At 35.4% G+C, this 72,089-nt stretch overlaps 3 protein-coding genes, 1 long non-coding RNA gene and 1 pseudogene across 5 annotated transcripts; 2 read left to right on the forward strand and 3 right to left on the reverse strand.

The window, feature by feature from the left end:
• Positions 1 to 1,834: 1,834 nt before the first annotated feature.
• Positions 1,835 to 2,555, reverse strand: LOC115066529 (uncharacterized; annotated as a pseudogene).
• Positions 2,556 to 9,300: 6,745 nt separating this feature from the next.
• LOC125778930 (putative nuclease HARBI1) lies at positions 9,301 to 22,100 on the forward strand. Of its 2 annotated transcripts, XM_049458726.1 has the most exons (3): positions 9,301 to 20,924; positions 20,988 to 21,135; positions 21,192 to 22,098. In XM_049458726.1, exons 1-3 carry the CDS (start codon positions 20,506 to 20,508, stop codon positions 21,717 to 21,719), a joined length of 1,095 nt encoding a protein of 364 aa, XP_049314683.1. In that variant the 5' UTR covers positions 9,301 to 20,505; the 3' UTR covers positions 21,720 to 22,098. The 2 variants fall into 2 exon arrangements, with proteins under 2 accessions (XP_049314683.1, XP_049314682.1); XM_049458725.1 differs by having other exon boundaries at positions 9,301 to 21,135; positions 21,192 to 22,100.
• Positions 22,101 to 22,156: 56 nt separating this feature from the next.
• On the reverse strand, positions 22,157 to 26,232 carry LOC125778934 (putative uncharacterized protein DDB_G0290521). Its single transcript, XM_049458732.1, has 4 exons — positions 26,224 to 26,232; positions 25,961 to 26,153; positions 25,513 to 25,911; positions 22,157 to 22,399 (listed from the first exon to the last, which is right to left on the reverse strand). The coding sequence occupies exons 2-4, from the start codon at positions 26,039 to 26,041 to the stop codon at positions 22,169 to 22,171; spliced, it is 711 nt and encodes a 236-aa protein (XP_049314689.1). The 5' UTR covers positions 26,042 to 26,153; positions 26,224 to 26,232; the 3' UTR covers positions 22,157 to 22,168.
• A 15,057-nt stretch (positions 26,233 to 41,289) lies between these two features.
• Positions 41,290 to 48,209, forward strand: LOC125778945 (uncharacterized). Its single transcript, XR_007423046.1, has 2 exons — positions 41,290 to 42,859; positions 45,174 to 48,209. It is a non-coding gene; the product is annotated as an uncharacterized LOC125778945 (long non-coding RNA).
• LOC125778935 (uncharacterized) lies at positions 42,973 to 43,735 on the reverse strand. Its single transcript, XM_049458734.1, has one exon. It carries the CDS (start codon positions 43,585 to 43,587, stop codon positions 42,973 to 42,975), a length of 615 nt encoding a protein of 204 aa, XP_049314691.1. The 5' UTR covers positions 43,588 to 43,735.
• Positions 48,210 to 72,089: the final 23,880 nt, after the last annotated feature.

Below are 72,089 nucleotides of genomic sequence, written 5' to 3' on the forward strand. Positions count from 1 at the left end.
GCGTTCGCGCTCAATATATGCAAAAATACACTTTATTGTGTGCGTACTGTTTTCTTCAATAATTTGTTTAAATTTTTGTTGCACTGCGCTTCGATAATTGCGATTGAATAACTGCTTAATTCTGTCTAAATATTATTTATTTAGCTTGAGTTAGTTCAACTTTGTAAAAAATTTCATTTATTTTTCAGCTATTCACTGAAATTTGTAACTTCAACTTTTCACCAGATTGCACTTGCACTTTGTATTTTAATTGTCCTTTTTTTAGAGGACTCTTTAACCGGCCGCGTAAACTTTTTTCGCGAGCGGTCCCTGCTCGGGCGCCAGTTAATTTCCCCTACGCGGGAAATAATAAAAAAAAAATGTATTTTTATTTTGGTCAGAGCACGAGCTCTGTCCGTCTTTATTCGAGTCTAAAAACGGACTGAAATAATTACAATTATCAAACTTAAATGTAAGCTTAAACTAGCCTTAACTAATCCGGTCACCTGTCTTGCCTGGTGATCGGATTCCTAGAACTCCCTTCTGATCGCTGCCAGAACGTTGGCGCGTGTGCTGCGTCAGCGAAAGTTTGGGGGCGGAAGTGAGGTGCCTTTGGCACTGTTAACGTATTTGGCGTTAACTTATGTAAATACATATGTTTTGTTCTTTTTGTCTGAGTTTTTTTATTTATATTTTAATTACATACTAACGGGTTTTACATCAATAGAACAAAATTTCTTAAGTCTAAGAGCAGGTTTAAACGAAAGATTTGAATAATGATAAATATTGCCGAAAAGTGGAGACCAACCAGTATTCAAGAAATTCAAATTTGCGGTCGGAGTTGGATTTTCAACATTATAAGGATAAACGACGTGCAGTTGCCAAATTTTTGTCTAAACGATAAAGAAAGCTGCCACCTAAATAAGAAACAAAACCAGGACAGCATAACGGTGATTAAAAAGTAAAAGAAACAGATCTGAGTTCATCAATAGCGGCGGTATGTACAGCAGTAGTAGTAGAAATCTGGATTACAAATTGTCCAAGTGGTCCAGTTAAATTAGCGGATGCTCATAAATAACATCAATAAACCGAAATTCTTTAGTAGTTAAGCGATACTTATTTAATTTTTTCAAATATAATATGCGAGCCCATGAAAATACTGATATATAATAGGCATACGCAGAAAGAGATACACTTCGCTTAAAATTTAAATTATGCGGAGAAAAGTTTTCATAAGATTCATTTATTAATGTTGTTAAGCCATCTAACTCGGCAAAATTGTTTAATTCTTCTACTATTGGCACTAATTCTTCAGACGGTTACGCCTCTAAATAGAGAGGATCATTTTTCAACTCAGAATTAGTCTTCGACAGGTGCTGACCAGTCGGCATAGTTCCTCGTTCTTTAACATCCAGCGGGATGCGACCATTTTCCTTTGGTTTATTTGACATACCACCGCGACGATAACCACTCCTACCCCTAGAGGAACGAGGTTGATCGACATATGTGTACTGCTCTTGTGGCTGGTACTGATGTGGCTGTTGTTGCTGTTGGAACTGAAATTGTGAAGGAGGACCTTGATTACGCCATTGTTGATGTCCATTTCCTCGATTATTATTATTATTATTAAAATTATATCGAGACATTTTCGCTCAGATATTTAACGCTTGAGAAATTCGCTTTGATTTATACGCTTTGATAATGCCTCTCCGAGGTCTTACTGAACACTTTAATTATATTCTGTGGGGCACTTCGCTAGTTTTAGTCTTGTCCCTACTAGGGATCCTGCTACTTACTCTGGAGTAGAAGGTGTCCTGCCTTACAGGACTTGCAATCCACCGATGTCCAAAGAAGTTCAACTTTTAAGTTTTCTAACCTCTTTGGTCCCTGCTCGGGCGCCAGTTAAGTTTTGCTTTATTGAGTTAAGAGATGTAACTGAACATATTTCTATGATTCTGATTATATCGTATCTTGTCCAGTTATTTTCTTCTAAAATTCTGTACGCTTCGAACAACGTCTTAATGTTCCTTGCTACTATTATGCTCGCTGCATTTATTGGTATTTTTTTTTTATAAATTTAATATAACTTCCTCATTTGCTTCTGGTGCTTTATCCTGAATCTCCTCTACTGACAAATGATATTTATAGTTTAACCTCCTTAAAATGTTCGAAGTTCATAATATGTTTAAGTAATTGTCTTATGCTGTATTTTCTCTGCACGTTCCCTTAGTTGTAGAACTGTATCTCTTTCTCCAAAATTCTCAAAAGTTTAAAGTTTTCTTTATAATAGTTTCCCAATCTGTATTCTCAATGCTGTACCTCAATAAAGTTGTGTTTACTTTTCCTACGATTTTGTCTCTCACTTGTAAAATTATAAACTATTTCGACATTATATTATAACCTGTCATACCATTTATCAAGATTTCTACCTTACTTATAAATTGGACTAATTCTGCGCTACTATCACCAGTATACTCACCCATTTTATTGATGTACTTCAGCGGTTCGAATTTGATTTCGAAACTCAACGTTGGTGTTGGTGTCGGAATTCCACTCGGTGTTGATCCTGTTGCCATTGTAGCTTTTATCGGATGTAGTACGTATCCTAATATTCCTTCTAAGAGTTTTCCGTATGACTTCCTTCAGTCGAAGAGTCTTCTTACAGTTTTTTCTGTGTATGACTGCCTTCAATCGAATAGTCTTTCTACGATGTATGCGATTTCTTCAGTTGAATAGTCTTCTTTTTTAGTTTATGACTTCCTTCGATCGAGTTGTTGTCCTATACTTCACTCTTTTATAAAAATGTTCGTGTTTATCGACTGCGCCAATTATATATTAAGGGAGGATGTTGTTAACTTCCCCTCTTTGATATATATTTTTCATTTAAACAATGCAGTTTCGTGATGTACAATAATTGTTTATTGTACCGAAATAAAGAAATAAAATAAAATAAGTATACCAAATGTAACGCTGGTCCTTCAGGTCTCCTTAATGTTTGCGGTGATGTCGCCTTCCCTTATTACTCCGGGGGGGTGCGATAAGGCCATGCGAGATAAGACCATAATGGCCATCCAAATGAGAGATAAAGCCATATGGTCTAATTTCCATTTAAATGTGAGATGAAACCATATATTTTTTTGATCAGATGGGACATAAAGCCATATTTTGTATTTGCAAATGAGAGGTAATGCCATATTTTTTCTTTTAAAGTAAATGGAAATAAAGCTATTAAGGCTTTATTGCACTTTTGAAAATGGTTTTCTAGAAAAACTAAGAAAACTTTTCGCATTAGGGAGGAAACGGACCGGCGCGCGAACGGCGAACGGATCGTAACCCGGTTTTTGCGGGTTCGACCCTAATAATAACGCACTTTGTCTTTTTTTAATGTTTATTTCACTTTATTTGTTTATTTAATTTGCATTACAATAGCAGCTTTCTTGAAGCAGTAGTTAATTTACAGACACAAGTATGTGAGCGTTTGATGTAAAAAGTAAATATGAATAATGGCAAAATGCACAAGTACGTTTGATGTAAAAAGTGAATATGATATTTTAAAAACACAAGTAAAACTGATAATTCTGGTATAATGGCAAAATGCACAAGTAAGCGATAAACACGAGTAAGTCTTATATACTGCTCAACCGCACGCTGCTAAGTTCAGAGTTAGAATGTCGCCTGTCAGTCCGCGGGTTGGCTACTTGGTTCGAGTCAGCGTTGTTTATTTTGTATTGCGCACGGTTGCTATATTTAGCACGGTCGCATTTTGTTCGTACGCGATCTTGTTGACCGTACGGTCGAGTCTACTGATCCCTTATGTATATGGACATTTAATAATCAAAATTAAATAATTTTATGTTATAATGTAGAAAAAGAAGTTTATTTGCGTTTTCTCCAAGCAAGTTGGTACGCCTATCGCTATAAAGCTGTCCTGCAGCACTAAACAACTGTTCACTTGCAACGCTTGTTGCAGGCGCAGTTAAATATTTTTGGGCAATTTCTTTAAGTAACACATTCGAACTTTGGTGCCAATATTCAAAAATATTGCTATCGCGAGGAATAATTGGTTCAGTGAGGTATGAATCGAACTGTTTTTTTAAAAGGTGAGCAGAACTCTTCCAATTCTCCCTCTTGCGTTAGCATATCGTAGTCGTCGGAGTCCCAAAGGTTATTATTATGGGAACTTTTAGCGTGATAAGTTGATGGAAAAGTTCTGCTGTGATTAACATCATTTATTGAATCTGCTTTTTCTTTCAATATCGTCTCGCACCTATTAATTTCTTCAATTGAGAAATATTTGGTTTTAAAGCGAGGATCAAGAACTGTAGAAACAAGCAACTCAGGATTTGTCTTAATAAACCCAAATCGTCGTAGTAAAGAGGCTGCTAACTTATCTTTTAGCATTGAAATTTCTGCCTCATCAGCATCAGAATGATCTAGCTTTTTTTGCAACATTGCAATTAACGGAATTATTACAGACGCATTGTAAAGTCATAGGACAAATCCTGAGTTGCCTGATAAAAAGGCTTTAGAAATGAAATTAGATTGCAAACGGTATCCCATTCGTTTGTTGTTAGAAAATCTACCAAACCTCGCTCGGCAATGTATAGGTTAATGGCAGCTTTCTGTTCATATAGACGATTTAACATCATAGATGTGCTGTTCCACCTGCAAACAATGTCCTGGATTAAGGTATGGTTTGGCAAACCAATGGTGTCCTGAAACTGTTTTAAATATCGACAAGCCTGTTCACTTCTTTTGATATGGCCCACAATTTTACGACATTTCTGATTTAATTCTTTAATGTTCGCCATTTTTAAAATACTATCTTGAATCACTAGTTGTAACGTATGTGCGCAGCATCCTAACCACTTGACTTTTCCTAATCTCAGCGCAGCTGTCATGTTGGCTGCATTGTCAGATACAGCAATATGGATTTTCGTTGTAATATTATATTCTTCGAGTATATTGTTAATCCAGCTATTATATTTTCTGCTGTATGATCTTTATCTAATACGCTGGCTGCTAAAATAACTTTTAGCCTACGTGGCCCTTGAACAAAATGAGCTGTGAAACTTAGCAAAGAACACGTCTTCGTGGAATTACTCCATATATCTGTCGTGAAGCTTAGCCATTTGGCTGATGCAACAAGCTGAACTACTTTTTCTTTGACTTTGTCATATGTTTGCGGCATTAATGTTGTACGAAAAAACTTTCCACTTTTTAAACGATATCTGCTTACATTATTTGGATCTGCTATATTTAACTTTCTAAAAGCGCTGCCTTCTACTATATTATACGGCAGCATGTCGACAATGATCATGTCCATGATTGACTTATCGATTTGCGCCGCTATAGGATGGTCATCTGGGTAAAACGATTCACTTTTTTCCTCAACAGATTTGGTATGGTTTCCTGAATGTAGCTGCAACTATTTTACTTGAGTTTGTTGTAATGCCTCCTCGTGAGACTACGAACCCAAGATACTCGACTTTTTCTTTGAAAAAATGCGACTTTTCTCGCGAAACCATCATATTGGCTGTATAGAGTTTATCTAATACCCATGCTATATGTCTTACATGGTCTTCCATGTTCTCTGAAAAAATTATAACATCTACATAAACGTAGCATGATTTTCCTATTCGCTCCCTAAGTACATCGTCTATAGCTCTTTGAAAAATGCTGGGAGCATTTTTATTGAGCAATTTCTAAAAAATTTACTTCATCATATTGATAGTTTTATCTGTAATATCATTTGCCTCTAATTCGGCTGTAATTTGATATTCAGATTCGTCTTGAGCAAGTGTGGTTTTATTTTGTAAAAGATGATTTATCCTTTGTTGCTTTGGTCCCGTATACCGTGCAGTGCCATTATATGATCTTTTAATGATCTGATTAGGGGGTGGTACATAATGAAAGAAACTTCTATTTGGTTGTTGGATAGATTGCCTAAATCGAGATGAATTGTCAATATCCATCGGTTGGGGTGTATCCTGTTTTGAAAATGGTCTTCTATTTTGTGTTTTTTGTCTGCCAAAAAATGGATTTTTAGCCAGTTGCACGTTTTCATTGTTTGGATCTAAGCTTTTTTGATGCTGATATTCATTTCTATGAGCTCTTTCTTCTAAGCTTTTAGTAAAATTGTTTGCGAATTGGAAACGTTCATGATTAGACTCAACTTCTTGAGCTAAGGCTAATACTGATGGCAGGTCATTTGGATGTGCTGCAAAAAGAATGTCACTTAAGGGTTTTTTCGTGCCTGAAATAAATACTCTCAGTGCATCTGTTCTGTATTTGTCGTTAAGGGAGGAAGCTAAGGGGCTGTCGTGTGTTATTATAGTTTTATTAATGAGGAGCGTTAACTTACGCTCGATTTCCTCATAGTACTGCATTATTGACAAGTTTCCTTGACGTAGAATGGATAACTCTTATTCAATAAGGTAAATAGGTGGTTTGTCAGCGTAGGTAAAGTCTAGCCTGTTGATAATAGCTTTAAAATTCAATGGTGGACAGCACCATATCAGTGGAGCCCCTTATTTTATTTCTAATAATGCCTATTGCCTGGTAGTGTTTAGAACTTCCTACATAACTCTCAAGCAGTTTATAAGCCGCATGAGCAGCCTTACGCCATGAGACATATGTCTCGTGTTTCCCTTCGAAATCATGTAGTGATTTTACCATGTCTAATGATTCATCGCAACATATTCCTGGTACTATTTCAGCATCTCTAAATACTTCTACTTCAGGTACCGTTAATGATACAAATTTATTTTCTAAAGTTTTTACCCTTTGTTCAAAAATTTGAGCTTGATTTGAAAGTGCAGAGTTAACCGCAAACTCAATAAGCGTTTTTATTTCTGATTCTCTAAGCGACATTTCATATGGTCTGATTACTCTACTTCACTATCACTCGTAAAAATATTACAATATTTAATGAAAATTAATTAACCTTTCGCACAGATTCTATTTGTTTCTTTGTTTAATAAGCACTCTACTTACATGCTTCTTTATTTATTTATAATAGTTATATGCCAATCCGTTTGTTTTTGTTGGGTTCCAGTCCTTTTGTTGGGTTCCTCCTTTTTGTTGGGCGTTAAATAAGTTAAACAATTCTTATTATTTCAATTATTTATTTTATAATAATTTGGTGGACTACTGCTACACCTTATGAGCTGCAATTTATAACTTATACATGAGTATGCACATTGAAGCAAATTCATTTTTCCATTTTTTTCATTGTTTATAAAAAACTTTGTGGTGATCGAGGAGGTGAGTGCGTGCAAAAATATAAAAAATTTGAAGTTCACATCAAAAAGGTGAGTTAGTGGAAAATACAGATTGGTAAATTCCGTAACTCTTTATTTTGTTCTTTAATTAGTTCGCACGTAACGTTTGAGAAGGTAAAATTAACTTTTTTGTTGTTCGGACACCATTGATATAAAACCTTTTATTTTTATTTAGTGAACCCGATATTTCTAAGTTCACAAGCTTGTAGACTCCGCTGTTGGTTTGGTCATCAAACCATTTGAGTCGAAGCAATTCCTTTCTGCCCCTAAGGCCAATTTCATTTGCAGTTTCTTCTTCTATTAAAGTAACCCCAGCCCCATCGTCAATGAAGGCTATAACTTTAATGCTAACTTTCGGGCCATATAATTTAATTAGTAAAAATTTCAATAAAGTTTTATTTCTGTTTGTGTTTTCTACACCTACCCTTTTAATCAATCGTAGCTCTTCATTTGCGGATGGCTGACAAGTGCTGACAGTAGCAACAGCAGATTCAGCAGATACGGTGTTGCCAATGTTGGCAATTTGTACGACTTAATTATGATTTAATTAATTATACCACATGCACGACGTTGTGTAAGTTACAAATTGTTTTGTTATTGGGTTTTTTATTCACGGAAAAAAAAAGCGGTATGACCCGCTTTTTCAACTCCAACTTTACAACTGATCACTTAATATCAAATGCTTCTAACTCTAGCCTATTAATACACATCATGCTATTGATGTACCGTAATTCCGCATTCCTTAGCAAAGTCCCATTGTTTTAAACCGCCCGCACAAGTAAAAAGCAATAAAGTGCTAAGCCGGTTTTGATACTCTGTTATCAAAAACATTTCATTTAATGATCATTAGCGCTCTAGTTAGACAAATTAACCCAGCACATATTTCAAGAGTAGCACCATATGGGATACTAGCTGCTATGTTAACTTATACAAGTTACAATAAAATCGACTTTGAACCTAAATATAAGATTGTGGAATTTTTCCAAATGCACTGCCGCTAACGCTTATTGAAATCCCTCTGCGGTGGCGGCGTGCTGGAAATCGTTGAAGAAGAGTTGCCACACGCGCGGCATTCTGCAAAAATAATAGACGAAATGATTAAAACAAAATCTATTGTAGACAAGTAAACTAGCCACCTTATTATACACTTGTTTAATAATGAGTGAAATGAATTATACAGTTAATTTTATTTATTTATTTATTTAGTAAAGTCTATGAACATTAAATTCTTACAGACTAATGAAAAACTAGGGTGCAAATTAGAATTCTAAAATAGTTAAATTACATACAATAACATGAGTAGATAACTTAACTTAGAATCGTGATTAACAGGCGCATCAACTAATCTGCAACGCTGTTTTCTCCTTCCTTTGGAAAAAACTTAAAGGGGCGCAACTTGATGCAAGAAGGCCACTCTGAAGAGGAGAAAACGGCATTAAAAAAAAGCCACACTTAACTTAAAGTTTATCCTCTAACATAGAAGATGCTCTCTATCAACATTAGCAAGTTTAGCAACAAAAGATATAATATCTGTAGGTTTATATATAAAATCTCCAACGTTTATTTTAAATTACAGTTTATTTTAGTTTACACTGAAATACGAGTACGTCTTACTGGTTTGATGACCATCAAAAGACTCGTCGTTCTCGTCCAGTTACGCGATAGCGTCCCTTCGTTGTTCTTGTCTTTCTCTTTTTTGTTTTTACGTTCGTCAGGGTTGATGTGTTGCATTTGTTAGTAATATGTGTTTAAAAGTTGCGTCCACTTCTAGTTTTCTTGCGTCCGTCTGTCAGTCCCATATTCGGCCCTCCTGACTCAGGATTCGACCCGAATTCTGAACCACAGGGTTTAATGTACTCGGACACGGTCGAGGTCAAATTAGGTCCTTCAACTTCATGAAGCTTTTGTACTTTATAACGTCCATGTGATAACTTTTCGATGATTTTGTACGGTCCAAAGTATTTTCTTTTCAATTTTAGATTTGGTCCAAATTGAGTACGATTTATAGCGAAATTATAAAGTTAATGATCTAATTAACTTTATAATTTCGATTTTCTTTGCGTTTTCGGTTATAATTTCTACGATTTTCTTCTTGAATAGCCGAAATGTTTTGTTTGGCTCTTTGTCGTGCTTCGTTTCGATCTACCTCGAACGATTCAATAGCTTCCGTTTCCATAATTTCATCTAATCGTGGTAAATCCGAAAGTCTCATGTCACATCCGGTTAACAATTTGAATGGTGCTATCTATGTGCTTCTCGGAGGAGAGTTATTTATGTATTGTTGGACTTTGCCAATAAATTTATACCACTGATCTGGATTATCTTTCGAAAGCTTTGATAGCATAGGAATTACTATCTTGTGTATACGCTCTACTTGGCCATTTCCCCTTGGTACTCCGGTAGTAATAAGTAAATGCTGAATATGATTATTTGTGCAATAATCCTCAAAGGCGTGCGATGTAAATACTGAACCTCTATCTGTAATGATTCTTCTTGGATTGCCAAACGTGGTTTCTTGCTTCGTCAATCGATCGATCACTGCATTAGTGCCCGTATCTTTTGTGGGATAAAGCCACACAAATTTCGAAAATGCATCCACAACTACAAGTATATAATTATACTGCTTTCGTGTCGCCGTGAGAGGAGCAACGTGATCTATATGGGACGTCAACAAAGGCTTATCCTCTTTATCAATTGGTGCTAAAAAGCCATCTTTTTTACCACATTTCGAATTTACGACAATGCAGGCAATGCAACTATTCACAATTTCCGTAACTTTCTTTTCTAGTTGAGGAATGTAAAAATCCTTCTCTAAGCAGTCCTTTGTTTTCTTCACTGAAAAATGTCCTTGACGATTCATATTGGCCACTATGAGTTACGAATGATGTGTATTTGCGAGAACTCTTATCTACCGGTACGTGTAGGAAACCATTTGCTAAATCGTCAATTAAGGTCATCGGGAAATTATCCCGTACGATTTTCAAATTTAGTTTACGATAATCGCAACAAAGTCGTTTTGTGCCATTTTTCTTTGATACTAGTACAACAGGCGAAGCGTAGTTTGAGCAACTAGGACGTATTATACCTTCATCTAACCACTGTGCCACTTGCTTGTCTATGATTTGCTGCTCCTCATAACATACCCTTCGTGGTGGTTGGTAAACTGGAACCGTCGGTAAAAATAATTTTCATATTCACCGGAGAACTATCGTCTTTCTTTGGTATATACTGTTTTATCATTTGCTTCACTGCCTCTGTTGATTTTTTATTTAAATGAGTTAAATCATAGTCTTGTTCATTTATATCAACGTTAAAACATAAATTTGAAAAAATATTAGTCATCAAATCATCATCGTTTGTTAAATTATCTTTGACTCTCATTGCATTATTAATCGGCACAGACAACTTTCTTTAAATTCAACCCCATTTTCACGAACCAACATATCGAAATGTTTCAATATTAAATTACCCAAAATCACTTCGTAACTAATGCCGGTCGTTGCTACTACATGAAACGTCAGATCAACGATACTCTGATCAATTTCTACTTCTATATCAAAGCTTCCTATCGTTGATATTTTCGCTGCACCAATACCAAATAACTGCTTTTGTTCCGTTGTTAGCTTTATACATATATCTGTCCAACTTATTAAATGTGTCGCATCTCATTAAACACAAGTTACAACCAGTATCGATAAGCGCGCTCACTTCTACATTACAAATCCGTATATTTTTAAATTTTAACTTAAATTTTGCAAGTTCGTCAATTGAATTTACACGACTGTGTTCCCGCTCAGTGTTCCCACCTTTTATTACTTTACACACAAAAGATCTGTGTCCCATCTTCTGGCACTTAAAGCATTTGAATTGCTTCGACGGACAATCTCTAGCTATGTGCGAAGGTTCACCACATTTATAACATCTTTTATCGATTCTTAATGATAACGAATTCTCCTGTTTTATTTTATCATTTATATTTACGCTTTCTTCAGATTTTCAACTTTTGGTTCCTGCTTGATTTTTTCGTAAACTACTAACTGTTCTTTTAGTTCTGTCACAGTTTTGGCTTGGTAGAGAATAGCTTTACTATACTTAGATCCCGGAATGCCATCTATAAAATATTCCAACAAACTTTTGACACGCTTACACATGCTTGTACAAACGAACTTTTATTTTTAAATTTATTAAAAAAAAAAAAACAATTAATAAGGGAATACAGGAATAAATTATTATAATTTTACAGCCGTCGACCTGCCTTCGATGTTCGCTTTCTCTTCGACTTCACTTCAACAACTCACACCGAGTAGTATCTTCTGTCACATCAACTCAGAGACGTATTTTGTGGCAAATACGCTCAGAGGCGCATTTTTGTGGCGTGACACTTTCTTCATCCAAGTGAATTGACTTGCTTATCTCCATCAAAGCATATAGGTATTCACTAACATCTATGCACATCGGCTGCTGATAACTTATTTCCGAATTCATTAGTTAGTGCTAATTTTAAAGAATTCCAATCGCGCAACCCGGTTTGACTACCCACATAAGTTTTTGCAGCACCCCTCAATAACTGTTTCGGATAAACGAATTTTTGTACATCAATCCAATTTACTATTTCTGCATTTTCTTCTATTTCTTCGATCCATTTCTGTATATCAGACGTATTTGTTTCATCAAAAGTAGAAAGGCTTTCTTCGATATCTTTAAGCGTGAAATGTGCACAACCTTTAGGTGCAGATGGTTCAGTACGTTTTTGGATAAAATCGCATTCAGACTGATTGGACTGAAAATCGCTCTCTTCATTTTCGTCATCGTCACCGTCGTCAATCAGGCCTAAATGTTGGAGAAGTCTTCCCCTCAGTTCATGTTTTCGTCCACTTACTCCTAGTCCAAATTCCCTTAGTTTGTCGTTTAAAGTCGTCACTGTCATTTTTAAAATAGCGTCTGCATTCATGTTTACAATATTAAAATATATGTTAATAAACTATGTATATAAAATACGTATAAAGTAATTTAAAAATATATCTTAGTTTAAGACAGCGTAAGTATTTTTTTCAGAATTACATCAAAATTCTTTAGTAGGTCAACTGACAATTCGAACAGAATGTTTTAATACAGTAAAGTTTAGTTTTCATAAATTTCGTTCATTTTGACTTCTTCTTCTTCTGATAATTTAATATTTCCAAAGCTAGAGACTAAGTCACAGTTGGCCTATTCATATACCGTGTAACCAATACTCCTCACTATTCCTCAATTAATCATTGAAAAAGTTATTACTATAACTTAATAAATACCGGGTGCAGCGTAAACTATTAGAGTTTAAATTTCACTTTCTTAATATATTTTATTTTTTAACAAGAGGTACCTTCAATGTTTAGATCTTTGATTCTAAAATTGAAATTCAAGTTTCTCAACTTACATTAAATTCATGATTGCCGGCTGCTTCGATCTTCCTCCTGTCCTGATCCGCCAATGGAATAGCTGCTGCTCGTTTACGATAGCTGGTTGATTGCAGTTGCTGGCTGGTCCTTGATTCGATCGACTTTCAGCGGCCTAATCCTGATTGTTTGTGGCAGCTGGTTGCTTGTAGTTGCTCGTTTTTAACCGACACCGACAAACTACTTTGCTTAAACACAGCCCGACGTTGGGCGCCAATTAATTCAAAATGCCTATTTTGTTTGTATTGACTTTATTACGAGTATTCGAGTGGGGCGCGTCCAGCTCGAAGAGCACCAAACATTATACTGAAAATTATTCTAATTATAAGCTACCTGTTGCTGTTGCTGCCGCCGCTGCTGCGTAGCAGTTGTGGTGTTGCGAGCTGGTATATGCAGGCGTGAGAACGAATAATTGCTGACTCAGTCCACGCGCAACCTTTGGATGCAAGTTAAAACTTGTTATTTCCGTTCATGATTCTGAGTCCGCTACTTGTTGCTGACTCAGGCCACGCGCAATATTTTGGGGCTCCTTCAATTACATTCTTGCGTCGCGTACGCGCGTGCACGCACGTTACAAATAATTTACTTGAGTGTTATAATGATTGTCTTTACGTTGTATGATTATATTTTGAGTGCACTGAGAGTGTATAGTGCTGAGATGTCCTTGGATTGATGTAGCAGATTGTACTGACGCTGTCCAGCCGGCGTCCGTTGACACGCGACCGATTATATTAATCGCCGAGTGCAAATATGATGAGTGTGTCGGCGTCTTATAACTTTAGTGCACCGGTACTAATTAATTACCCACGGTTCCTGTGTATCAGGGCGTGAGCAAAACCGTGGTGAAGTGATGCAATAATTAATTAGCACGAGATGAGCCAAAAGAGCTGGATGATTGCGATTGCGAGATGTAGCACTTGGAGACGTATAGATTACGTGAATGCCCGATGTGAACTGATACTATATGAATATGCATGAGTGGACGCTATGGTAGTCACATGATTGACGGCGTGTAATTGGCCGGTGTGATTGGCAGATGATAAGTGGAGTGACGTCTTGAGCCGTTAATTGGTCAATGCCAAGGTCAAGACGGATGCGTGCGCATAATGAGGTGCGTGAGATGATGGGCAGAGTGCTTTTATTTCTTGTTATAGTGTGACTAGAGTGTGGGCAATGCATTGGCAATTCGTAACAGTACCAGCTTAATACTAATTATATTCTAGCCTAAAAATCAGCAAACTACACTCCCTGAAGCCATCCGCTGCTAGCTGCACTGTTTTTACCTACGTTAGAACGTTTAGGGATAAAAAAAAGAGCTTTGGCCTTTTTTTTCACAACCGCCTTTATTAAACTGACCTAATTGACATTGCTTGTTAGTTTTCTTACTCCTAATCATAGGGCTAGCTGTACTAGCTATATTTGTTTGTTAGTGCGCTTAATTCTAATATTAAGATTAACTGTATGGACATTCTTTGTATGTATTTTTATAGTTGAGTTGACGTTGACATGGCAGGAATACGCTCATTCTCAATTCAACTTAGCTGAATTTGGAACCTATATGTGTAGGGGTGGTATTTAACAGGTATTTCTAAACAAACTACTAGAAATGTAAAAATAATGAATAATATATGTATCGTTATATTTACGATTTTGTATTCAACTTATTTGCTTTCTGCGTCGCGCTTCTCTGCTTCTTCGTTCAACTTCTATGTTTCCTCCCTCCGCTTATTCAACTTCTTCAACTTCTTCAGCTTCTCTGCTTCTTCGTTCAACGTTTTCAACTTTCGTAACTTTCAAATTGCTGGTTGATGCCACCAATTGGTTTCTATTGCTTACTTCTTCGCTGCTACCACTTCTCGCTGGAATTTTTTTTATTTCATACGAATGGACTACATTAGCTATTTTTTCGCCGTTGATTCGTAGGACGACGAACAATTAATCTCGCTTCCCGAACTTTCCAGAATTTTAGTATGTTGAGCCCCCAAACTGTAGCGGTGGATTCGTATTTATTATAAGAAAAGTGTTTATTTTACAAAAATGTTCTTATTTTATTTTACAAAATATTCTTAAAAATGTTTTAGTTTTCGTTTCAACTGGCACCGTGCTCGTCCGCATATCGACTGACTGTCATTTTCAAAGTCTTCGTTAGCCGTTTCTTTGTCGCTACTCGTTCCTTCGTCGCTACTCGTTGTCTATTACAGTCAGTGTTGCAGTTACTGTCCGTACGTTCGCCCACTTCTAGTCTGTCCCACGTATGTATGTTATTACGATATTATTATGCTAGTACGATATTAAGCATTGTAGTATATAAGTATATAATTACTACATGTTTAGAGTATGGGAATGTAAATCGCGAGTTATGTTATTAAAGCTATAAGTTAAGATGCATTTCCGCTATGCTTTACTCATTATTGCTGATTACGCATTATTACTTTTATTTAGCAATTGTTAACATTAGCCTTAAAAGCGATTGTCCCGAGAGCCTATCAAAAATAGGGGAGTTTTTTATAATTGATGTAAGTATTTTGATCATTGGAAAGATCTTTGATCTCCTTAAGATCTATATTCACGGGGGGCATCTGGATAAGGTCCAGGCTTGAAGATATGATTATTCTGTTTGGTGCTTTCTCCAGAATTTTCGAAAAAATATTATACCGAGAATGATAGTTGCAACGGCTCCGAGTGAAAGGGAGCTATTGGATATCGTTGCTGTCTTCAGAAGATTTATTCTTCGTATGTTATCAATATGAAACTTCTTTAAGGCCTGGAGAGAAAGTAATTCAATTCGATTTCTTTCGATTGGTGCTGGTTGCAGGACTGCTGGGATTGCCGGCAGTGAAACCAAATCGTAATTAATGTAAAATTTATGATTTATTTTTAACGTTGAGTTATGAAAATTAATAAGGTGTGTCCCTGATAAATTTTTCTGCATTCCCTTAGCATCTATTACCCCTTGAAAGCCATTAACTAATATGGGTCCGGGTTTTACTTCTTCGATTTGTTGGATATGTTGTCATCTGGTAATCTAGATTTATTTATGTTTATTATCTCATTACGCAAAATTGATGCTGCAGCTTGTAGAATATCTTGATCTTGTAAATGAGTAAATAGTGAATCATCAATAGTAGTTATTGCTTTAGGTGCAACGACTTTTTTATTATTTGATTGCAAGATATGAATTTGATCTTTAAATTTATCACGAATTTTGTCTTCTAAATAATGGGATCTGAATCGAACACTGGATGTTTCTTCGTTATTTACCTCTCTGAATGAGTCATTATATTGTTTATATAAATACGAAACAAAATAACATCGCCCACGTTTAATTACGTTCTCTTCTATTAGAGAACAGATTTCTTCAAAAACAATTTGATGATTTTCTCGGGAAGCATGCCATGATGAATGCGCTGGTTTTTTTATTGATGAGGTTTTTTTGTTTCGAAATTCACTCCGACAAGCATTGTGATAAAAAATTTCTTGAGTTGTAATATTTGTTAGCTTTTTTAGTGTTTCGTCATATAAATCTGTATCAATCTTGAGATCTTCCAGAAGGCTCGGTTGAAATGTTTCTTTATTTGAAGTGTGCAGTGCTTCGATTTTCGAACGAAATTTTTTATTTCTTTTTTTGCAAAAGAAGCATACCATACCCAAATTTATTGAACTGAAAGTTTCGGAAGATCAGTTGATTCTGGGGGAACATCGACCTCTTCTTCCAACGCAGCAGTTTGTCCAAGATTTTGATCTTCTAGAATTTCACTTACATTACTATTTCTCTTACCGGTCGAATCTTGCATTGAAGTGTCAGCAATTGTCGAGTTGCTCGTAGATATTGATGACTGCTCATTTAATAAATACCCTGATGAAATACTAGATTGAGTTACAGATGCAACTACATTGTCACTAACGTTAGATAGGTTATCTGCAGTCGAATCTTGCACCAAAGTGTCTGTAATTTCAGATTTACTCGCAGATGTTGATGGTTGCTCGTTTGATGGACATTCTGATCTAACACGTGTTTTAGTTGCTGACAAAACGACATTTTTACTTGTTTCAAGAAATTTTCTCTTCAATGCCGTAAATGAACTATAACATGCACTGTGATAACCTGATTCATAAATATCACTAGGTAAAAGAGTATTTTGATATTTAAGTTTATGAAGTTTTCGTTGTCGCAAAATCATTTGACATTTTCCTATAGTTTCCTCAGAAAACAAATGTACTTTATCATTTTTTTCTTTGGCACAGAAAACACACTTCAATTCCGACGACATACTTGTGATTCACGAAAACAATAATTACAACCATAAGAATTAAAATAAACTTTATAATATTAAATATTGTATTACGCTCAATGAAATGCTTCTCGACTAACGGTCCAAAATAAAGCAAAAGCATGTGACAACATAACCGTTACTCTGCCATTCACTGGCTCTTAGACTAATTGTATACGCATCTTGCAGTGTTTGTGTTAAATACACTTTTGTTATCAGTCATGAGATATTTGCAACTTTTATGAGGAAAACTGCACGTACATTATTGTTGGTTACCTCTTAGTGAAGAACCCTTTCCGTCAACACTTTCTGCTCAGCTAAGGACTTCATAATTATGTCATTTTGGTTGACAATAGTTTCTGCATTGCATTTGGTAATGAATAATAATAAGAATTAAGATGTAGTGAAATTATTTATATTTAATATAAATAATAATCTGTTTTAAAAGGATTAATTACCTTGAAGCTTTTGTATAGTGTCTGAAATGAATTTTTTTACATTTAAATTAATTTAAGTTTCGCTAATTTTTTGCAATTCGAATTTCTTACTGTTCATCTCCTTAAATTGTTGCTCAATATTTTCCTTGAGGCTGCTACAACCTGGGCAGCAGCTTGTTTCGTCGCTATCTGTAAACCCATTTCTATGAAGCCAAGTTATATACAACATTTTTATTGTAGTTAATACTTACACTGAGACATTGGTTGAATACTGAATGTGGAACGTTTAATATTTAGTATCGACATCTAAACTTTTTATACTTTTTTTTATTAACTTTGTACTATTTTTAATTTAATAAATAACTTTATCTTTTAAAATTTTGTGTCACTTTTGCTTGCACACGATTGAGCAACTGATTCACGGACAATTGACTACAGCCTACTAATAACGAAAAGAGAGATTCCAAAGAACTAACAGTAAAGATGCGAAAATAAATCAAAAACAAAAACACGTGCATTCTCTATGCTCGCCCTGATGTGGGATATTTATGCATTACATTGTAGTTAGCTTTTAGTTAGTTCATAAAAGTTAACTAGAAATGTGTTTTTTGCGTAGTTGACTACCGAATTGCTGGCAGGGTGGCGTTCGGGTACACTTGTGTTAGTACTTCTTCTATGTATTCATGACAGTTTATCTTTGTGTCTAGTTTTCGTAAGAAACAATATTTAGTGTACCTATCTATAGAGCTAAGATATTGCGTGTTATTGATATGGAATATGTCCATTTGAATGTACTCTCCTGTTTGTGTTGGAATTGGTGTTTTTCCTATAGGTTGTCGTTCGTACTTATGTTGTAGACATATCTCGCAGTCTATTGTTTCTTTTTTACACATTTCTTTAATGTTAGGCCAGAAATGAGTTAATAGTATTTCCTGTGTATTATTTTTGTAATTTCTACGGCCACGTTTGTGTACTTGTGTGATTATTTCAATCTGCTCGTTTCTGCCATAGGATATGGATATTGTTTTGTCCATATCGGATCTTCTGATTCTGTCCTAATTGATGCTTGAATGGTGGTTGTGAAGGGAAATGTTTCACTAATACAATTATTTCTTTTCATGAGTTTGTCTACCTGGTCTTTGAATTGTTCATTATTAATAGTATAGTTAATTGTTTGTTCATTTTTTGAAAGTATCCTTTTTTGGTACTTTAGGCTATAATTGAATAAATTTATTTCTGCTTTCATTTGACGTAATCCTTCTTCCCCAAGAATCATGTCGAATTCGTTAAGCTCATTGATTTCAAAAAAGGTTAAATGATGGCCGTACATCGTGATTACATTTTTAGAGTCTATGACGGAATAACCATGAAATGTGTTAGTTTTAAATGGTTTAACTTTAATTGATTTCCCTATGTTACAAATTTTATTTATATAATTGTTTGTTGATCCTGTATCTACTAATAAGTTAACGAGCGTGCCTGTTAGGCCACATTTTGTTTGAATGCAGGGCAGCCCGTTTATTCGCCTAAAAAATGCTCCCTGCTTCATATTGTTCTTCATATTTCGAGCAGTCTACAGATTCTAAATCTTCTTTTGGTTTGATTTATTTTGTGTGTTGCATTTCCATTGCTAAATTCCTTATTTCCTTTGTTCGCATTATGTCTATTATTGAAGCTACGATTCACTACGTTACTTCTTGTTGTTTTTACAAATCGTCTGGAGCTGTCTATGCCCATTGGAACTGTTAATTTGCTGCATCCTGTCATTTGCTCGATATTGCTGCTGGTGACGATATGAAGATTGGTTATGGTTGAAGTGAGGATTATACTTGGTCTTGTAGTTGTGTCTTGATGGATCATCATATTCTGTCTTGTTTTGTGACACAAATTGTTGGTGACGTTGTGTGGGTTGAAAGCGAGGATTTTGGTTGTATCTCGGTGGAGTAGATTATATCTCGAATTACTGGTTTGCGTTGTCATGATGGATGGTACAAGCTATTGCATACGCTATTTCCACACTCTAAGTTGTTTGGATTGTTGCCATACAACGTTCCACTTGTGTATTTTGAATTTAAGCCCAGAATGAATGTCCTGACTGCTTCTTGGTTAGCATAGTCCTTCATATCCATACTATTATGCTTATTAGACATCTCAATTTTGGATAATGCTAAATTGAGCGCTTTGGACACATTGCTATGGAATTCTGCTAGGGATTTTCTTCCTTGTATAATTTTTTTCATTTCATCCAATAAAACGTATAGGGGACGTTGGTCGGCAAAGGTATAGTCCAATCGGTTGATAATGGAGTAAAAATTCATCTTCGTTTTGCGGTTTGTCAAAATATCAGCCGCTTGTCCTACGATCTTTGTCCTTATGATTCCGAGAGCGCTGTAGTATTTTGGATGATGGCTCAAGTTTTTTATGGCTTCCATGAATGTCCATACTTGTGACCTCCATGATCTGTATGCTGCCTGACTGCCATCAAATTTAGGCAGTGATCTTTTGGATCGACGACGTTGAGTTTGATGTCCTCAAGTTCGATGAATGGTGTCACTTCTGGAATATATTGTTGTTCCATTGCTATTAGTCGTTGTTTCAGTTCTTCTTGTTGCTGCTGCAGAGATGACATCAGTGACGCCATTTGTGCATGCATTTGAGCCATTTGTTCTTCCATTTCGGTTTGCGGTTTTATTTGTCTGTTGTCGTCAAATGTTTGTTTTTTTATTGACTTACGAAGTTTTTTTAGTGCGTCCAGGTTTGCTAGTTAATTAGTGATGTATTGTCTGCTTTTTCAGGATCTATACTTAGTGATGTATTGCTATTTCAGGATCTATACTTCTGTTTTTTTTTTTGTTAATTATTTTAGCACTTTTTTCAAACATTTACAGCCCGATTCTGTGCACTTGATAAATTCACCATCTTGCTTATTTATCAAAATTTATTATTTATCAAGTCTTTGGTATTCTGTGTCAAAAACCAAAAGCTCTTTTCTAGATAAATTATCAAGATGTCAAATGCTCTTGACAAATTCAACAGCTGTTTGTGAAAATATTGTGAACACATTTTAATTGTAATTTTGATTGAAATTAAATAAAATAAAATGGAAGAAGACATATTATTATTGTTGCTGTTAGAAGAGGAGGAAAATTTAGAAAATAGAGATCGCGCGCGTTATTTCAGGAGTTTGAGGGATTCTACTGATCCATTTGCCCTCAGTGAAAGTGAGTTCATGAAAAATTTCCGACTGCCGCGTGATATTTGCCGGAGTCTAATAGATGACTTACGGCCTCATGATCAACAAAAGACTTCATTGCCTTTGACCATTAGAGTCCTGGCAACTTTAAATTTCTTTGGTCACGGTTCCTACCAAAAATGTGTCGGTAATAACTGCAACTTGCCAATGAGTCAGTCGTCACTCTCGAGAAGTATGCGGGCCGTGGCCAAACTTATAGTAAAAGTTAAAGGAGAAGAAATAAAATTTCCTAGTTCCACTGAGGAAGAAAATATAGTCAGAACCGGGTATGTACATACATGTGTATTAAAACAATTGGATTCATCTAAATTCACTGAGTTCAATTTCAGATTTTTCACAAAATACGGAATAAAGAGTACTATAGGAGCAATCGACTGTACACATGTTGCAATTATTGCTCCTGCGTCAAATAATATTGAACGTCCCCTTGGCTTATATTTAAATAGGAAGGGCTTCTACAGCATTAATGTCGAAGCGGTATGTTTTGCTGTGTATAAACTTAATAACTGACATACATAAGTTAACTTTCTCAGGTATGTGATCACCGTTTATGCTTCACGTTTCTGAATGCTAAATTTCCGGGTGCGACACATGACTCTGGAATTTGGGCAACTTCTGACCTACGAGAGCATCTCATTCGTCAACACACCAATGACTCTGTAGGGCACCGAAGGCAGTCGTGGCTGATTGGTGACCAAGGTTACCCTTTAGAACCTTGGCTCTTAACACCGGTCGGAAATCCTAGTACTTCTCAAGAGCGAAAGTATAATAAGCTACATTGTACTGCCAGAAATTGTGTTGAAAGAGCGTTCGGAGTTTTAAAATCGCGTTTCAGATGTTTGCTGAAGCACCGGGTTCTACATTATTCCCATGAAACGTCCGCATTAATAATAAGCAGTTGTGTTATACTGCATAATATAATTACGAAAGCTGGTATTACCATGCACGCGGTGGACAACGAGGTTGAAGAAGACTCTGACCATGTAGTTAATTCCGGTGACTGTTTGCAGTATACACGAGAAGGTGAAAGGATAAGGGCAAGATATATATCTACACTTTAACACATTATTACACTATACACTACATTACTACTAACAATATGCATATATACACTGCACAATGACATTACACATTAACCTACTCCTGTTACATTATCCGTCTATTATTACACAATATAACGACTGCTAACAATATGTGTATACACAAGTCATATGTAAACAGAATATCTAAACAGAAGCACACATCACCGCACTTAAAAGTAACCCCTGCATAGCCTGTGTCAGGCACATGCTAAGCTGCTCGGTCTGAGTCACGACATCTTCAGCTACAGAATAACACAACCAGATATAATTATTAACAACATTGTTTCATTAGTTTAATTCATTAGTTTTAATAATTTATTTTAATAAAAACAAAGTCCATTAACATACATACATATGGATATGTACAAACAAGAAAACTAAATTTTGAAAAATAAGGAATTAAAAAAAATATAAAATGAATTTCAACTCTAATGACCAGAGTTTTGTTTTAAAACATTTATTAAATCTGCGACAACTCTTGTTAGGTCATGGATGGCATGTATTACTTCCCGGTGCTCCCGACGCTGTTCCTCTTCACGACGTTGCCTGTGTTCTTCAGCAGCATTCCTCTTTGCTATGTTAGCAATAAGAGTGCTAATTAGCTTATTGCGCTCCCCTCGTGATGGCCGTGATGTCCTGGCATCCGAATCGGTGTCAATCTTAAAAAAAAAAATATTATTAAAAACTACGTAAAGGCATATGTATGTTTGTATATATGAATATATATATATGGGCATATGTAAATACATATGCATTATGCAAATATGTATACATATACATTAGGGGTATAACTTTTTTGCAACATAATATTTACATGGCCGTACATGATGAGCAATGGTGAGAAAATATTAACTGCGTTTTTACTTTTTTGTTTTCTTTCAAAAAGTTCCCGCACCAACGCAATTGAATTTTTTTTATTTTGATAAAAATATCATTTACATGAAAACGATGGTCGGAAAACCATAAGTACGTCATACCAAGCGCCGCATATCCATTGACAAACAGGCAACAGTTTTGTTCGGTGTTTGCAATGAAAATGAATGTCAAAATGCAGAGTATAGCCCTTGAGTTCCAACGGAAAGATTTTATTTTTTTCATAATATTTGAACGCTTGTCCCAGCTCATACTAATACTGCATGTCATCGCGCCATTTGATGCATCTTACTTTCAATTTTTCTTTGCCTTGAGCGAAACTTTGTTTTAGAGCATCGAAATTATTGATCATTTCTGAAAATATATCGTACGGAATATTTGGTGATATTGATTTTCCATCCAGTGACTCATCCATTACATGTCTTAAAATTAGATCTAAAATATGATGTTGATAGCCCACATATTGCGGTGAATGTAAACCTTTAGTTGAAAAGTATTTTTGGAGTGAGATAACAACTCCATTTTTATGTCCTGTATTGACGGTTGTTGTATCACACACAATCATTTTGATGGAGCCCCACAGTTGAAAATTATCGAGAACTTCCTTGATGCCTTCAAATATGGTTGAACTTCTTCCATTATCAAGATCCAAGACCGCCAATCTTACTTCTCTGAACTCATTTTTTAGCACCACGGCCGTTTTTCTTTCAAAAAGTTCCCGCACCAACGCAATTGAATTTTTTTTATTTTGATAAAAATATCATTTACATGAAAACGATGGTCGGAAAACCATAAGTACGTCATACCAAGCGCCGCATATCCATTGACAAACAGGCAACAGTTTTGTTCGGTGTTTGCAATGAATATGAATGTCAAAATGCAGAGTATAGCCCTTGAGTTCCAACGGAAAGATTTTATTTTTTTCATAATATTTGAACGCTTGTCCCAGCTCATACTAATACTGCATGTCATCGCGCCATTTGATGCATCTTACTTTCAATTTTTCTTTGCCTTGAGCGAAACTTTGTTTTAGAGCATCGAAATTATTGATCATTTCTGAAAATATATCGTACGGAATATTTGGTGATATTGATTTTCCATCCAGTGACTCATCCATTACATGTCTTAAAATTAGATCTAAAATATGATGTTGATAGCCCACATATTGCGGTGAATGTAAACCTTTAGTTGAAAAGTATTTTTGGAGTGAGATAACAACTCCATTTTTATGTCCTGTATTGACGGTTGTTGTATCACACACAATCATTTTGATGGAGCCCCACAGTTGAAAATTATCGAGAACTTCCTTGATGCCTTCAAATATGGTTGAACTTCTTCCATTATCAAGATCCAAGACCGCCAATCTTACTTCTCTGAACTCATTTTTTAGCACCACGGCCGTTATTTCTCTTTTACCGAATTTCTTCCCATCAAAAAGAAGTTACCAAATATTATTCTTGAGTGAAGTCTTATAATCTTCTTCCAAACGTTCTGCCGCTTTTTTTGCTGCTTTTAAAATTCCTGGTTGTGTTGGTGTTGTTATATTAACTCCTGATTTCGCCAATTCTTTGCATATTTTAGGAGGAATTTTGGTGGCCACATTGGCAGTTGTTACTATTTTCGCTGCTGCCTTTGTTGAACAATTCGCTTGTTTAAGCCTTGAAGGTACTTCAAATTCTTCATAATTCGGGACGCAGCAATCATCGTTCGCGTCGCTTGATGATAATTGAAGATATTGATGAGTTTAATATACTATTATTTTTGACGGAGGTATTTTCTCTCATTTTAAAAGCTATGGATGGGGGAAGCTTTACATCCTTAGTAGTTGTGTACCCAACTTCTCCGTTCGTTCTTATTTGGAGTTCATACAGCGCTTTATCTTCAGTACCAAGCCACATACCGTTTTTATTCGTTACATCAAATAATTTGTTGAATGAGATTACCATGTTTGTTCCACTGCGTTTTTTTAACGATTTCTGGTATGTTTCTGAGTTTTTGTGTTTTACGTTCAAGAGATACTTTTGCTATGATTGGAAAATTAAGTTTTGACCACAAATCAATCAGTTCTTTTTCAACAATCTTGCACCTCTTCACTTTGCTCTTTTCAATTTTTGCCAATGCATTGTATCTTCCAATTATAGCGGCCTGCTTCGGAATTTTGCACAATTCGGTTAAACATTTTTCTTTTACGTATTTGATAATATTCGGTGATGCTTTTTTTTCTATTTATGGGTGTATTATTTTTTTTTTCACAAAATGTAGAAATATTTCTTCTATTTGTGCGTTTTCTTATCGGAATATTGCTCCCCATTAAGAAATCATACCTACTCAAAAAAAAAACGTTTTTTGTGTTAATGATGCCGAAACGTATATTTTATAGTGTTTTATATCGTATCAAATCCACAAAATAGTGCACATTTTTACATTGAGGCTTATGGGATTTGAAAACTTTAAACGCGTTTTTTGCAAATTTTTTTTTTTATCAAAATAAAAAAAATTCAATTGCGTTGGTGCGGGAACTTTTTGAAAGAAAACAAAAAAGTAAAAACCCAGTTAATATTTTTTCACCATTGCTCATCATGTATGGCCATGTAAATTTTTATTTTTGAAAAAATTGTTAAAAGTTATACCCCTAATATACATATATGCATAACTATGTAATATGTATAGGTACTCATATAGATACGAGTATATTGGTGCGAATTCTTGGGTTCCAAATTTAAAGTTTGTTAAATTATTAAAAAGTTCGTATGAAGCTAAAATCTTGGGTTCATATGGCTTTTCTTTGCGAATAAATAAAAGAAAAATAACCCAAAAAAAGAAAAAAAGCCAGTGCGTTTAACCAGTGGCCAGGGGTTTATGTACTTGGACATTGTAGAATAAAATAGAAATTACATACCTGATTATCCGGGCTAAATAACGGTGAATCATATGGAGATTGTGCTGAATTTGGCGATGGTAGTGGGCCTGGCGATGGTAGTGGGTTTGGCGAAGGCAGTGTGTTTGGCGAAGGCAGTGTGTTTGGCGATGGTAGTGGGTTTGGCGATGGTAGTGGGCCTGGCGAAGGTAGTGCGGTTGGCGACAATAATAGGCTTGGCAGTGGTGCTAAACTAGGCAGCCCTAAACCAAAGCTTTCAACAGTTTCCACTCCATCCACAGCTATTGATCCAAAAGCTGCCAAAGATTTTTGTTCGAAATCAGTCAACGGCTTGCCACAGGGCCCCCCTCCAGTGAGCCTCTGCTCCATTTTTAAGCGCCTTGCCCGCGTACGTAGTTGGCTCTTCCAAACACCCATTGTCTGTAAATCAAAATCATTTAACAAATGTAGAAAATATCAGACGAATTACCTCTTTCCACTTAGCTGCAGTACGAGATGGCCCTCTGCACGCATTTAACTGCTCCGCCAGCTGCCGCCACAAATCCTGCATTTGTCGAGGCGATTTTGGCGTATTTTTTCCTATACCGATTTCCGGATGCGCGCGGCAAAATGAAACGTAAGTTTCTAATTGTTCGTGCGTAGCACGTTGGTTTTTTGGTTTCCTATAAATTGAATTAAATATTAAACCATTTATTTCTTTAAAATTAACAATTAATAATAATGAATACTTACGTTGTTGAAGAATCAATTTCGCACTAAACAGCTGATTTCTGTTTACATTACATTGGGAATGACAACAACCTTATATATATGATACCTCCTAATGTAATAATAGAACCTTAATAGAACCTTAATATATGATACCTCCATTAAATCAGTGATAGTTGTGTTTGTAGAGTGCATTTCAACAATGTTTTTTATATCATTTGAGTTTAACAACATGGGATTTATTATCCCTATCTTTGCAAGGGTAGTAGTTGAAATTAAAGTTTCAATTTCATTTATAATGATCCTATTTCTTTCAAGCAACATTTCATACAAGTGACCAGTGTCGATCTGTCCAGCTTTTGAGTTTTTAATGATGTGGTTAACCGTTTCCAGCAGTTCATTTATCTTTTCTTGTATCCTTGTGTTTATTTCTACCTGATGTCGCTCTGAGTCTACGAGTTCCTGTTGTCGCAACTTTAAGTTTTCGAAATCGTCAAAGTCAGGCGTACCTGCGATAACCTTTAGGGCAGTACCCAAAACGTTAATGCTCCTAGCCTGCCTGTGATGGATCTCCAGTGTTGTCAGAAGCACCTTTATATGTGCAATGTCTGCCACTCTATATTCTGTCCACCAATTTTTTGTATTATCCCTATTGTTGCACTGTCTTTTACTAACTTCTATTCCGTTAAGGCTCTCAAATATTTTGTCCAGGTCCTGATCACTCATGAGCTTGAAGTAAAACCGATACCAATAAGCTGGGCTGTGCAAAATTTATTTCTCAAAAACTCGTGCAAAGATTTACAGTTATATTTAACACAAGTTTTCTTTTTTAGCTACTTTTTTTATTAGAGCAATTCAACATACTATATTTTTTGCACACTACTTACATATTTTTGAATCTTAATTCTATTATTTAATTTTTTGTAGAAATTTTCGATCCCCTTTGGTCCTTGATTCCTTTTTTTTTGTGACGTCTCCTCCTTGATGGGTCCGTACAGTTATTCCCGAATAGTTTTATTACTATTTTTTATCGAACTTTAATTTTTGTTCCCGAATAGTTTTTACTATTTTTTATCGAACTTTAATTTTTGGTCCCGAATGGTTTTTACTATTTTTCATCGAACTTTACCCCTCCAACACTCTGAGCCATTCCACAAATGCGTACAATTGTTTCCTGCTAATTGTTGCCAAAGGGAGTCCACAAGCGCCTTTTCTCGTTTGGTAAACCCTCTGGCGATGTCGGGATACTTCTCCATAAACTGCAACAGTACATCATTTTGTCCTCTATTTTTATGTTTTCCCCTGGAAATGTTGAAATAGTATCAATGGTATGTTAATATTCCAATATGAATTATATTTTACGCTTTGGACAAAATATATGTATGTACTTACATTTTATAAGAAATAGAAGCTACATCGTGTAACTATGGCACATAAAATAAAAACGTTAAAAAAAATGCGTTTCGAACATGAAAGTCGATAAGATCGGATGGTGCGACACCATTCGAAAAAAACTGTCGGATTGAAATGCGATACCGAGAAAATCGGATTCTACGACAGGGCCGAATGTCTTAAATAAGTCCCTGCACTTTGTTTTAGTTGTTGTGTCCCGCAATTCGTTGTTAGTAGTAGTTGTAGAGTTATTGCAGCGGATACGACGCCGACGCTTGCGTTGGCAGTTTGCCGCTACCGCTGTGCCTTACCCGTCAGCGTGGGAATGTGAATTCGTTGACTCAGGCCACGCGAATTATGTAAAATAAGGTCGAATTGAAAAACAAGCTTAAGCTGTTATATCTTCCTTTATTCAAGTGAATCTTAAGACTGACTTTACAATAATTTCGTTCTTAAAATGAAACCTACAATATTGATCAAAATAATCGAATATAAACAAAATCATATACATACATATGTAATATTTTAATACTTTTCCAATTACATTGACATTTATGTGGCTTAGGCAGTTTTTTAAGTGGACATACAAATAATTCAGTGCATTGACATTTATGTGGCTTAAGTACAAATATTCCTACGTAATTTGATATTACTTTGACTTTTGCTTATAAAAGTAAAAGTAATAACATTTCATGTAGTACTCATAAATTTGAGTTCGGTGACATGAAATTTGAGCTACAATGTTTAAATTTGTTTACATTGCAAGTATCGTTGTTTAATTTTTATGAAGCAACGACACTTGCATTTTCGTTACACACATTTATATGAGTGTCAAGTTAAATCAAGCCAACAAATAAATAAATGTTTTATACAGTAATGTTGTTGGGTTGGTTTACGTATTTTCTTATTATTTCATCTACGTTGGAGTTTTCATTACATATTGTTGTTTGTGGAACTATATAAGTTAATGCTGCCCACCAATAATATCAACACGCACCTTTGCTGCTGGCAAAAATTGAACTCTCCTTATTCAACAAATTTACTTAGTTTTTATAATCAAATTTTGCTTACTTACTAAAAACTTACATATGTACGAGTTCTTACTAGCTAGAACTTATTTCTATACATCAAATAATCATAACGTAAGCTAAAACCAGTGCGAACCTCAGTTTGGTTGTGAAACGGCTCACATTGCGGCGGCACGGTTTCCGCTTCGGTTTCCGCTTGTTATAGTGCCGACGAAATGTGTTTTTGTTATTGCAATTTTTGGAAATTAATTTTATTTGATTTAATTTTACTTGAGCAATGCAAAATATTGCTGAATTAGATTTTACTTACAAAATTGTCTGTATATTTTGTATATGTGCTAACTTATATGTAACTCGCGCGGACTTTGTTGTTGACAAAGTGCTGCTTATGTTAACTGCTAGCTGCCAACGTGAGAATGTGGATTCGCTGACTCAGGCCACGCGAGTTATGTTCGTATATTATATGTATACAACGTTTATTCGTGAAAATGAATCTTAAGACTGCTTACAATATGCTTATAAAGCTTACAAGAGACCTTAATATCGTACATATGTATTATATATCGTAATGAGAGGGATAGTTGCCAGACTGTTATGTTAGGCTACGTAACTTCCCCCCCGTTAAAATTGAAGTTTACATGAATTGTGATATAATATCATAAGTAATCAGTAATAGAAATACAATTAAATTTTTTTTTATAATAATTAAATAAATCAAATATTTTCATATATCCATAACATTTTTAATTAATTTTTTTTTTTTTTACAATTTTTGTTGGTTTTTACATATATATCTATTAGATTATTATTTTTTTGTTTTTTGTTGTTTTAGGTAATTTCTTGTATGTTAAATTTATCATGAAATTTATATTTTCTTTTAATATTTTTAGCATATATATTATTCAATTCATTAAATATAAACTTCGGTTGTTCTTCATGACGAACATTTTTATAATTTTTAATGTAACCCTTGCTCCTGTTTTCTTGGTAATTTTCTCTATCCAGATTTCTTTTATTCAAATATCTATTCTTTTCATTAATCATTTTTGTGTATATATTTGTTTTGTTACAATTTCCTGATTCTACATTAATTGGTTTTTCTTTTGTAATGGAATGGTATGAATTATTGTAGTTCTCAATGGATTTGCTTACTTTTTCTTTAATGCCTAACAAGTTATTTTCTATCTTTAACATCCTAATTTTTTCAGTTAGTGTATTATGTAACCTCTCGATGTCGGCGTTTCCAGTATGATTATTTGGTTTTGTTAGATGTAAATTTATATTTTCTGTTCTGAGGTAATCCCTAATGTTTACGCTTTTAAATTCGCTGTCTGTTATCAGTTTTTCGAAATGTCCTTTCTGTGATTGGTATTGTCTTAGTTTCTCAATTATTGTTTGGTGATTTCTGTCCTCAAGGTAGTAGGCAGTGGCAAATTTTGAAAATCGTTCTATAAATGTTAAAAAATTTGATTTTGAATTCGTGTAAATGTCCATATGTATGATCTGATTCTTATCTTTTGGGGTCTCGGTCATTGCGAACTTAGGTTTCACTGGTTTGCGATCGTATTTTATTCTATTGCATGTAACGCAATTATTAATATACTTCTGTATCAAAGTTTTTAAATTTGGATAATATATCAATTTTTTCAATCCTTCGTAGTTTTTGTTAATACCAGTGTGACCTGTTTCGTTTTTATGGTACATGTGAATCTGTTTAAAGGTTTCGTTTTCTGAAGCCATATCTTTTGCGTTGTAAGAACATCTGAAAAATTTGAAATTTGGTTTATTTTTGTATATATCTACAATTTTTTTTTTGTAAAATATTGTATTTTTCATCGTCAAGATCTGTATAAATTCCAATTCTTGAACCTGAAATGTTTCGTTCTAAAATTTCTTCTAAATTATTACTTAGATTTGCTAAACTGATATAAATCTTTCTTTTATTATTTATAATTTCGAATTCTTTACTTTTAGTGTTTGTAAATATAATTTGAACAGGAAATCTATTTACTACTGTGTCTAAAATGCCAATGTAATAACTTCTATCATCAGCTTGTGAATGCATTGTAATTGTATCGTCACTAGCGTTATTATTTAAAGAGTTTGAACTGTAATCATTGCCTACGTTTATTTCATGAGTATCGGAATTGATTCTGCTTAAAAAACCTGCTACGTGGTTATCTCTTCCCTTAATGTAATCGATGTTTAGATTGTAGTCGCTTAGTTTTACTAACCATCGGTAAAGCCTTGGATTAGCATCCTTTCCTTGCGTTTTTGTATACAACCATTTTAGCGGCTGGTGATCGGACGTAATATTAAATTTAACGCCATATAAATATGGACGGAAATATCCAACAGCCCAGACAATAGCCAAAAGCTCTTTTTCTGTGACTGAATAATTGCGCTCATGGTGGTTTAAAGTTCGGCTGGCGAAGCAAACAGGATGTTTGTCCTGCTGCAAAACTGCTCCGATTGCGAAGGAGCTGACATCGGTTGCCAACTCAAAACGTTTGCTAAAATCCGGATACTTAAGCACTGGGATTTCTGTAATTATACGCTTTAGTTTTTCAAACGAATTGATAAAATTTGGATCATTTATATTTATTTTGGCGTCTTTCTTTAGAAATTTTACCATCGGTTACGCTACATTTGCGAAATCCTTAATAAATTTGCGATAATAGCCGCACATACTGAGAAATGATTTTATTTGTTTAACGGATTTTGGAATCTTTAGCTCTAAAATAGTTTTTATTTTATTTTCATGCTTGCTGGTAAAGTTGATGGTATGTCTCCTTAATGCCGAAAGTTCTGATTAGAGTTGCTTTGATTTCGATCCAGTTTGCATCTGGCGATATAGTACGAATTGCATGTAATGCCTTACCTTGAATTTTATTTAGGATTACCCTTCGGTATACATATTCGCATGCTGTTGGATCTGTGTACAGCATTGCCAGTACGGCGTCGACTTCTCGTAAAAATGAAGAGAGAGCATATAAGTTAATGCTGCCCACCAATAATATCAACACGCACCTTTGCTGCTGGCAAAAATTGAACTCTCTTTTTTCAACAAATTTACTTAGTTTTTATAATCAAATTTTGCTTACTTACTAAAAACTTACATATGTACGAGTTCTTACTAGCTAGAACTTATTTCTATACATCAAATAATCATAACGTAAGCTAAAACCAGTGCGAACCTCAGTTTGGTTGTGAAACGGCTCACATTGCGGCGGCACGGTTTCCGCTTCGGTTTCCGCTTGTTATAGTGCCGACGAAATGTGTTTTTGTTATTGCAATTTTTGGAAATTAATTTTATTTGATTTAATTTTACTTGAGCCAAAGTGTATTCAACAAAGTGAACTAAGTATTTGACTTACGCTTATTTGACAATAAAATAGTAAACAATTCATGTATTTGTTTATATTAACCCGTGTTTTTTTTTTTGATCTTGAACAATATGAAGCCACTTGCTTTACATACATACGATAATAGAAATAGAGACAACCAATTTATTTGTTTTCAACGTTATAATGAATTCATATTTATTTTACAAACAATTACATACGTGTAAAAGACCAAAACTATAGCACAGCATGTATAGCTTCCGATCAGTTGTTAAAATTTTCGCGCAAACAAGTTTGTCTTGAGACCTAATCAGTAGTAAAAACGTAAAATTTCTAGTTATCAAAATATGAGGGTTTATTACTTTTTTTCTAGAAGATTGGGAAGTAAGTTTAATGAGGGTACTGCATCGGGGCTTAGTCGTCTTCTTTTAAGGGGAGATTCTTTTATTTCCTCCGCCTTAAAATGTAGCCCACATATTCTCGATGACAAACTGAGTTGTACGCCACATACTTTTTCCCATTCCTTCCGTTGCGATTTGTCAGTTGGAGCACAAAACATTGGTAAGTTGCTTCCATGAGTTGTTTTGCATAGGCAACAAGTATTCGGCATTTTATTCAGTTATTTAAAAAAATATTGTTTTTCGTTTTGAAATTTGCTTACTTTTGAATTTCCGAATTTGAATTTTTGAATAAATGTAAGGGTTAAGTCAATGACAACATTCATGTCAATTAAGCGTAAAGAAAAATTAAATTTCATATAGTACTTAGTTCACTTTGTTGAATACACTTTGACTTGAGCAATGCAAAATATTGCTGAATTCGATTTTACTTACAAAATTGTCTGTATATTTTGTATATGTGCTAACTCCCCCTTTCTTAAGCATCAGCGTCTCGCTGATAAAATTTCATTTCCTACTGAAATCTGTGGATAATCTACTATTGGTGGAATAAAAAACGAATTCCTATGTTTTGGTTTTAGTATGATATTTTTTCTGTTTATAATCGCTCCCAATTCTTTGAGGGTATCATCACCTATGATGCCATCAAAGGACTTTAAATTAGGTAATATAAAGAAATAAATCTTCTTTGTTATACCTATACTTATAAAAAATGATCCACACAGTTTATGGGTTATTTTTACTGGACCCGCGGCTGATTGGACTTCAAAAGGACATCTAAGTTTACTGGAATTCCTTGAAAGTTTTTCACACACAAAATTTTTATTAGAATATAATTTTAGAGAGGCGTCTGTCATAAAATTTATTTCTTCGCACTCTCACCTTCAGTAAATTCTTGGTCCTCTGTTTGAATATAAAATAATTTTGGGTGTTTCCTAGGAACATTTGATATTTGTTGGATGGCCTTACTAAAGGTATATTTACCGGTCGGTTCATATAATTTATTTTTTGTGAATGTATTGAAGGGTTTACCTCCATCGGGACCGCAGGCTTGGGTTGGGTTGGCCTAGGTGGAAATAGCGCTTGAGTTTGAATATTTTTATTATAGATTTGATTTTTTTCGAACGAGTTTAATTCCCATGGTACAAATACCTGTTTTTGGTTCATTTGGTTTCTTTGCGTTTGGCTTAAGCTACCTATATTCCTTGGGTAGATTGAATAGTTTCTTAAGTTAATGTTTTGTATTTCAAGACAGGAAGCGTATGCTTCGGGTAAGTTCTTGGGTCGTTGGATGACTAGCATCCTGGATAGTTCACCGTTTAGGCCTCTGATGAATACGTCAAGGGCTCGGTTCCTATAAGTTTCTAGTAGCACGCTACTTGTTTCTCTGGAATAGTCCTGTCCCTTTAATTTATTGATTATCAAAGATAATTGGTGATTAATTCGAGCATAGAACTGCTCTACGCTAAAGTGCTTTTGAGATAAGGATCCTAGTTCGTGTTCTAGGGTCCTTAGGTCGCGTTTGTCTGCGTAGTGCAGTGACAAACAACTCTTGATTGTCCCCCAGTCGTCATCAAATATATTATATGATATTAAGACCGTATCCGCAGGACCTTTCACTTTTTGCCTAATGTGCCGTAAGATGGCTCTATAGAGTGGCTTCGTCCTTACCACCTCATAGTCCTGTAAAATAGATTCTACATTGTGGATCCAGGAGATAAATTGGATCGGGTCTCCTTCGAATGTCGGTAGGTTCTTTACACTATCAGGCAATCTGCTAATTTAGGCTAAGTCTGCCTCTGTTAAGTGAATAAGGTTATTTGGGTTAGCGCTTTCGCTGTGTGGGTTGATTCTAGCTTCTAATTGATTTATTCTATTGCTTAATATCTTAGCTTGCTCGATTTGCGCGTTTATAGCGCCTGTCAAGTGTGTGATGGCTTCTTGTACTTGCTCCATACTGAGGCTCACCAGTTTTTACAATTTTTTCTATTGCTAATTGTTTTAATCTTGTTCTTATTAAAATTTATTTTAAATTGCTCAATACATAAATTTGATTACAAAAAGGTGAATAACTTAATTTTAATTCTTACAACAGTATCGGGAGTATCAGCTTCTGCATCCTGATTTCGGGCGGTCCACTTGTTCCTTTTTGAGGTGCTTTACTCCGCTACTTGGGAGTGGATGACGTCACAGTTCAGGCTTTGATTGTTGTCTTGGTGGTTTTGCACTTTTGTCTACACAGTTGAATATGCTGCGAGAATAATTTTCTCAGCTGCACAGTTATTATTGTCGTATTAGAGTCACTTTGAGCACTTGGTGTTATGGCAGCTTTTCTACGTTGATTCCTTCTTGTTTAGGGGCAACAATAGTTTTTATTAATGCACTATTTAGAGTTTTCTAACGCTGCTTTTTTCAACCGATGTAGACAATTTCAATTTGAAGTCTCGGGCGCCAGTTAATGCTGCCCACCAATAATATCAACACGCACCTTTGCTGCTGGCAAAAATTGAACTCTCTTTATTCAACAAATTTACTTAGTTTTTATAATCAAATTTTGCTTACTTACTAAAAACTTACATATGTACGAGTTCTTACTAGCTAGAACTTATTTCTATACATCATATAATCATAACGTAAGCTCAGTTTGGTTGTGAAACGGCTCACATTGCGGCAGCACGGTTTCCGCTTGTTATAGTGCCGACGAAATGTGTTTTTGTTATTGCAATTTTTGGAAATTAATTTTATTTGATTTAATTTTACTTGAGCAATGCAAAATATTGCTGAATTAGATTTTACTTACAAAATTGTCTGTATATTTTGTATATGTGCTAACTTATATGTCGTCTCCGCGGAATTCGTGAACAGATCTTTCACAATGTCGCTCACTGACAGCTGCGATGCTGGCAATGCTGGTCGGTTCTCACTGGAACTATTTGGATGAGTTGCCATTGCCGGTTGGTTCTCACTGGAGCTAATTGGATTAATTGTTATTGCCGGTTGGTTCTCACTGGAACTAATTGGATTAGTTGTCATTGCCAAGTACCGCTTAGTAGAAGTTAATAATTGAATTGTTGGAGCTGATCATCCGATCGCAAAATTGTTGTTATGTATTATATACTTCTTTGGCCTTATTGTTTACTACCATGTGGTGACATGAAGGTTATGTTACAACGTGGCATGTATAATATGTTATATTTTATTTTGCACATTAGCGATGATAATTTACTGATAGTTCACTTTTGAATAGTTCAGAGCATATATTTTTTGCATACACATGTACATATATAACTACGGATTGCCGTGATTAATTTGCAGGTTACCGAATTGTCTATTTTGAGTTTGTATATTTTGTTGATTTTAACTTCATTAGTTTACGGATTTTGAGTTTTGACTTATTTTATTTCGATATGATAATAGTTTTTTGAATGGTAGTATAAAAAAGAGTGAATTGCCGAATTATGTAATTTAGAAGCTGTTTTCATTTATTTTAATTTAATTTTTGAAATTTCGGAGTCTGGTACTGAATTTCAAATATTAAATACAGTTTTTCACTTAAAAAAAGAAGTTATAATTTGTAGATTTCCACCTTATGCAGTTATGTAGTTCTTGTAGGTTATTTAGTTAAGCCAACAGTTAACAGAGTTTCGATTTCCTTTTATTTTTGTTTTATTTTTTGCTTTGGCTCAAATTATCAATTATTTTAGTTTTTTATTTAACTTCACAAAATTATTGTTTTTGATAGTTCCACCAATTAACTTACTGACTTTTGGGTATAAGTAGATTCCTTTTTGTGACTGCGCCAGTTATGTTGGTATATTATATGTATACAACGTTTATTCGTGAAAATGAATCTTAAGACTGCTTACAATATGCTTATAAAGCTTACAAGAGACCTTAATATCGTACATATGTATTATATATCGTAATGAGAGGGATAGTTGCCAGACTGTTATGTTAGGCTACGTAACTCGCGCGGACTTTATTGTTGACAAAGGGCAGCTTATGTTAACTTATACATATATACATATATATGTATGTAGTTTTAGTTTATTAAGTTCATTAATATAATATCTCGCACATTTCACAACTTATGATTATTTATTAACTTATTCTAATTTATAACTTTTAGTTTGAGTTTACATTTAAATTGTCAGGCAGCGGCTTGTCTGCCCCGCTTGACTACTTCTGTCCTTCTGTGTCAAGAATGATTCTTGCTATTATGCCCGACGACACAGTTCGAGTGTTGTTCGAATTTAGCATATGTTCGTGCAGTTTGTCAGAGGTGCATTTAAAAGGCACGTCCGCTATGTGTGGACCTTTGACCCACAGGTTCCACTCCCACATGTATGTATATATATATTTTTTTTTTGTTTTTAAATAATACATTGTACACCTTTATCTTGTCTACAGTAACGTATGTTTTTTAATAGTCTTGAACAATAATTCACTTGATGTAAGTTCACGCTTATATTTCGTACACTGGATGTTTGTTTTAATATCAATCATCCCATCCTCGTCGCCAGTTTTGTTCTTCGCTTGGCTAGTTTTTAAATAAAACACGATTTTTTATTCTTATTATAACATTTATAAGTTTATTTGGTATGTAGCAGTATCTTTCTGCATTCAATAACCCCGTGTTGATCCGAAGCTCATATCAGCTTAATTGTTGATTCAAGACTGCCCTGGCTCTCCTCAAGCCCAAACGTTTTAGCGGTGCATTTTGCCAACGTGACAAAATGATAGCCGAACAATGCCTGGAATATTCAGTTGACCAAGGTGACATTAAAAAGCATATGGCCTTGTTACACGTAACGAGTACAGTGGCGAGACAGTATTCTGGCCGAGTATGATACTCGGTCGAGAGAGTTGCGTTGGCGAGTAGAGGTTTACACGTATTTTGTTCATCTAGTTAGACAGTGAAGTTTTGCAAAGTTTTATTTACAATGTTTGGTAGAAAAAGACATTTTAAAAGAGTTTTTAATGAAGTTCTACCGCATCTCATAAAAGAGTTGTGGGATTTATTGGAAGCAGAAAATAATAGAGTGTGGACAAGACCGTGGATAATGAGGCGATCCGCTATTGGTGCAACAAATACCCTCTTCAGAGAATTGGAATCAGAAGATCCTGAAGAATTCAGGGCGCTTTTGCGCATGAATATAGAAACCTTCGAAACCCTGTTGGAAAACATCACTCCAAATATACAAAGAACAGATACTGTCATGCGAGATTCCTGCACGAGTTAAACTACAAGTAGCGTTAACCTATTTGGCAACGGGAATGAGCTATCGCTATTTGCAGGCAATGTACCGTATTTCCCGCTCAGCAATACCTGCAATAATACCAGAAGTTATGGAAGCTATTTCATTTTATTTACAAGAATTCTTAAAGGTAATTTGTAATTGAAAACTAAAATTTGCCTTCAGTAGCCTTTATTTAATGCAAAAAATAATTATAAGAAAAAGTTAGTCAATTGCAACATATTCAATATTATCTGTATTATCTGGAATTATATCGCTTGTAACCACCACTTCCGATGGTGTAGTATCAGTGCCTTCCACTATAAATGAATAAAGGTCATGACCTTCATCAAAATTAGGTTGGTTTGATGGAGGATTGGAGAATGAATCATAGCTGTAATTGGAAAACGATGTTGTACTTCTGGACTTCCCTCTATAATCTTTTATTCCGATTTCATTTAAAATGCATTGTATTTTCTGTTGTGCTATTAATGCATTTTCAAAAGAAAGATTTTTCAATTGTACTGCCACATTTGTGCCAAACACATCAAACGAGCATTCTTCTTCTTTTTGGTTTATTGATTCATTCAATGTGCTTAAAGAATTAATGGCTTGTACGATGTCTCGGCACCTTTTTTTTCCACGCATAGAAGTAGGAACCGCCTTATTTGTTGATGCGACATTAGAGCTACTTTGTTGTGCTGAAGCTGGGCATTGCTCAGTTCGTTGCAAGGGTTTGATTTATTTCATGTTTAAGGATTGGGCGAAGGAAAGTGTCTTTGGGGATTTTGTCCGTTATATGGTCCTGTATGTCTGTCAAAAGTTGTTCGTACTTGTTGATGTCAATTATATGGATTAGTCTAAATCTTCCATCCTGAATTTTAGCTAGTCCGTTATTTATCATCACTAGGTAAGAGTTTGTGCAGTCCAAAATCTCTATGCTAGCGAGACTGGTCGTAATAGTAGTCAAGAGGAGTATGCATCTAATGGTGTCCATTTTTCAAGTATCCTCGTGGCGACGGGGAGGTGTTCCTTTTGGCCTTCTGCTTACTGGGGTTCCCACGGTGCGCACGTATCGAGGGTGCGTTTCCTTCCTACAGGATTGCAACGCTGTGTTTCGCTGTGTTTTGGTTCGGGACCAGTTAGTTCGCTTCCTTTTTAACTTGGCCGTTTTTTCTTTACGGGCTGTTATACGGGCGTACTGTCTTTGTGTGTTCACTTGTGGCACTGAAACATATGTAAATACTGGCACTGCAGCTGCTTTGCAGGCGTCTGACCAAACACTACGACCCTTTTTTTGACGCGGCTGTTGTACAGGCGATTGTCTATATTTAAGTGACGACGCGGTATCACAATGTTCAATTTTAAATTTTTAAGGACACGGTGAAACAACACTTTGACACTTTACGGCACGAATCTAAGCTGGTCCCTGCTCGGGCGCCAGTTAAATTATATTTTTATAATTTTTATTTTTAAAAAACAAGTGGACTCGCGTCCACTGTCTTTATTCTTTATTGACCGTCTTCTTTTACAAACGAATAAAATCTAAATTACAATAATATTCTTAACTTTAATGAAACCTATTTCTGCACACAAGTCACGTTGCACTTGCATGTGCAATATTTGTTGATTTGCCGAATTACTCCGTTTATTATTTATTGTTCCCAGCGATCTCAGCTTTCCCAAGAATTGCCGAATTGCAGTAGTAAGGTTCGTTGATCGAAGCGCTCCAAATTTATTTGGTGTCAGCAGTTTATGCGGATGCGCGTGCAAAGTTGGGTAACTATTTTAGCCAATTTGTTTTTGTCAATTGGCATAGCTTTTATGAGCTGTTGTGTTAACTTATATAAGTTAAAAAACATTTAGTTAGTTTTAATAAAAAAAACTGTTTTCCGGGAGCAATGCTCCTTTATTGAATTCTGTGTAAGAACTGAATTTTACAATTATTTTCGCTTAACTCTAAACCTACGCTTGCAGCAGCAAAGGGTATGAAGTTTGCTGACGCTGCGCTTACCACAGGTTGCCACTACACGCGAGTTATGTTACTCAACGTTCTTCCGTTAAATTAAAACACCTTATCGCTTTGAAGGTTACACCAATAGTGATTTTTATTTTTAAACCAATTTTACTTGAAGTCAAACAAGTAAAAGAAATTTGATGAGTCAAGAAAAATACAGTAAAAATTAAAACAATAATAATTGTACAAAAGTTGGTAAACAGGAAGTAAGTATTAAATACAATTGTTGCAATGTTTTAAATAAGAAAATAAATGTAATGATTTGTCGTTATTATTTTATTGGTGTCTTATGGGTTTTGGTGGGGGTTGATGTGACGATATAACTCGCGTGGCACTCTCAGCGATTTAGTGGTGTCATATAATATTGCCATATGATATTAATGCATCATATGATACTTTTTGAATGTACCCCACACATTATTGGTAGAATTTTAATTATCTAATGTGTTAATGCACCTTTGACGTGCTGCTCTGTCTCGAGTGTAATACTCCCCCGAATGGATTTCAGAGATTGCTGCCAAATTTTCGGGAGGTGATCGATCTGGCAATATTTCGGTTTCATCTAAAAAACTGCCACGTTTTTGTAATATATTGTGAAATGTTGTACAAGTATAAACAAATAATGCAGCTTTTGAATGTTTGTACCGCAATGTACGTTCTTTTGAAATGCAACGAAAGCGTGATTTTAAAACTCCAAATGCTCTTTCAAATTACCCAAAAGCCATTTAAAAGCTCCATCAGAGTGTTCTCTTATAAGCTTTATCCTTGCTGGCGAAGTAGTCCATATACCAGAGTCATGACATGAGCCGGGAAATTTTGCATTCACGTGCCGGAAAATTAGTTCATCGTCACAAACCTATTAGGCAAAATAGTTATTCATTAGTTATTGAATATAGTACTTACCGCTTCAACATTAATGCCATAATAACCTTTTCTGTTCATATAATCATGCGGTACAACTGTGTTTGACAAGGCAGGTGCGATTATGCCAATATGAGTACAATCAATTGCTCCAATTACACCCTTTGTTCCAAATTTCCAATTAGTTGATGAATAAGATCCCAGCACAAAGATTTGGGAAATCGAAAGAACTTCCTAAATGTGTTTTCTTCGTATGAAAAGGGTTTTCTTTGTTTCGCTAAACAGTCAGATTGCGCCTGCGAATGAAGCTAGAAGATATGCACCTTGTTATCCATTATTGCAAAATTATAAATATTAATACATTACCTCTTTTCCTCCTCTCGTTTTTTCATCATAAGGTGAAATAGTCCAACTTCATCAGCCATTATTGTGCTCTTGTTTTTCTATGACCTGGTGTAAAGCATATAACAAGTTAGAGACTGATATTGCTCAATTAAAGATGAGACAAACTCGCCAGAATACGAAACAGTCACAAAATAGATTTCACCACAGATTCGTCTTTATTAGAAACTTGAGACTGCTCGCAGAATACCGGCATTAATCTAAATTTTGGTCAGTTCTTCGTAAAAACTATTCCTTTTTCAATTTCTGTTGTTTATCAGCGTCAACATCTGATTTAAAAAATTGGGTATTTCTAAGGAAACTCTCATGTTGGCGGAATATAATTTTTCCAATACTCGGCAAGCGCGTTTTATAATCATTAGAAAATACAATAATGTCATCTATGTGAACGTGACAAGTTTTTCCAATGCTAGGACCATTTTTCAACCCAAATGGCAACCTACAAAACTCGCATTTTCCGTTGTTCACAGAAAATGCAGTTTTTTCCCTATCTTTTTCAGCAAGTGTAATCTAATGAAACCCAGATTTCAAGTCTACTGTCGTAAAAATTGATGATTTTCCTAGATTTGAAAGAATTACGGATGTGTCAAGAATCGAGTATTTGTCGCTAAAGGTATTTTCGTTAAGTTTCTTGAAATCTATGACCATTCGAAGTTTCTTTTTCCCTTCGTCATTTATTCCTTTCTTGTGAACAACCCACACTGGACTATTGTATGGTGAGCGAGATGGTCTAATGATGCCGTCTCGCAGAAAATCATTTACTTCCTAGTTAACAAATTCAGACGCTGCCATAGTATATGGATAAGATTTAGTGTAAACTCGATCATTGTTAGTTGTTCTCACGGTTGCTATGGTTTGTATTGAACGGGAATGCCTCGATCGGATCAGAAAGTATGGCTTCGCCTTTAGTCGTTACAATGGAAATACATTAGTTTTTCTAAACCCCTTTCATAAAATTCCTTTCTTTATGTCCAGCTTTGCATCGATTTTCCTAAAGAGGTCATAGCCAATTATACCGTCAAACGTGTTAAGTGTAGGTAAAATAAAAAAATCGAAATTCAAATTGAAAACGTCTCGTCTGAAATGTCTTCTCGGTTTTCACCAAATTGGAAGTCATTATCGAAATATACAAAATCATTATATTCATTTTGTTGATCATCTTTGTATACTTCGATGAAAGGATATTGATCTAAACGGTTTATGCGTTGCAATTTGTTGTCAAAGCAGTCGCTATCGTGATGTTTTTTTTGGGCTACCTGGATACGGGAGGTTCTTTCGTTTTGATTCCCAAAAGCGGTTCTTCCTGAAGGAAAATCTCTGGTATTAAAGGATTCGATGGAATGGCATTAAATGAACTCACTTGTGGTGTGCGAGATTCATTCGATCGATAATTTCTTTGAGGGACTCGAAATCTGAAAAGACTTGGGCGTTGGTCGTGTCTGAGGTTGACCATTTTGTTGTCTAGGGAATGGTATACTCTTTCTCACATGAGGTCGACTGTAGTCGGGAATTTTATTATTAGAAAATGAAAATCTGTGAGTGTACACTTAACTCACCTTATAGGCCACTCACAATTATTGTCGTAAGGAAAAATGCACTAAATTACGAAAATCGTTATAAACCTTTTATTTCCTTCAAATTCACTTAAGAGTATTATTATAAAATGAATTTCAATTTACTAAACACTAGGTTTCAGACCGTTAAATATATATTATATATATATACACATTGAGGAAAGTTATTATGAAAATTATTTTAATATTAAGTGAAAACTTTAACTATATAAATGCGGGTAGCGAACGGGAACCGGGATGCTGAGAGGCTGCGAAAATCGATGTTGCTTGGACGACGTCGTATCAACGAAAGGTGCGCGCGCTGCTTTCTCTATTCCTTTTGTTATAATTAGACTGCAGAATGTCATCGCGTTTGGGTGCATGCGCGTGTATGTGTGTTAATGTGTGGTGTTCGCTCGCGTGATGAGGTGATTAGTCGATTCGGTGTGATGAATTGATGCAGATGTGATGCGACGTCGCTACTCATTTAGCCATCCCGGCCCCCCTAGGCGAGTATTTAGCCTAGAAGCCGCTGTAGCTGCTATAGCGTTGCTACAACGCTGCTGAGACCTGTTGACCGGCGGGATTGCGGCCTAAGCTGATGGCGTCGTGTTGATGTTGCCCGGTTATGGCGCCAAGGACGGGATTCTGCTGCAGAGGGTCCGCGGCGGCGGTATGCCGTCACAGGAGTCCTTTGGGAACGCCTGACGTTACCACTGGTGCGAGGAGCCGGTGGGCGCCCGGAGTCGCATCTGGTAGTGCGGTGCAGCATCGTATGATGAGCCCGCACACAGATTTGGCAACGATTAGGTGATGGGCACTCCTGAGTTGCGTGGGAAGTTGCCAGACAATTCAGGCAATACCCGTGCGCCTGTGCCACCTGCTGGCGTTGCATCGGCGGCATGCCTTTGAATATACCGCAGTGCGATAGCCGATGAGGGCGGCGGCATAATGGACAACGAATTAGTTGCAAATCCACTGGTAATGCTGGCGTGCTTTGACGCGGAGCCGTTGTCGCGGTGGAGCCTGTTGTTGTTCGAGGCGCTGCCGGTGCAGTGTTGGTCCGGGGTGCTGCTATTGGGGCAGCTTCAGCGCGAGCGGCGGAAATTGCCGAACGCATGGTTGGCGTTGACGATGATGCCATATCCACGTCCATATTACTCTGTGAGAGAAATTATGATATTAGAAATGTATTGTGAAATTTACAATAATATGGACTTTTGTGCCACGATATGTGGCATAAATAGGATGTCATTTTTTATCAGACATTTATGTTAAGTCTTTGTGTCATTAATGTTATTCGAGGTTTCGATTTGGTAAGCGGTTTATATGTTTTAACGATTTATTGATTTATTATTTCGGTTTCGGTTTTACGTTTCTTTATCTTCGGCGGTTGGTAGAAAGCATAATTTTACGAGCGGTCTGGTTAGTGTTCCGGGTTGAGTGCGGAGATCAACTACTCGAACATGACCGTCGGAACCGTAATGAAGTTGTTTTATGCGGCCGAGTCGCCATTCCGTAGGAAGGAGACAATCATCTTGTATAAGGACGCAGTCTCCAACCTTTGGTGCCTTTTCTTGAGTTTTCCACCGATATCTCTTGTGAAGGTCCTTTATGTAGTCTTCCTTCCATCGGCGGCTGAAATCATGATGGAGGATTTTAATTCGCTCCCATCTGTTCAATAAGGATAGCGACTCCACGCCTGGCTCAGGTATGGCCAGAATGGGTGCTCCTTTAAGAAAATGCCCTGGGGTTAAGGCTGTGAAGTCGGAGGGATCTTGCGAGAGTGGTGAGATAGGTCTAGAGTTTAGTACGGCTTCGATACGAGTGAGTAATGTAGTAAACTCCTCATAATTGAATTTATGGTTACCAGCCGTTTTTTTTAAATGGGACTTAAAGCTCTTTACTGCTGATTCCCAGAGTCCGCCCATGTGTGGAGAACATGGGGGTATGACAGTTGGGATCTGCTAACTTGAGATGTGAGCATTTTTCCCGGTGTATTTTATTTACTTCATAGCTTGGAAGCAAATTGGTAAGTTGCGGTAGAACGATGGCTTGTGCATCTATTCGTATATCCGCAGTTGGAGAAACTATGGTGATTGGGCATATTTTATTAGAATTTTGAATAATTCTTCCGCCCATTCCCGAAATTTGAAAATTGGAATGTTTTATTGGCAATTTTAGCCGATTTTGAACCTTTGATGATATGAAGGATCTTTGAGAGCCTTGATCTATTAACGCTCTTAGTTTTTTATTTATTTATTTTTTTTGACTTTATTTAGCCACAGTGCCTTTCTTTATGGCTCGAAGGACCATGTACACTTAACTCACCTTATAGGTGTCGTAGGGAAAAATGCACTAAATTTCGAAAATCGTTATAAACCTTTTATTTCCTTCAAATTCACTTAAGAGTATTATTATAAAATGAATTTCAATTTACTAAACACTAGGTTTCAGACCGTTAAATATATATTATATATATACACACATTGAGGAAAGTTATTATGAAAATTATTTTAATATTAAGTGAAAACTTTAACTATATAAATGCGGGTAGCGAACGGGAACCGGGATGCTGAGAGGCTGCGAAAATCGATGTTGCTTGGACGACGTCGTATCAACGAAAGGTGCGCGCGCTGCTTTCTCTATTCCTTTTGTTATAATTAGACTGCAGAATGTCATCGCGTTTGGGTGCATGTGCGAGTATGTGTGTTAATGTGTGGTGTTCGCTCGCGTGATGAGGTGATTAGTCGATTCGGTGTGATGAATTGATGCAGATGTGATGCGACGTCGCTACTCATTTAGCCAGTGAGCAAATAACGAACGCGCCTGACTTGATTCAAGCTTCTGAGAGGGTGCTAAGGCCGATGCCATATCTGATGGCCTTGATGAAAATAAGATATCACAAAGTGGACGGTTTAGTCCGGATATAAAAACTCTTAATGCATCCTGGCGATATTTGGAATTCAAGGATTCCAAAACATTCTTCTTATTTTGATAGGTCATTAATGTTTTGTTAATAATGGCTGTTAATTTCTTTTCGATTTCATCATAAAATTCGGTTATTGTCTGTCTTCCCTGGCGAAGGGTAGACATTTCCTGTTCCAGTATGTAAACGGGTTTCTTATCCGCATAGTTAAAGTCAAGCCTAGCTATTATTGCGTCGAAATTTAGGATTGTTTACTCACTTGTTTTTGGAGCCTTTTCCAGACGTCCAATTATTTTTATGCGACACCTTTGACTTCCGTTAGTAACCACCAGTTGTGGGTGGTTTGTAAGCCACTTTTGCACGTATGTATGTATTTAGGAACTGAACAGCAAACACTTTCGAACGTATATGTGGTTTAGGAAATTATCAGCACGCACTTTGAACGTATGTATGTGAAAATGAGAATTTAGCAGCAACCACTTTGAATGTATGTATGTGAAAATGAAAATTTAGCAGCAACCACTTTTGATCGTATGTATGTGAAAATGAAAATTATCAGCAACCACTTTGAACGTATGTATGTGAAAATGAGAATTTAGCAGCAACCACTTTTGATCGTATGTATGTGAGTATCGGAAAACACGTTTGTGCACTTGTATTTGAAAATTTGAAGACACTTTTATGCGCTTTTAGTTGAAATATTGGAAAACACTTTTATGCGGTTTTATTTGAAATATTGGAAAACACTTTTATGCGATTTTATTTGAAATATTGGGAAACACTTTTATGCGCTTTTAGTTGAAATATTGGAAAACACTTTTATGCGGTTTTAATTTAAAAAAGTTCACTTGTAAAAAACACGTTGCTGTCCTCACTCGTGCTAACTCATCTAGCCAGGATGGTATTAAAGGAAGACAGGATCGAATCTGCAGATCCCACTATTTTATTCCTTATTATGGCCACTGCCTGATAGTGTTTGGAACTGCCTTGTGCGTTTTGAAAGATTTTATATTCCGTGTGAGCTGCCTGACGCCACGACACGTATCGAGACTGGTCGCCAGCGAACTTGGGCAAGGATTTGACTATGTCCAAGGATTCATCACACCTAACTGTCGTGTTGAATGAAATTTCCCTACAGCTAATATCCTTAACTTTTTTCTGTCACTTTGTTACAATATTAATCAGTATCAACTAATGTTTTATACCTTTCTTATTCTAAATATTACGGTATGAGCACTCTATTTACAGCTTCATATCCAAATAAATGGTGTCCCTGAAGTTCTTCTCTTCTCTTCTTGCTTCACAAAATCTCCTTTATGCTGGGTTGTGGTTTTTCTCTTTTCACTGGAATCGCTTTGAATTTTAACTTTCACGTAAATAGTTGTTTTATCCTTTGATTTCGAATAATAGTTTATGCTGGTTTACACTATTTTTCTTTTCACATGAATATTTTTGAATTAAATAGCTTTTTATCTTTTGATTTCAAATAAACGGTTTTGTTTTTTTATTCTTTCTCTCCATACGAATTTTATTTTAACTTCACGTAAATAGTATTTTTTTCTTGTTCAAAATGGGTTCGAACCCACGGCCACATTGGTTTATCCTTTATAAGGACTGTTTCGCGTGGCCCCACGTTGGCCGCCAGTAAATAAAACACAAGGTTTGGTTAATTATTTTTATTTCCCAACTATGTAGGGCAGCCGTTCGCGACGATCGAGTTATTAGAACTGACTTTTCGGTGCTGCACCTGAATACCTAACACCTATCAAATCCACTTGCCATCACTTCACGTTGCCACGGTTTGGGACTCTTGGTGTCGTTTGCTACTGGCAAACGTTTCCGTTGTTATGTCTGCAACATGAGCCTCGCACCTTTGATGTTTTTGCTTGCGTTGCAATCACAGGCATAACTGCACCTGTTGTTAGCGGCTACTGTGATATGTTAACTAGCATATTTTCCAGCTTTAGCAGTACAGAGAGATTGACTCAGTTAACAATTGTTAACTTATATACAAGTTACAAAAAAATCGACTTTGAACCTAAATATAAGATTGTGGAATTTTTCCAAAAGCATTGCCGTTAACGCTTATTGAAATCCCTCTGCGTTGGCGGCGTGCTGGAAATAGTTGAAGAAGAGTTGCCACACACGCGGCATTCTGAAAAAGTAATAGACGAAATGAATAAAACAAAACCTACTATAGACACTGTGGCTAGTAAACTAGCAAGCTTATTATATAATCCATTTATAAAACTACAAACTTCGAACTGAAGGGTTTCGATGGTAAGGTCTTCTGTTGACTGTCCGATGCTCGGCAAAATTGTTTACAAGTCTCATTATGGTCCATCTGCTCGGAGGATTGCCGCCAAACGTGCGCCTATACTCTCTTTGAACCGAAACTACGGACTCCAGTGCATGATAGCGGCGGACAATCCAAATTCTTGTTTCAGTGTCCCAGTTATCCATTTTTGTTAAATGTAAAAGTCAATCTGCAAAATAAAAACAAAAATTAACCAGATTCTTTAAATAGAAAAAAAGTTATTTAATTTTTTTTTGGTAGCGGGTTTCATCAGCAACCCAGTATATAAATGACTGTTCAATTATAGACCCAATTTCTTGGGGAGCACACACCTTACTTAAATTGAAAATGTCTGTATAGATTTTAGAATTTTATTTTAAACAATAAATTGATATCTTATAAAGTTATTAAATATTTTATTAAGTTATTAACACAAACATTGGCGAGACTCCAATGCCGAAGACGATTTGCTGTTGCTGGCGATCGAGTTGACGCGGATCGTCGTCCAATTCAAACATACATACGTATAAGTATGTTGCAGAGAGGCGGACCGTTTTAAACGAATGTAAATAATAAAAAAATAAATTATTTTTTGGGTTTATTACAAATGTTTTATTTCAAATGGAAATGGTCTTGTTTCCATGAGTACCAGCTTAATACTAACTATATTCTAGCCTAAAAATCAGCAGACTACACTCCCCGGAGTAAGAATGCTGACTCGGGCCACGCGAGTTATGGTAATTAAATTTTCACAACCGCCTTTATTAAACTGACTTAAGACTGACCTAATTGACATTGCTTGTTAGTTTTCTTGTTCCTAATCATAGGCTAGCTGTCTAGCATTATTTGTTAGTGCGCTTAATTCTAATATTAAGATTAGCTGTATGGACATTCTTTATATGTGTGTTTATAGTTGAGTTGACGTTGACATAACAGGAATACGCTCACTCTCAACTCAACTTAGCTGAATTTGGAACCTATATGTTATTACGATATTATTATGCTAGTACGATGTTAACCATTTACTATAGGTATATAAGTATGTATATATAGCAGCATGATTGTCATTTATTGTACTAGCGCAGCGAGTTTCGACTTTGTTCACTGAGTTCTAAAACGCAACTGAACTCGACATTCCTTCTTCTTTCTGTGCTTACCACCAAACCACTTCTCAAAGCGACAACCAAACACAGCACAATTAGAGGCTGACGCAATATTAAAATATTGATGAAATTAAGGCCTAACTATAATGTGCATCCGCTGCCATATGTTACTGTCAAAAAATGAACGAAAAGCCTGTCAAATGCATAACGAACGGAGAGTAAACATTTGAATGACTATAATGTGCTTACATGCAGAAGAAGAAAGTGTCAATAAGCAATTTGTATTTTGGTTTTGTTTCGTTTGGATTTTGCAAAAATGAACAGAAAATTAAAATATTTAAAAGCAATTAAAATTCTTAATTCGGTTTTAGACGGAATACGCATATTGACAGAAATTAGTGAAATTACAAATAAAAGAGTTCGGTCGTGTTCAGTGAGGGAAATAAACAGAAAGAGGAAGAAGGATGGTTTTTTTGTACGATATCCCATCGATTATGCAATCTTCCAATTTGCATTTTATGGTGGAAGAAGTTCTTTGGAAATTAGAAATAACTTATGCTAAAATCACATATCTTACATCATTTCGAACTTGTTTATTTCTTTTTTAATAAAACTAAATGGGGTTTAATTAAATTCACTCAATTGTCTTTATTAAATTACTCAAAAGAGTTCAGGTACATGCATTTTATGCATCTTTTTATAATAAATATATTTGTTATAATAAATATAAAGTATACTAAAAAAAATCAATGCTCCAAGCTTTTTAAAAAACGAGGAAGTTAGGTTGAACGAGTGCTGTACAATGAAAAAGTTATATTTAAAAACATTAAAATTTATACAAAGTACCTACCGACGCGGTGTGACGGAGTCCTTCAGAAACATCAAGGGTTTTAAAAAACACCATTCCTCTAAGTAGCTCATTCCGCTACCTGATGGAGCTTCTAATCTTTTGATCTCCTTGCAGAAGCGCTCCCGGAGTAGCTTCCATCTATGTTTTCATTCAAGATCTTTTAATTGAAAAACATAAAATATATATGTAGTCTTTGGATTATAAACTTTATTAATTTAATATTTTATTAAACTCACTTAACTTATTATAACTTTACATTTTAGTTTTTGGTTTATTAAGTTCACATTTTCCACAACATATTATAACATTAATTGTCAGGCAGCGGCTTGTCTGCCACTTCTGAATACTTCTGTTTTAGTCAACTATTGTCTACTATGCTCGACTGTATATTTCGAATATTGTTCGAGTGTAGTGCGAATTGATCATATGTTCCTATAGTTTTGGTCAGAGGTGCGTTTAAAAGCACGTCCGCTACGTCCCACATATATAATACAAAAATATAGGTAATATTTTACACATTTATTTTTATTTAGTAACCAATTTATTAATGTCTTATAATTTCGGCTATTGACTAACGACTGACTTGAGCTTCGCTCAGGACAGCGAGTCGAAATCTTAGCTCTAAGCAGAGAAGGTACATAAACAGTATGTATAAATAATTAGTACATACTTGCATATGTCACTCCTCCCACCAAAAAGAAAGAGCAGTGACCTTATTTATCTAAGTACATTGATTTCAGATAATATTTTAACAATTGATCATGTCTTACACCAAAGGGAACTAGTATTAATTAAGGTTCAATTTTAATACAAAAGACTTAAACTACGAACTTAAATTTCTACTTAGCTTATTCGGACTTCAATTAAAGTGAGAGATTAAACAACTGTAAAAAATAAAGTTAGAAAGCAATTGAAACGATATACATGATTTATATGGTGTAGAATATTTTAATTTTCTTTAAATTTTTTCTTTCTTTTAAATTGAGTTTTGTATTTTCTTACCTTACGATTCTTAAATTTTACAATAAAATGTTCATTGTCGGTTTCAGTTTTAACTAACGCTACATTTCTGAAAGGATTTTTCGTCTTGTCTAGACGTTTTCTAGAATTTTCTGCATTGATTAAAGAAGTATCTATGATGTTTTCTCTACGCGTTTTATTTGCATTATTTATTCTTTTTTCTTTTATAAGTTGGGCAATGAACTTAGGGGTTAACCGATTGAAAAATATGTTATATGGAGTTTTACTGGTAGTAGCATGTATTATACTATGATTGTACGTAAACAGAGTTTGTTCAATTTGCATGTATTTCAGCTCTTTGTCGTCTGAACTTTTAATTATGCGAAGTTTTTCATTCAGAGTCTTGTGAAAACGTTCAATATCTGCAATGCCCGGTTTCCCGTAGTAACTTCTACCTGAATATTGAGTTGATCACACCACTGTTTTATGTTAACATTAATAATAATAGTGTTTTTGAATATTTGTTCTATTTGTGAACTATTTTCATTACTTTTTAGCAGTTTCAACTGTCGTTTAAAAACATTGACGGGTCTTTCTGAAATTGGAATATAGGATTCAGAGTCTTCTGTTGCCGAGTGAATAGTAGCCGTGTTGGATGAAGTGTCATTATAATAGCATTCTTTAAGCTCAATACGTGACAATGCATCAGCTACAAAGTTCTCGTTTCCTGGTATGTACCTAACATCAAAATCAAAATCGTTAAGTTTCCATTTCCACCGTTGTAGTTTTGAGTTCGGTTCCTTCAAATTGTGGAGCCATTGAAGGGGTCGATGGTCGCTATTTATGACAAATTTTCTTCCATATAAATATGGGCGAAAATATTTAGTTGCCCACACAATAGCCAACAATTCTTTCTCTGTTGTTGAATAGTGTAACTCATGTTCATTGAGAGTGCGGCTTGCAAACCATACAGGGTGACCTTGCTGACTTAAAACAGCCCCAAGAGCTACGTTCGATGCATCCGTTGTTAACGTAAACTGTTTTTCATAGTCTGGGTATGCCAAAACTGGACCTTTTGTAATTAGAAGTTTTAGCGTATCTACAGCATTTGTATACTCTTCGTTTATGACTATTTGGTTGCCTTTCTTTAAGCACCGTGTTAAAGGCTTTGAAATTTTTGAAAAATCCCTAATAAATTTTCTGTAAAAGCCAACTATTTATTTAGAAAGCAGTACGTAGGTTCTTTAAGGGGACTGCGCCAGTAATATTTTACACATTTGTTTTTATTTAGTAACCAATTTATTAATGTCTTATAATTTCGGCTATTGACTAACGACTGACTTGAGCTTAGCTCAGGACAGCGAGTCGAAATCTTAGCTCTAAGCAGAGACCTTCTCTCTTCTCATAAACAGTATGTATAAATAATTAGTACATACTTGCATACAGTGTTGGAAAAAATAATAGAAACGTACAGTTTTCAATATATTTTTATTGTTTGTAGAACTCTTTCAATTTAAATACATTACGATTTAATATATTTGTTAAAGTTAATCAAAATCTAGATTTATTAAGCAAGTGCTATAAGATACAAATAAATTGTGGTCCATTTTCTAATTTTGGCCTGGAAAAAAAATAGAAACATAATATAATTTCTTCATAAATTAAAGTTTGACCCAAACTTCTTACAAAAATATTATTGTTTCAATATCTTGTTGAACCGCCGCCTTGCCTAATTACCTCTTCGCATCTTCGGTGCATCGAATGAACCAAATTTGAGCAAACGCTTTTTGGAATTGAATTCCACGATTTTTGAATCTGGGCCCACAATTCGTCTTTATTGCTGGCTTTAAAAGGTCCGATTCTCTTCTTTAGGTCTGCCCAAAGATGTTCAATGGGGTTTAGGTCTGGCGATTGCGACGGCCACTCCATAACTTGCACCCTTTCTTTCTTAAACCACTGCTTTACCAGTTTCGACGCATGTTTAGGATCATTATCCTGCATAAACTCCCACCTTATTGGCATTTCCTCTTTAGCATAGGGAAGCATTATTGTCTGCAATATGTTAACATAGTCAACTGCGCACATTTTGTTCTTTATCCTAAATATTGGACCAACGCTTTCCTCTGAGAAGCAACCCCACACCATTATGGAACCCCCGCTGTGCTTAACCGTATTTCTAGTGTATTTTGGATCAAATGCTGTGTTTGTAGGACGTCTTACATATTGTTTACCATCTGATCCAAACATATTAGTTTTTGTCTCATCAGAGCACAACACATTTTTCCAATTTTGACGGAAAAGATGTTTTCTGGCAAAAGCAAGCCTGTTGTTTTTGTTTTTAAGGCTCAGCAAGGGTACTTTTCTAGGTGTTCTGGCAGGAAGTTTGGCATCTGCCAACCTGTACCTAATGGTTCGGGTTGATACATTTAAACTCAATTCCACCTGCAGTTTTCTAGAGGACAGAAAAGGGTTAGCTTTACAATGGCGAATTAAACGCCTGTCATCGCCAGCAGTCATTTTTCGTTTTCTACCTCGTGTTTCAAGCTTTTTTACACTATGAAGGGCAGTGAACACCTTCTTCTTGGAGCATTTAACCATATCTGCTATTTTACTCATTGAGTTTCCTTTTTTTCTCAAGTTAATTATTACATTCTTCTCCTCTTCCGTGGAGTGTTTGGCTCGGCCCATTTTATTAGTTTTTATGGCAAAATAACCTATAGTATAAATTTAATCCATTTTACATTATTTTAAAACACAAGAAGACTCTATCATCGGGATTAACCAGCCTTAGGTCATCCGCGCTTTTATAATTTTTTGACCTTGTAAGGGCTTCCGATGTGTCTTCCAAAGAGCTTTCAGTATTACGCATTAAAATGGAACATTTGTCGCACTTCAATCTACATAAAACCTTCTGGTATATCGCATATCCAGTATAGTAGCGACGAACCTGTATCTTGGCTGTGCTCATCTGGAATACATATTTGTTCCACGGCAAGTTGCTCAGACTCTTTTAAATTTTCTTTCAGGTCGTCTTCCTGACCAATATTCCAGTCAATGTTTATATCGTCGTCTTCTTCGCAATTGCTGCCTGTTTGCGAGAAGTTGCGTCGCAATATATGCATGGACACTAGCCTTGCTACAATATATTGCATCTCGTGTGCTGATGGATGATTATTACATCCTAAATTTGCCCGTATCTTATAAAAAAAGTTTTCCAGTGCATCCTGGTTCATTCTCCCTAAGAGTATAAAGGATACATTCGAATATTCTTCGAATATATCGCCGCTCAATGCAATCATTGCATTTATTGTTAATACAAATGAATCGAGGCACAATATTTGGCTGACGGGCTTTTTAATATTCTTTATGTACTCTATGCAAAGCGTCTTGCAATCCAATTCGTCGAACAGATCATTCATACGTTTCATCAGCAGTTGGGTTGCTTTAGCGCATTTTTTTAAGTGCTCATCGGAGCCCAACAAATTTTCCTTTATTGCCATATCAATTGCCGCGGCGACCGAATTGCTAAATACTTGTGTCGCTCTTGACACTGACATTTTTTCCATGCTTCCGGGGTACACATGCGAATAGGTTAATTTAGGGCACATTTTAAAATTAACGTTCGCATATATTTTTCGGACAACTTTAAAAGTAGTCAGCCCATCTTGTGTTTCAACGTCATACTTTAAGATCATATTGCGCATGCATTTTATTTTTCTTTCGTTATGAAAGAAATATGGTTTTTCGTTCGTAGCGCCTAATAGGTGCCTCAATTTGGTATTTGATGTACCTTGTTCGCACACTATTGATTTAATTTTAAGCCCGATTTCTTCCGAGGCATTTATATTGCTGTAAATTTAGCACAAGGAACAGCTTCATTTAAAATCCGCTTTGACGAAATATCTTTCTTGTGAAAATGTCTTTCACATATATATACATTTTTTTTCACTGGTAACTGAAGATTGCAGGCCTTCACCCAATTATTTCTAGCAACTTCCGTTTTAGGAAACGTAAAAAGTTTTGCTCCACCGGCACAGTTGCTAACGCAGCAACTTTTGTACGGGCGCGCCGGTTGAAATAATTGGGTTGGGGCCTCATCTAAAAAAATTGTAAATAAATATAAAGATACATAAATATAAAATATATATAATAAATACTAAATTTCAAAATAAGTATATGTATATGTAATAATATTAAATAGTATATGCACCCACAGGCAATTAAATTAACCCTTATGTTAGTAACCAACTTTACCGACGTCTTTTAGCAACCGGGTACTGGGGTACCCACGATCTGAGTATTAAAAATTTTGTGTTTTATTAAAAAAAAATTCTAAATTTTTTCTAAAATTTAATAATCGGTGACAATTTAAAGAAAACAAAATAACAACGTAGAATCGTGAATCAATGCCTTAAAGAGTAGTGTAAAAATTGGCGGCTCCGTACCGAGGTAGTGGTAGAAACATTTGCATGGATAACTTCTTTACTACTGTAGCAGTTGCTGAACATTTATTGTTGTGGCATATTACCATTGTTGGCATGCTGAAAAATAATAAACCTTACATCCCTAGTGTTATGGGAGCGAATAAGACACGGGAGCAGTATTCGACAGTTTTTGAATTTCTTGTATGTGCGACCGCAAACATATTAACATATTAAAACACACACACGCACGTGTATGTGCACCCGCAACCAAATTACCAAAACACACACACGCACTTAAATAAACACCCATAATATAAAAACTGAACTGCACTTACCCAGGTATAATGGTTCCAATTGCATCTCTTTCGAAATGTTTCTCACAAATGAATGAGTTGGTGGCTGGAAAGTGGTCAGTGGGAGAAATTTTTAGATTCTCCTTCCACTTTTTAGCCAGCTTCCATTCATTTGGGAAACGAAATAGGCGTAGTACCCCACCGTTGGTACTATCGCACCCGCGCACGCGACACTTACGAATTTTCGGCATGGTTCACTTTTTAAAATTAATTAATACAAAATTCACGACTTAACCGCACAACAACAGGTCTTACCCGCACAAAATCAGAAAACTTTATGAAAATTGGCGCAATTATTGGCACTTCAATTTTATATAAAGTTTAAAACATATTTACATATGAATACATAATATATTTTATTTTGGCGCAATTATCGGCACTTGTCAATTGGGCCAATATACATATAAGTAGGGGAAAGAAGGATGGTTACTTTCATATGTGTGTACAATACTTATTTGCATATGACATATACATACAAAGAACATGTAAGAAGAAGATTTTTACAGGTTCCCTGGTATGTGATATGTAAATATTTATTTGATTTTGGCGCAATTATTGACACTTGTCTTAATATACAAAATTGGGCCAAAACGAAACAAAGAAATACATAATTACTTTTATACATACATATGTCAATATGGAAATGCCGACGGCAAAACGCAAAGGCATACATTGCATATATGTAAATTATTCGTTCTTCCACTTAAATGTGGAAAAAAAACAAATTTTTTAAAGTTTAAACATTTATTGAACTTTTCCTTACAGCTACTTAATTTCGACTAGTCTACCTTACGACTGCTTAAATTCGACTGCTTAATACTAACAATTCTGTCTTACACTATACCTATCAATAATTTATGGTCACATTGCACTTCAATGTGACCGTATAAAATTCGGCTGCGCTGACGTTGTAACTCTGCTGTGGTGTTGTTGTTGATTTCCGCAAATTGTTATTTTGCGTTTCCTGTTTTCGAATTAATGCAGACGTGTCGTCAGCAATTTTGGTTTATTAATTTTATTGTGTTTTTATTCGCTTGTGTTATTGCTGTGTTAGCTAATTTATTATTATCTAACTAATTTGGTGTTAACTCCTCCGCCCTTAAATTCGAGCGTCCTCGTTCGTTCAAACTATTAGGGTTATTGGCACTTATGACGTGGGAGTTTCCGATGTGTCTTCTTTGTTATTGGCCACATTCACGTTTACATTGTAGCTCGATGGTTCTATTAGTTTTGTCTTGCAATTCTTCCTTATGATTGGTGCAGTGCCTATTGTTGCTAGACTGATCAGGCAAATAACTACTAATGAAAAATTTGTTATTAGAGCTGCTGTGTGGGTTGTCTGCAGTGTTTGTAAATGATTGGTGTTATTTATGTGGAGTTCCTTCATCATCTCAAGGCTGAGAATTTCTTCCTCTTTGTTCGAAGGGATATTTGACTGTAGGATTGCGGGTAATGGTTTGCTAGTTAGTATTTCGTTAAAGGAGTGTTTTTGGTTGTCGATTAAAACTGTGGAATTGCGATATTGAACGGCGTATGATCCCACAAGATTTATTTTCTGATTATCGATTTGAATTGTGCCATTATACTGGTTTAATAATATGATGCCAGGGAAGATGTTTTCTATCGATGGGATGTGCTGGTTATTTATTTGAGTGCATTCTGCTGGTTCGCTTCTGAGTAATTGCGGGACACAAGTAGTGTTACTAATATCTATCATATTCTTATAGTTACAAATTCTTATATGATTATTTTCATTACATTTTGTTTTTATTCCAAATACTATATGTTTACTACATGTTACGATATCCTCATAGGGAATTTTATTAATATATCTATTTTTCTTTATGGGTTTGATTACAATTGAATCGCAAATTTCTTCGTTTATTAATGGTATTCCTATCATATAAAATAACATTGTTTCATTTGAGGCTACTTTTATATTCGCAAATTCTAGCGATTCTTCTACATTATTTAATGTGAAGTTATTTTTTATAAAAATGGATTTTGCTAATGCTAGTTCTTCATTTGATAAAATATACGAATTGACGATTCCGGCTTTGGCCCAATGAATCGCATAATCAATATTAATAATTTCTTCTTTTACAATCTTTAATTTATATTTTAGTTCTATAGCAAAATTGCGTTGTACATCTTTATGAGATTGTACTGTTTTTAAAATCTTATTTGATACTCTCGTAATATTATTTATCCTATCAAAAATTATTTTATTTATTACTACTTGATTATTATTATTGTTTATTATATTATTTATTTGATTATCTAAAATTACTAAGTCGTCATGATCGGGATTTCCCGCGATCCATTTCCAGACTTTTCCTATTGTATCTATGGATTTTTTAAATCTTTTGGGTCGTAATCTATTTAGGTAAGTTTGGGTAAGGGTTAATTCATTTATCAAGATGGGTAGAAAGGGATTTTCTGATGTTATCTTGGTTTTAATAGTGTTGTCCATTTCGTCGAGTGTCATTTGAAATGCGCCTAGGTCTACTTTATGTATTATTCGGTAGGTTCCTGTTTGTATTCTTGTCAATCCTGTATCAAATGTTGCTAATTGTGAATTTGTATAGTCTATTATTTTAAAATCAGCGTACACCAAATGTACGAAAAATACTATACACAGCTTCATGATGATCCTCGAAACCGATGAGTGTGTATTTGTCCTGTTCCGTGTTTGTACTGGGGTACACTTCCTCACACTGTTTTTGTTTTGTAGGCTTTTTGCTGCTGTTCCTTGTCGGTGTCGCTGGAGCGTCCAGGAAGGATTTTCCTATCCTTTTCACGCTCTTAATGTGTTGGTTACTTTTTTATCCTTTAATCCGCTCGGCCTGTAGGACCACTTGTCACCAGTTAAAGGCTAACCTTGTCTTTTTCGCGGCGTTTTTTTTTTTAACGGCACTTTTAACTTTTCGCGAACCGAACAAGCTTTCTTCTTTAGCTCGGGCGCCAATTATTCGTTCTTCCACTTAAATGTGGAAAAAAAACAAATTTTTTAAAGTTTAAACATTTATTGAACTTTTCCTTACAGCTACTTAATTTCGACTAGTCTACCTTACGACTACTTAAATTCGACTGCTTAATACTAACAATTCTGTCTTACACTATACCTATCAATAATTTATGGTCACATTGCACTTCAATGTGACCGTATAAAATTCGGCTGCGCTGACGTTGTAACTCTGCTGTGGTGTTGTTGTTGATTTTCGCAAATTGTTATTTTGCGTTTCCTGTTTTCGAATTAATGCAGACGTGTCGTCAGCAATTTTGGTTTATCAATTTTATTGTGTTTTTATTCGCTTGTGTTATTGCTGTGTTAGCTAATTTATTATTATCTAACTAATTTGGTGTTAACTTGTACATACAAGTGATCTCTTGCTTGAAAGCAAAAATTGAAGCATGAGAAATTGAAATGCATATGTCGGAATGGGGTTGTGGCTATTCATTATTAAAGCCGCCTCTGAAATATTGCTGCGAGTTGTGCATCGGCTGTGACATTTCGTGACCACTCTTCTATGACGCTCAGCAACTACTCAATTACTTCACAATATTGCATCATCCAAGCATTGTCTGAAACGCAACTGATCAAATTCGCCGCGATTGCTCTCTTTCTCTCTTTCTAACACGTTGTCACGCCGAGGCTACGCGAAACAGGGAGCTCTGCTGAACATGAGATGAGACAAAAATGGAATACACATTTTATTTAACAGAGATGCCAATATTTCAATTGAGATGACAGTTTTATTAGAGCTGACAAAATTGGTTCATGTTGTTTGTTTTTTTTTTTTAACAAAATTAATAGCGATTCGACACGACCTTCCTGACCATCACACGTCCTCGTGTGTAAAATAGATTCAAAATAAAGTAACTCAGTCTGAAAATCCATCCAAAATAAATCAAAAGTATTAGTTAAACGTAACTTTTCATAGTCCACATTACAATTATTATTATTAATATGCTGACCAACCTAACTGACAGAAGTGAGAAGGAAACCCATACTACGAAGACTGACTGCGGATTCCAAAGATATGTTAACTTTGTACCAGGACAGCGCATCGGCTTACCGCAATGCCGATCACCAGACATCACATAAGTCAACACATTAACTCGTGTACCTATAGCACTGGCAATTCGACATGCGGCCCACCTAAGGGTTTGGCGTCCCAACTAACGCATTGAAATCCATCAACGCAGATTATTCGCCTGAGTCCTCAAACGGATTCGTGTCGTCTCTTTGCACGTCTTCTAACTCATTGGAATCCACCAATGAATCTCTGACGTATCTTTCAACGTCTTCGCTCTCATTGGAATTCACCAATGAATCTCTAACGTCTCTTTCGACGTTTTCAGACACATCACACATATCCAATTCCTTAGGAATCTCTTCTGTCGGCATGCTCCTTAAAGCTTCATGCGCATACTTATATGTATGTCCGCTTATTCACCAAAGACTTTAGAGCATACCGATCTCCCTCCAGCACCTTTGTCACCAGGAATGGACCTTTAAATTTTTGGTCTAACTTTGTTTGGTGTCTCTCTTCATTTCTGAGTAGAACATAATCGCCAACCTTAAAATTTTTAAATTTAGCTTTGTTCTTATCAAATCTAGCTTTATCATACAATGCATTTTTCTTCATATTTTCTTTTGCCATATTTCTTACAAAATTTACATCAACTTTATTATTATCTTCACATATTGGTAACATGATAAAAGGTCTGGCTTCTTTCCCAATTAGCAATTCAAGAGGACTAGCTTTTGTTACTCGATTTGTTGTACAATTTATAGACTGTTTAAATGAGTTAAGCATCCACCCCTTCTACTCGGAAAAAACTGGCCCATCCTAATGAAATAGCGCAATTCACCACAGGATGCCACTACAATATAAACCACCGCACTCACACCTACCCAACCAACAATGCAATGGACAACGGGGAAGCTGACTCATTCGATATCAACACCCAGTCCGATTCGCTACCACAATTCGTTCTACACAAGCCGCCCAGTCACAACTCTCTTGTTTTTTCGCTGAGACACCGCACCGTGTCAACACCTCGCTACGCTACCGCGATTACACTTTTCGACCTCCATCCGCGAGAACTCGATCGCCAGCTCCAGCAAGTCGGAACAGGATTCTCGCCGCCCCGTTCATCGACACTTATTTTTATTAACATTAAATTGTGTAAAACTTATAAATACAAAATTTATTATTCCGTTTGATAAATTGTTAAAATACAAACAAAATTTGTTTTCACCAAACATAAATTTTGTATACCTTTGTTCATAGACAATGGTATGTCTCCTAAGGCATCTTGCCAAGAACGCTAGCTACTTTCAAAGGCAGTTAACATACGTTTTCGCACACTCATAATGCGCTCCACTTGTCCATTTGCTCGACTAGCTCCTGTTGCAACTAGATGTAATTGGATTTTTTGCAAGGAACAGAAATCACTAAAACATGAGCCTGTAAAGCATCTACCCTGATCTGCGATGATTCGTGTTGGTACTCCAAATATAGATATTGCTGATTTTAAAGCGTCTATACAGCTTTCAATATTAATATTTACCGCGTGGTGCAAATAAACAAATTTCGTAAATGCGTCTATTTGTACGATAATATACTCCTTCTGATCCTTCTTGCCACTTAATTTGCCCGTAATATCCATATGGATCGTGTGCCATGGAACCTCTACCTTGGGTATTGGTTGGAGTTCGATTGGCAACTTTCCCGAAGGAGGTTTAGTTAGTTTACAAGTAATGCAATTGTCTACAAATTTACGGACGTACTTCGTACATTTTGTCTAACGTTTTTTCCCATCCTAAGTGTACGATTGATTCATGCATATGGTTTACTACCGACCATCTGAAAGCTCTAGGGACAACTGGAAGACATCTAGTTTTGCCGTTTCGCTGAATTTTACGGAAAAGAGTATTTGAGCGCAATTCATAACTTCTTGCTAAATTCTCTTCGAGTTCATTGTTTTGAATTTTAGATGCAATAGTTGAAATCTCTGAATCTTTTTGTTGCTCAGCAAGAAGCCAGTTATCTGTAATTTCAGCTAATAGGGTATGCTTCTTTTCTATACCTGTATGAGCAATTGTCTTAGCCGGCTTACATATGGGATTACGCGAAAAAAAATCAACATGAGTCATTTTAGCACCTGGCCTATACTGAATGTCAAAGTCGAATGACTACATATGTATATGCCCACCAACGGTGCACTCTTGGCGTTAGTTCAACTTTAGTGCGAGTGGCTTTTAGCGAATTGCAGTCAGTCAATACGACGAAACGTCGGCCATGTAAATAGTGCCGAAAATGTTTCAGGGAATTATACACAGCTAAAGTTTCAAGCTCATATGAATGATATCGTGACTCCGTAGGAGATGTTTGTTTGCTAAAATACTCGATAACGCGAGGTTTATTATCTATTTTATGGAGTAGAATAGCGCCATAGCCATACATACTTGCATCAATATGCAGCTCAATGGGATACTGAGGATCAAATATAATAAGAACGGGTTCATCTATTAATGTTTTGATAATTTTTTGTCGTATTTGCTCGTGTTCGTGTTTCCATTCAAATGTTTTATTCTTACAGGTCAAACAGTATAATGGTTTCATGATTTCTGAAAATTTTGACACAAATTGCCGAAAATAAGAGGCAAGGCCAATAAATTGTCTTACTTGGGTCACGGACTGTGGAGGGGGTAAGGCGACCAATGCTTGTATTTTGCGTGGATTTGGTCGGATTTCACCCTCACTAGCAAGAAACCCAAGATATTCAATGCTTGATTTAAGGAATGAGCATTTGGAAATATTGAAAGAAAACCCAGCCCGTGATAACATTTTTAAAACCGTTCTTAGCCTTGTTAATGCTTCCTCTTTGGTTTGTGCAATAATCATGATGTCGTCCATATAGACGATTACGTAAGAATAGGCAATCTCACCTAACGCTTTTATAATTGCCCGCTGAAATACAGATGGAGCATTTTTTAACCCAAACGGCATAGTTAGGAATTCGTATTGGCCCTCTGGAGTCACAAACGCTGTACGCTCAATCGAATTTGGATTAATAGGGATCTGGTGGAACCCGCTGGCCATATCCAAACAACTAAAGAATCTTGCTCCACGTAGCCTAGATATTTGGTCGCTAATTAGCGGCAAGGGATATTTGTCACCAACTGTGTTTGCATTTAGCTCGCGGTAATCTATACAAAGACGATCTGATCCATTTTTTTTTTTTAACGAGTAGCATAGGACTGGCAAATGAGGAACTACTGGGCGAATTATTTTGGATAATAGCAATTCCTTAATTTTATTTCTCACTATTTCTTTTTCTTCTATACTAAGCCTGTATGGTCGTCTGTGTACAGTTTTAATTGGGTCAATTAAACGTATTTCTAACTCACCAGTTGTGACGCGGCTTTTCGGAAATCCGTCTATAAATGATTTTGAAAATTCATTTAAAATATCTAACAAATTTTCTTTATCTACACCACACAATTCGGTATCCACATTAGCAAGATTGACATTATTTTTCAAAGCAGAAAGGGTATGTACAGACTTAGTCTTACATAATTTGATTTCATCATTTGTTATCGTAGCACTAAATCCCTGACTTAAGATTTCTCGACCAATTATTATATTGTAATTAATGCAACTGTTAAGTACTACGTGATAAAGGACTTCAAGACAGTATTCACTTATAATCACTTTTGACAAAATTTGTAATGTACTAGTGACAGTATTATTTCCAATACCCTTTAATGTAACGATGTTATTAACTCGTGTGCCTGAGAGTTTCATAGACACAGATTCCCTTACGAGTGAACACTCGGCTCCAGAATCGAAGCAAAATGGATACGACTCACCGGATGAAATCAATGTTCTAATTGGCTCAGCAACATGGCATAGGTTAACGCGTTTTTCGTCCGTTTTTGCTTTGGCTTCCCATCGGCTGTCGTTTAGGGCACGCTGATGCAATATGCCCCTCGTTTCCACATCTGTAGCAAGTAATTGGTCCAGCTTTTGATTCGGATGAACGTGCAGAACTCGAACTTGGTCCTTGTGGCTTCATGTTATTTTTCCTGGAGCGGCAGTCGGCTATTTTATGACCCATTTTTCCGCAGAAATGACATTTAACAGGTGTCTGCAGGCGCACTTTCTTGCTTACAAAATTTTCCGGATGGGAATGCTCCTTTCGCTTAGCAAACGAAAATGCCCTTAGCTCATTTTGCAACTCGTTGCGCGTCTTAATAGTGGTTGTAAGCAACGTGCGTTGCAACCGAGCATCTATGGTTGCCAATGCAATAAGGCTACCGACACTGCAATTTCTTCTGGTGTCATTGTCTTCCATTTTGCCATAAGAGTAGTCACCAATCGGCTTCCATATAGCGCCAGGCATTCGCCGTCATTTGGGCGGCTGTTTAAAACATTAAATACCGATAAATCATCGTGCGAGTGGGTTCTGGTAAATGGTCCCTAAATGTTTTAAGTGAAATTCGGTTTATCTCACTTGTTGTGTAAGTGTTATCGCCATGAGTCAAATTTCTGTTATGGATTCTATTTGCAAGTTTGTTAATTTGAAAATAATAATTTTCTATAGTTCCTTGTAGTCTACAGGTTTTAAGATTGTCCATTAAATCATTACTACTAAGTTTTTCACCGAAGTTCTTTGTAAGTATGTCTTTTAAAATGTCCCAAGTTGTTACGTTAATGTATCTATGAATTGCTTCTCTGGTTTTGCCAACGCATTTGTTTTTAACATATCCAAAAAGTATACATCGGTTAGTATTGTCAAATTCCGAAATTGATGGTATGATGTTTTCAACGTGACTTATAAAATCTGGCAGTTGATTCTGATCATTGCCATCAAAGCTTTCAATATTTTTAATACAACTTAAAATAAAGTTAAATTTGCTCACTTATAAGGCGTCCATTATTAAAAGTGTATTTGTTTTAAAATAATAACGTAAAGAAAAGGTTATGTACTATTATGAAAAGTAAATGTAAGAATAAGCAATAAATATATATAAGTATGTAGATAAATGGCTAGTCAAGCAATATATAATAGCGCAGTGATAACATATGTACATACATGTGTGTACTCAGTAGGTTAGCACAAAATGTTCATACATATGTAATTTTTGGCGTACAATTACCTATGTACGTATCTTCTTGTTGTTTTGTGTTGTAACTGCTAAGCTTGTTGCTCCCGTTGCAATTTGATTGTCGACTCTACTATTTGTGCCGGTGTACTTATTGTTATTATTGAAATTGTTGTTTCTTCTGATGTTCTTTGAATTTACTTCTCACTCTCGTTCGTTGCGTTGTTACAAGTGCTGTGTTGTTGAATTCGATGTCCTTTGTGGAGGTCACAATTGCATTTTTATTTCAGAGAATCCGTAATTTGTTGTTGGTATTATTTAATTGCTTCTGTATTTATGTATTGCAAATATATGTAAGTAGTTTTTGTTTTATAAATCGGTATGCTTTAACTTTCGAAGAGTTCCCGATTGTTTTTGCACTTCAGAGTAATCACTGAATTTTTGTTTTTGCAAGAAGTTTTTCTCTAACCTTCGTAGAGGTCGAAATTGTTTTTGCACTTCTGAGTTTTTGTTTTTGAACTAAGAACTAAGTCTCTAAACTTCGTAGATGTCACAATTGTTTTTGCACTAAGAAAAATCACTAATATGTTGCTGTTTTAAGCAGACAGTATTTAACCTTCATAGAGGTCATGTTCAAACTCAGTTATTTTTAACTGATTTGTTATACAGTTTCAAACACCTCATTCAAGTTCATTGACCTGATTAAAGCCCGTTATTACAAACGCACTTTTCACAAATTTCACCAAATTTATAATTTGATGCTGCTACTTATTATATTTAACTTGACGTTTTTCACATTTATTGTTCCGTATTTTCTAATAACTTTTAAGCCTTTGAAGTTAGTATAATTCACCAATTTTTCAATTTTTAGGTGCACAGACTGAACAATATTTAAATCTTCTTAAATTTTGTTTAAGTTTTAATCCTCGTCGCCATTAATATTCTTTAATGAAACACAATCTTCAGTGTCACATTCAGAACTGGTTTTCTTTATTTTCTTATATTATCACTAAGCATAAATAACATAGAGCTTATTCTAATTTCTCTTATTATTCAATATTATGCTGTTACGATAAGTTCTCTTAATACTCTTATATTTAATGTTGCTGTAGCATCATACATAATTTGTATGTATGTATGTATGTATACATTATTATATCATACAATTTCGAATGTATTCTTTCATTCTTTTCCTCATTTCGGGCCAATAATACAATTTCTCTATTTGTTTAAGATTTTCATTATAGCTTCGATGAGCTCTAGTATGGGTTTGTTGTATTAATCCGGATTGATCTTCTTTATTAATAATAACCATTGGAAAAAGTTTGGTAAATACAAATTTGTTTTGAAAAGTTTGTTTCAGAGCTTCTTGGATTTCGTGCAAGTCTTCAACAGTGCAGTGTATCGCTGTCACTAACTTTGGTTGAATATATGTATTCTTTCAAAATAATCATTATTCCATTTTATTCTCAAAGGTTTCGATTAACTCATGAATCGTGAACCTATTTGTACTTTTAATGGTTTTTGTGTTTCCTCTATTTGATTGTTTTCGCTACTCTGTACCGAGTGTTCTGAATCTTCCGATTCGTTTGATAAATGGTTTAACTGAAGACGGGTAAGTGCGTCTGCTACTACATTGGTTTTACCGGGTTGGTACACAAATTTAGGAGAGAATTCTTCTATAATTGCGTGCCATCTTTTCATTTTTGTATTCGGGTTACGGGGTGATAAAGCAAATGTTAATGGTTGATGATCAGTATGTATTTCCAAATTGGTTACACCGTAGAGATAATTTCGTAGATTTTTTAGTGCCCAAACAATGGCATAAAGCTCCTTCTCAGTAGTTGCGTAATTTCTCTCAGTTTTATTAAGAGTTTTTGAAATGAAGGTAATTGGTTTACCTCCTTGTGATAGTACCGCACCCATTGCAAAGTTAGATGCATCGGTAGTTAATAAAAATATTTATGAGTAATCGGGTTGTGTTAATTCCATTTCTGAAGCCAAATGATTCTTTAATTTATTTAATGCAGATATTCCTTCCTCATTTAGAGTTATTTCAAATTTTTTTGATTTATTTTTAGAAATCCTACCATTTTCTCCTGATAAGTATTTTGTCAAAGGTGTAGCTATCGCTGCATATTCTTTAACAAATTTACGATAATATCCTGCAAGCCCTAAGAAACCTCTTAATTCGCGCAAATTTCTTGGTATTGGATAATCTAATATTAATTTTATTTTATTTGGGTCTGTTTTGATAACATTCTGAGCTGCTACATAACCTAAAAACTCTATTTCTTCTCGAAAAATTTTGATTTTTCTAATGAAATTTTCATATTAGCTTCTTTTAAAATTTGCGTAATTGTTTCTAAATCCTTCAAGTGTTGAGTTATATTTTCCGAAAAAATAATTATATCATCCATATAAACGTGACAAATTTTTCCAATATGTTCTCGCAATATGTCATCCATTGCCCTCTGAAAAATTCTAGGAGCATTTTTTAAACCAAAAGGCATCCTCAAAAACTCATATTTCCCATTATTAACGGAAAAAGCTGTTTTCTCAATATCATTCTTTGACATTATAATTTGATGAAATCCTGATTCTAGATCGATGCTTGAAAAATATTTTGCCTTGCCTAAATTAGACAATATTACGTTAGTATCTGGAATAGGGTAACGATCGGAAATTGTATGCTCATTTAGCTCTTTGTAATCTATTACCATTCTAAGTTTTGATGTTCCATTCTCATTTGTACCTTTTTTTGGTACCACCCAAATAGGTGAATTATACGGACTTTTACTCGGTCTTATGATATTTTCATTCATCAATTTTTTTATTTCTTCATTAATAAAGGAATTTACAGATTTCGCCGAGTTAATAATACAGAAACCAAACTTCTTTGCTTAGTTCTATACTTTCGCAATAGGGTTACAAATAATAAGACGTGCTTCTTCGCTTGGGTCTATTTTTCAACTGCCACAGATCTCTATTTTTCTAACTGTGCTGCTTAGATTCTAGTTTGTATGTGCGCACAGGCACTTATACATGTGTTTATCTTATACTTACATACATACACACATCTGCACGCATGCCAGAAGAATTTGCCTGGTCAGCAGAAATGTGTAAAACGGCCCTTACACGGTCACACATGCTTGCGAACATGGCTTGATGTACAAGTTCGACGTTTTCGTTCACACGGTCATGCATGTGTGTGAATTTCATTTTCGTTCAGCTTTTAACGAGTAAACACGGCACGCGCATTAGTGGCAGCTCTTCTGATTGAAGAAATTTTAGAAATGGAGGAAGAGGAAGAAATTGCAAAAAGTGGCAAGGAAAAACGAATTTGGGTGCAAGATTGGCGTAAGAAAAGACCAAAACGCTCGCATACAAATTTGTTAAAAGAGCTGGAAATATCTTGCTCAAAGGATTACAAAAACTTTTTAAGGATGGATGTTGCAGTTTACAACGACCTCTTGGCGCCGATAACGCCATTAATCGAAAAGCAAGATACTATTATGAGAGATGCAATTTCACCAAATGAACGTCTTTCGGTAACGCTAAGATTTTTGGCCACTGGAGAGTCCTACGAAAGTTTAAAATTTCCGTCACGCATTGCTACCCCAACTTTGAGCAAAATAATAATAGAAACATGTGAATCAATAGTAAAAGTGCTCAAGGATTTTTTTCAACAAAAAACATAAGACATTTTTCAAAATGTAAAAAACTAAACCCATAAAGGAAGGAATAGGAGTGCTTATAAGCTATACTTAAAATAATTACATTTCAAAAAAGTGTTATTCAACAAAAAACATAAGACATTTTTCAAAATGTAAAAAACTAAAGCCATAAAGGAAGGAATAGGAGTGCTTATAAGCTATACTTAAAATAATTACATTTCAAAAAAGTTAGGAATAATCTGAGTCGGTGAATAATTCATTAAAATTGCTATATTTTGTGCTCGGGTCAAGATCGTTTCCATTAGCATGCGAATTTATGCTGATTGCAAGTGCAAACTGAGGTTGTTGTGGTCCAGAGTGATGATGTATGATGACTGCTCTGGATGGCTGGAGTTGGTGCGCATGGGATTGAAGTGATATAAGCTCAGGACTTTGCAGCGGTGTGGACACAAAATATTGCGAAGCTGCAGATGAAGTATCGCTCGAAAGAAATGGTGTTGAAGAAGATCGTGGTGGATCGTGTGTCGTTTTATTTTCAAATAATTTGTAGGAGCTTTCATCCAAGCATTCCAATGCTCCTTGATATAAAACTTCCATTATTGCTTTGTTGGCAAAGAGTTGTTGTGTGGAAGAAAGTTTTCTGAAAAGCAATTCCCACGTTGAGCTCAATGTGCTTGCATCGTCCTTCGGTTGGTTTGAATTATCAAGAGCTTCAACTGCCTTAGCTAGCAACTCACTCCTTTCTTTTCGGCTATAGTTTTTTTATATTTCTTTGCAGAAGGTAGTCGATTCTGAACGATATAAAAAATAATATTGTTATTATTTCAGATGCCCAAAAATGAAGAAGAATGGAAAATTATTGCTACGGAGTTTTTTGAAATGTGGAATTTTCCGAATTGTCTTGCTGCTATTGATGGCAAACATTGGAATTATATCTTCAAGATTTCGTGTTTTGCTGACCACCATAAATTTATCCCCAGAAAAGTGCTCAAAAATTGTACTTGCGATATGTTATTTGCATAATTTTTTAAGTAAACGAAGTAGCGCTTCATATCTTCGCCGAATAGAAGAGAATGATAAGCAATTTATTGAAATGGCAGAATTGCAAAATACCACAAGCCGAAACTATTCCAACAACGCCAAAGAAATTCAAAAATTCAATAGTGTCGGTTCAACGCCAATAGTGTCGGTTCATTGGAAAATTAACTTTATAAAAAAAATGTATACAAAATAGTCATTAAAAATAAATACATATTTTGTAAATTAAAAAGATTGTATTATTTACTTACTTCTTCAACAATATCTCTTTCATTCTCCTCAATTTCTATTGAGGAATGGCCGCTTAATTGCACCTCCTGATCTTCCAAAAACGAAAGGTCGTCAAAATACCACAACGTCGGCATGTGTATGTCCTCCACACCAGCGCCAGATTTTTCGCTTCTCTTTTTCTTTTTAAGTTCGCGGCGGTAAGATGACCGTAATGAATTAATTTTACATTTTAAATTGTCCAAGCTGCCGTTGGTATCAATTTCCTTTAATTTTGTTAAAAGCACTTCATAAGCTGCATTCTTTTTGTTTTTATTTTTGTAACACTCACCTTTTACCTGCCAAAGTTCTGGAATACTTCGATAGAGTTCAAAGAACTCTTTCCAAAACTGTTCGTTCATGCGCGACACCATTACTGTACACTGTCTTTTTTCGACTGAAAAAATGCACTGCGTGCATCATGCAGCCCTTCACACGATCACACTTGTGTGACACACCAGCAGAAATATTAAACAAGTTTAAAAATTTTGAACATGCGTGACAAGCATGTTTTTTCCCCTTTACACGGTCAAACTTGGTGTGATGTCACACATGTTGTCACACATATCTGACCGTGTAAAGGCCGCTTAAGTAAATTTGATTCGTTTCAAGATAGAGTTCGTGTATGAAGTCTATCTTGAAATGAATATTGCTAATTCATTATTTATTTTTAGGGAGTTTATGTCAATATGTGACTATATTGTCTGCTCCATATCGGATCCTCATTTTTCATTCTTATTTCTGCTTTTACTTTTGTAATGAAGGGAAAGTTTGTATTGATACTTGAATGCATTTTAGCAATTTTTTCTTTTATATGTGTTTTAAGATCCTGCAATTCTTCCTCCTGATTTTCATTGTTTGAACTTTCGGAATTCTTTACCGAATAATAATTATCATTATCACCATACATTTCTGAGCCACTTTCGCCCAATATTGAATAGTTATCATTCATGTTGCTGGCAAATTCATCGGCTGGCGTTGTAGAACTTTTTCTTTTCACAATATTTTCTTTATATAATTTGCCGGTATTATCATCGGCTGGCGTTTTAGGACCTTTTTGTCCCAAAATAAATTTTTTTAATAAAATATTGCCGGTATTATCTTCGGCTGGCTTTACGGAATCTTTCTGTTCCTTATTGTTTTCTTTTTAATTTTTACTAATATTTCTCTCGGTTAAATGTGCAGAAACTTTTTGTTTCTTGATTTTTAAGTTTTCTCCATTTTTATTTTCAAAATAAATGTTCATACTGTTTGCTTCATTATTATTACTATTTTTTCCATATAATTTATTTTCCTGTTGGGCACGTCGATAAGTGCCTCAATTTTTTCAAGGAAATTATATCCTAAAAGGAGATCCGATTCTAAACCTTCTATTTCGTAGAAAATTTCTTCGACCCCAAATATGGTTATTATATGGTAATGCTTTATTATGGAATAGCCGTTCACAGTTTTTATCCGTTTATAAATGGCTAGTTCGTTTTTGTTATTATAAACCCCAGGCTTAATGTAGCAAGAGGTTGCTCCTGTATCGATTAGAGCTTTTAAACTTTTTTTTATTTTTGAGTCGTAGAGCTTTAGATAGGGGAGTTCATCCCCTCTTTGCCTAAAAAATGACTCTCATTAATGTTGTTTATCTTCTGGGTTTTCTCCTGTGGGCGAAAGCTATAATTGCTTTCCCTTGGTCGTTTTATTCCTTGGACGTTTTTATTTGAAGTATACCTATTTGGTTGGTCCATATTGGCTTGATGGCTTGTACTGGCCAATGGTTTTCCAAAATTTTGGTATTTATGGCTATTGTTTAGTTGCGGCTTTGGGTAATTTGCCCTTCGGTATGATCTAGATATAGATGGATCTATATCCATTGGTTCTGGTTTTGGCATGTTGCTCCTCTGAGGAAATCGTAAATTATTACTTGGATAAAACTCTTTTAATCTTGTCCTTTCATTTGCAAAGTTTTGTGCAAATCGAGCTCTCTGATTATTGGACTCTATTTCCTGAGCTTTGGCCAATGCGTCGGGCAAATCTTTCGGGCAGAGGGAAAATATAATATCTCTTAATGGAGCGTTAAGTGCAGTTATAAATATTCTAAGAGTCTGGTCTCTATTCTTTTTGTTCAATTCTTTGGTTATTGGTGCGGCCCCTCCATAAGTCATAATGGTTTCATTAATCATCAACGTTAGTTTTTTGTTAACTAAATTATAATATTCAATGACCGTCATTGAACCTTGTCGTAGAACACTCATTTCTTGTTCTATGATATGAATGGGACGTTTGTCCGAATATGCAAAATCGAGACGCGCAATTATCGCGTCAAAATTTAACACAGTACCATGGTTGGTTAATGTGTCATTTGCTTCTAGTGTAATTTTGTTACGCAAAATCGTAAGGGCTGCGAAGTACTTTCGGCTACCTCTTACATATAAGCTCATAACGTTATGTGCTGCTTCGCGCCAGCCAACATAAGCGTTTATCCTTCCTGGAAATTCTGGTAAGGATTTTATAACATCTAGTGACTCATGACACTGAATGTTGTCATTTATTGTTTCCGTCTGAAAATCTGTTACTCTGTGTGCTTCAGTTTCAACTTGAGTTTTTAATCTGTCAATTTCTTGCCTTATTGTAATATTGCTTTCCGCAATT

Source organism: Bactrocera dorsalis, chromosome 5 (assembly GCF_023373825.1).
Source record: "Bactrocera dorsalis isolate Fly_Bdor chromosome 5, ASM2337382v1, whole genome shotgun sequence".
NCBI classification, from domain to species: Eukaryota; Metazoa; Arthropoda; class Insecta; order Diptera; family Tephritidae; genus Bactrocera; species Bactrocera dorsalis.

What these genes read in the sequence shown, in the direction of transcription:
- LOC125778930 (XM_049458725.1), top strand. Translation starts at nt 20,506, where the DNA reads ATGGAAGAAGACATATTATTATTGTTGCTGTTAGAAGAGGAGGAAAAT. An exon ending in ACAGCATTAATGTCGAAGCG is followed by an intron (nt 21,136 to 21,191) that starts GTATGTTTTGCT and finishes TAACTTTCTCAG; the next exon opens with GTATGTGATCACCGTTTATG.
- LOC125778934 (XM_049458732.1), bottom strand. Translation starts at nt 26,041, where the DNA reads ATGCAGGATTTGTGGCGGCAGCTGGCGGAGCAGTTAAATGCGTGCAGA. An exon ending in CTGCAGCTAAGTGGAAAGAG is followed by an intron (nt 25,912 to 25,960) that starts GTAATTCGTCTG and finishes TTTGATTTACAG; the next exon opens with ACAATGGGTGTTTGGAAGAG. An exon ending in TATTTAGCCCGGATAATCAG is followed by an intron (nt 22,400 to 25,512) that starts GTATGTAATTTC and finishes TTTTTTTTTAAG; the next exon opens with ATTGACACCGATTCGGATGC.
- LOC125778935 (XM_049458734.1), bottom strand. Translation starts at nt 43,587, where the DNA reads ATGGACGTGGATATGGCATCATCGTCAACGCCAACCATGCGTTCGGCA.